This window comes from Diadema setosum, chromosome 22 (assembly GCF_964275005.1).
Source record: "Diadema setosum chromosome 22, eeDiaSeto1, whole genome shotgun sequence".
NCBI classification, from domain to species: Eukaryota; Metazoa; Echinodermata; class Echinoidea; order Diadematoida; family Diadematidae; genus Diadema; species Diadema setosum.
The window spans coordinates 23,380,012-23,452,100 of record NC_092706.1 but is presented as its reverse complement, the minus strand read 5'-3'; the positions used below and the strand labels follow the sequence as shown (position 1 = coordinate 23,452,100).

The following is a 72,089-nucleotide window of genomic DNA, read 5'->3' as shown; positions in this document are numbered from 1 at the left end:
ACCTAATCCACCAAGTGGAAATGGTCCAGAGAAGAGCTGCGCGATTCAGTTTAAATCGCTACCATAACACCTCGAGTGTCACCAAAATGCTACAAGAACTTAATTGGACCACTCTGGAACAGCGCAGGGAAAATGACAGGCTAATTATGATGTACAAAATACACAATAATCTCACTCCTCTTTCAGCACAGGACTATATTATCAAACAGGCTACTCAGTTAACGAGAGCCTCGCAACCACACTCCTATCAGGTACCATATTCGAGAACTGAATCGCATCGCCATTCGTTCTTCCCAAGAACTGTCAGGAACTGGAATTCCCTGTCGTCAGAAATTGTTTCAGCGCCATCTGTGGGATCATTTCGAAACCGTCTAATGGTTGATCACAGTGGCTAGTTGTTGTTTTTTTCGTCAACTTTTCTATGTGCTTGTAAATATCTGTAAATAAATTGTATTATAATGTAAATAGCACCAGTCTGCAAGAATCTTCAGTCTATTGAAGGAGGCAGACTTAATCAGAAGAAGAAGAAGAAGAAGAACTGCTAGCTCATCGAACATTAACAAAAGATGTTGTCATTTTTACAACCATGTCTAACAATGCGGCAAATAAAGCAACAGGCACGAATGCGTGGACTCAAATTTGATAGTGACTCTTTGCTTGCAACTTTGTCAAATAATTCCTATAAATACGCTTTTTACTGTTTCAAAAATCAATAAAGGCCTACTTTATAAATTTCTTAGCAACAGTTACTACTACTACCTACTACACTCGTTGTTGTAAGATGTGTCTAAACATTAATGTACGTGTATAGGATATACATGCCAGTCACTGACACGTCTCATATCATACATGCCTTGTCAATGTTAAGTCTGTTCGCTCAGTGATGAACCAGATCTAATCACCAATTGATGAATATTTGTGATGTTTTGACATCCACAGGATTCTTCGGTCCTGTTATTGGCGCTGTCGGAGCACTCCTCCTCCTCATCCTGTTTGGGTCAATTGCTTACAAGAGGTATCTCCAACTCCTCCACTTCCTTGTACGAAGTCATCATTGCTAAATCGTCCAAACAACAGACGTCTGTTGCTAAACTGTATGTTCACTTTTAAAGATGGTGAACCCTCTGCCCTGTCGACTTGTTGTCGAAATAGTACATAGTCTATGGGGATTCCACAAGCGGACTACGAATTTCTATTTCTGCTTTTGTTTTTGTTTTGTTTTTTATTTTATTTTTGGAGCTCGTGATTTCAGTATTTCAGTATTTTCAAACTCAGCATTGATATTTACGTCGAACTAACAATATCAATGTGAAGGGAGAACATTATTATATTTAGCAATGAAAATGTTACAAATAGGAGAGACTTAGGATAGCTTTGCGTGTATGCCAGTACACGGAATATTGTCCACATGCGATTATAACTTTTTCACTGTTCTTTAAGAGGAAAGAAAGAAACTTTAAAATCTCAATAACTTTATTATTTTCCTCCCAATTTCATTGAGCTATCACTGTTGTGTTTGAAGAAGAAAAAATAATCATGATAAGCACACAAAAACGAGCACAGGTTGACGATGTTGGTTCCCGGTTACAAGTTCGTGCATTATAGGGGACATTGAAAGATGCCTCAGACAAAACAAATGTTCTCATCACTCAATGTACAAATTTTATTTGTAAACAGAAAAATAAGGACAAAATATGACAGACAACCAAGCCAAGGAATGAACACGCTCGAGTTAACTACTGCGGAAGCGGGAGAATCCGGCCTGTCCCCAGAATATGCGGATATTGGTTTAGCGACACCAAACATTTACACTCCAGAGCAAGTATCGAGTAGGCCTAGTCCTGGTTGTGAAGGGGCGGTCGGCACATCGGAAGATGCACAAAACGATACGACATACCAATACGATTACGTGGACGCGCGGATCCCCGATGACGCGTGCGCGTCGACTACGCGAAGTCAGCACGTTGGTGAGCAGCAGACGGCGCAAGCGAACGCCAGCGATGACGAATGCAACTTGGTCGACAATGTCTTATACGTGCCATGTTGAGTTACATTAAATGGGTTTAATAGTCAAATACCGGTTAGTGATTGGCTAAACACAGTCACGAGATGGAGGCACATTATGGTTATGGGCAGAATATATTTGTAATGTTGTCCCATGGGAAAACATTTTCACGTAACAAATGACAAACGATACCAAACGATTGAACGATAATATTTTTCACGCAATCGATGAATTTACCTATTCCATATAATGTGAAAAGCAGATGACCGATTATTGTAATGCGTACGAAAATGTGATAATTTGACTAACCCATGATATAATATAACAGATGATGACTTTTGTTGTCGGGAAAATGTACCAAACGTTCCACCCGAATGGTTTGAAATGCTATTTCGGGAGGCTATAAGTCCCTCGACTGTGTCTCGGGACTTATAATCTCCCTCAATAGCATTTCAAACCCTTCGGGTGAAACATTCGGTATATTCACTCCCCCGCCAGTTATCTATATAATGTTGTCTTGTGTACATTATGTCTTTGTACACCACTTTCTAAAGCACAGCAGTGAAATTGAGAAAGAGAAGAGAGAGAGATATGAAAATTGAACATAGAGTGATGCAATTTAATGTAGACAGGCGCAGCGCCAATAAACCGCACATAATAATATAAATGAGAATGTATGCTAAACTACTGTTGGCGCGCAAGATGGCAAAATAGAGTGGGAAAAAAATAACACTTATACATTTTACCATCACTGCTATATCAGACTCGATAACATTTTAAGTTTTGTGTGTATGTGAGTATGTGGGTGCATGTGTATGCGTGTGTGTGTGTGTGCGTGTGTTATTTCTACCCGTGTGATAGGTGAACAGTGATGAATTTCTGTGGTTTAATCTAATTATGAGTTTTTATTTTACTGCAGGTTTTCAGAAATGCTGTATTCTCAAGGGAGCGTGTTTTTTTTTGTTGTTGTAAGGAAGCAGATATTGATTAATTTGATCAAATTGATCAAGATAGTTTTTTTTTGGTAATATTTATGCAGAGTTTCATACACTTATGTATAGAGTTTGTACATATCGTATGCTCTGCAAAAAAAAAAAAAGATTAAAAAAGGTGATTCAGCAGCACAAGTGTTTGTGTAATGAGGCAGATATGGATTAACTTGATTAAGTTCACCAAGATAAATTTGTCTGAGATTCACAATTCTATTTCAATTTTGCATACATGGTATGATTTGCAAAAAAACAAAAACAAAAAACAACCACCAAAACAAACATATTGTACTGTTTTTGTTTTTTAGTGTGACTTAATAGCAGCACAAGAGAGAAGAATACAGCTGCTTATTTTTGTTCATATCAATTTCATTGTGAACATGAGCCTGATTTGGAATGAAATTCAAATAAAGAATATCATAAAACAAAAAGAAGTGATTACTTACACCCATCTAAAGAACAAGAAAATGTTGTATTTTGGTTTACTCATGGAATTTTTTCATTTCCCCTGTAGCATTTGCATGTAGTTTTTATGATCCTTTAAATGGAATGATGAATTGTGATGTAATTCAGTTTTCGGGGGCCTAAGTCCTACAAGCTATGCTTTGATTTAGGCTCCCCGACCTTGGTTCTTATCACTACTACGTATTTATTGTCCACTATGTTTCATTTAGATGATAAGTTTGATTTTTTTTTGTTCGTCAAAAAAACAAAAAGAAAATGTTGATTGTATAATAATAATTTCCTTGTAACTCAGTTATATTTGTTTATCTTTTTTTTTTTTTGGAAAACGCAAAGTGGAAATGAATTCAAATAAATCAAACCGAATCAATGAAGTGATTCTAATGCTTACCTAAACGGTATGCCTGCGACAGAATATTACTTCAAGCGTTAAAAGTGGATGCACCAATGCAAATGGCTTAATTTGTATGTTTCTTTGATTTATCAAACAAACATCGCAATGTGGTTGTATATTTGTTTCCGGAAATAAGGAAAATGATTGATAAGATGTATATATAGATTTAAAATAATAAAGCGATAACACGCTAACAAATATAGAGGTAGTGTGTAATACTGTGTGGCTGGATTAAGCTTTGCTTCGCATAACAAAGAGGTGCAGTCTAACATAACTAATTAGATTTTACAGACTGGCTATCTAATTATATTTTACAGACTGGAAGAATGACATCTATATCATGTGATAAACTAGATCTGAATAAATGCAAAAAAGGTCAAATTTGACTTCCTCGTCTACTGATTGCAGTCTTGTTAGCCGACACCCCCCCTCCCCCTCTCCCCCTACCCCCCCCCCCACCCCCCCCCCCCCCGTCTCTCTTTCTCTTATCCAGGCTTATTTTTTCACATCTCCAACACCGAACGTATGTATGCATGTGTATGTATAATATGTGTTTATGTATCTATCTATGCCTATAGCTACTTGCCCATGTAGTATCTATTAATCAGTCTTTTTCCCTTCTTGGAGTTTATGAAACCCTTTATTTTGCTTCCAGCAAGACTTCCTTTTTTTGTCCATTTTCCTCTCCCAAGAATAGTTATTGGTCTTAGGAATTTATGAGTTTGACATTGGCTACTTTCTCCAGCTATTGGTCCGTCCGCCCCCCCCCCCCCCGCACTCTTCCTCAAAGGCCCAATCTAAATTAGGGGAATGACGTGTTTTGCCCCCTGATCCCTAAACATAAATGACCCTCTGGGCTGGAAGGTCGTTTTTCCTGCCTCTTATTTTAATTTTGTTTAGGAGAGTGGGTCAGACTGGAATTCCAAAGACAAATTCAGGGACAACGACACAGAACAATGATGACGATAGCGTTGGACGTCATAAGGGCACTAGCATTCATTTGGTTTATTATTTTGTTATCCAAGAAACAATAAAGTCTTGACCAGTGGTTACACAGAAGAAGGAGATAAAGAAACAAAAAGAAAGTGGGCGAGTTAATCAGAAATTGAGATGAATCATAGAAAATGGAGTTTCATACAAACAAAAGGGAGAAGCTAATTAAACATCTGACCAATAGGAAATTAATTCTAGTGAACACCACACCCCAGAGTATAAGATTTAGCCAATGAAATACTTATAGGGAAAGGGTACCAATAGTAAATATGGTATAAAAGACCATGTTTGAGGACAGTTACAAGATAGAGAGATAGAAGAGCTACGTGATTAGAGAGACCGAAGATAGAGAAGGGGCAAGAATAGTTGGAAACCACAGAGATAGCGTCAGGAGATCCCCTCCCTTGTACAGCATGCTCCCCTCCATATTAATCAATTAAACTCTATTAATGCTGTGAATGTGACGAGAATCTTGGTTGGACTGTCCAAGAGTTAATTAGTTAAACGACAAGTCGAGAAACTGTACATCACGACAAGACAGAACTTTGGTTTATACCAATCAGAGGTGTAACAAACTCCAAATAGTCAACTGGTGTCATCGGATATGTCGAAGCGCCCTGTCTGAATGAGACAAAGTGGACAGTGATGGTGATGACGTATCTAATGAGGCAGTGAAAGCAGATCGGTCAACAGACGCCTCAGCCCCTTGAACGGGCTCAACATGCGGGCGAGAACCTCATTCCGCGACCATGCCGATGTCGAGATGAGTGGCCACACCCATCAACATCATTTTCTCCTACTAACCAAATCCCTCCCCTTCCCAAAGCGTAAGATGGAAGTAATGGTCTCCAGAGTTGTAGAAGAATTAAGTGATGAGTGATGTGTTCCATTGTGTAGTAAGAAAAGAAATTTGTTTGTGATTAATTCTCTGTTTCAGACCTACGGGAAGGCAGGTCGTTGAATAAATATGCTGTTAGCAGTATTAGTGTTCTAATCCACGTAAATTTTACCACTCTCCCGCATTTTGCATTTGCTGTTGTGGAACAATAGTTTTGAAAGTTTGGAAATTTGATGATGATTGGTGTCTATGTGTTTACCTAACCCCCGATAAGATAAGATAACAGACCAGACCAACATTTATCCGCCTCTGTACAACATTGGTCGCCCTTGAGACGATTTGGGCTTTGGGGTATATATATATATATATATATATATATATATACTACTCAAAAAAAGTTAAGGACCACTTTTTAAAACGTACATAAAGATTTTATACAAGGTGTTTTATTTCTGGAAATACCTCAGTACAACTGTCCTAAATGTCCTTAATGTAATCAATTTCACGCATGGGTGGTTTCAGTTGTTGCACAATGTCTCTCGCATCACTGCACATCCTGAAAAGTGGGCCCCGAGGGGTATCAGCTACCGACATGAAGTGGTAAAAACGAATGTCTGAGTGTCTTTCAGGCAGTTCAGTAACGAGTGTGACCACCTCCTGCAGCAATAACGGCTTCACAGCGCTGTCTCATGGAGCTGATGAGGCGATTGATGTCTCTGACGTCCAGTGCATCCCATGCAGCCTCCAGAGCCACACCCAGCTGCTGCAGTCCAAGTGGATGGGCTTCGAGCTGCTCGAGACTCCTCCCCATCATGTCCCAGACGTGCTCTATCGGGTTTAAGTCCGGGGACCTCGCTGGCCACTCCATACGCTCAATCCCCTGGCCCTCAAGGAACTCGGTCACCACCCTAGCTCGGTGGGCACGGGCATTGTCATCCATGAAAATGATGTTTTGTCCCACATTTTCTGCAAATGGCACCACTATAGGTTCAAGGACCTCATCCCTGTACCTCACTCCTGTCATTGCTCCCCCTGGGACCACGTAGAGACGAGTACGGTTGGCGTAGGTGATGCCTCCCCACACCATGACGCTGCCTCCCCCATAACGGTCATGTTCTGCAATACAGGGGTCTGCAAATCTCTCTCCTGGTCGCCTCCAGACTCTCGAACGTCCATCATTGTGGTCAAGGGAAAATCTGCTCTCATCTGTGAACAGAACTCTACGCCATTGCTGTCTGGTCCATCTGACATGCTCCCGGGCCCAGTTGAGACGAATTCTTCTGTGAGCAGGGGTGAGTGGGACACACTGAGCTGGCCGTCTGGCATGCATATTGGCTCTGTGAAGTCGGTTACGGATTGTTTGAGTGGAAACAATCACTCCAGTTGCTGCAGCGAAGTCATTGTTGAGGCGGCGTGCACTGTGAAAGCGGTTGCGGAGGCTGAGATTCGTCAAGTAGCGATCATCTCTAGGGGTTGTCGAAACTGGTCGGCCACTGCGGGGTCTCTCGGAGTATAGCCCTGTGTCTTTGATTTACTCTGCTAATGACACTGTGTGACACGCCCATCATTCTGGCTACTCTTCGCTGACTGAGGCCAGCTTCCAGCATCCCTAGGGCTCTGGCTACATCTGTTTCACTTAGGTGGTGTCTTGGCATTGCTGTTGTAGGCAAGTTGTTGATTGTACAGACTAAAGACAGAAAATGCTTTGGAAGACACTTGTCTTATGGCCCACTGCAATGATGCCAGAGACATCATGAAAGAACTGCATGTGTGAAATTGATGTCATTGTGTTTGATGGCATTCTGGACAGCTGTATCTTGGCATTGCTATTGTCAGCAAGTTGTTGATTGTAGAGACTAAAGACAGAAAATGCTTTGGAAGCCACTTTTGTACGGGCACATTGCAATGATGCAAGAGACATGAAAGAACTGCATGTGTGAAATTGATTTCATTGTGTTTGATGGCATCCTGGACAGCTGTATCTTGGCATTGCTGTTGTCAGCAATTTGTTGATTGTAGAGACTAAAGACAGAAAATGCATTTGAATCCACATTTGTACCACTTCACAATGGGCCCACTTTTCAGGATATGCAATAATGCGAGAGACATCATGCAACAACTGAAACCACCCATGTGTGAAATTGTTACAGGGTGTTTGAGGAGATTCAAGACAGCCATATTCGGGTATTTCTAGAAATACAACACCCGGTTTGAAAATTGTATACACACATTAAAAAGTGGTCCTTAACTTTTTTTGAGTAGTGTATATATAATTATATATATTATATGACCTATATAGATACCAATGTGTGATTGGTCAAAATGCTGTCACGTGACCATGTTCACAAGGATGAGAAGCGTTATATTTCATAACATGACGTAAATTACGTACAATCATGGAATATAACAGCGACTACGTTAAACAAATGGCGTTATATCTGGAGGGGTGACGTAATCAAAAATCAATTGTTATGATGCGCGCAACATACACAGAGACGCTTTGCACACACACACACATACTTACGAATGTAATCGTGACCGGTCGACCGACCACACGCACCATACCACTTACGTTTACAGAATGCGCTAGCGGTAGAGCATCACACTGACACACGCTAGTACACTGCAAGCGCGAATTACGAAATTGCAACTGATTTGTTTTCGTCAAACTGGCATGGCAGCTTTGATGAGCAGCTGCCCTTCGCTTGTGAGAGAGAAAGAATTGTTGTCGTGATAGCTATAGAGCCTCCTACTCCAATCAATGTTAGACAGTCGTGACAGGAAAGCCAAAGGATTTCCCATTACATTACCAGAGCCTGAACTGAGTAAGTTTTTATGCTACTTGTACTAGCGCAGGACCTGGACCAGGGCCAGGTCCGTAGTCTAAACAGCTCTTGTACCAGTGACCGCAGGCAGAAGAGATTAGGTCCTACATTATCAGAAAGTTCACATTCTCATACATCACCACAAACAGATGTTATGTCAACAAGCTTGCTTTACCCAGACCAAAAGCGGCATTTGGTCTAGTCTTCTACAATTTTTACATCTCTCATTACAAAATCTGGCTCTACCGCTACGAAACTAGGCCCTACGTACGATTGATTAACGACTGTTCTAGAAATTACTTAGTATGTGATAAACAGGCAACGGTCGTACCCCACGGAAGAACGAATTCCCGGTAGGCCTACGTGAAAGCCATCGGAGTTAGATCTAACGTTACGTATCAAAAGGTTACTTGTGGCTCGATTGAATACCACTGGCACTAGCGCACTGTTGTCATGCGGTACTCGCGTTCATGAATATGACTGCGAAAAGGAGTAGTGTTTCTAGACCTAGTCGTTTTGCTTTAGGGCCTATACAGCAGTTTATTTCTTGTACTGTAGGTCATATAATATAACAGATATTGACTTTTTCCTTCGGTAGGAATATAACATTTAATTTCCCTTGGGAAGTTATATTTTTGTCTCGGAATACTATATTTTTCCTCAGCGCTACGCGCTTCGGAAAAATATAATAATCCTCGACAAAAATATAACTTCCCGCGAGGATCTCAAATGTTATATTCCACCTCTGGTAAGTCAATATCTGTATAATACACACACACACACACACACACACACACACACACACATATATATATATATATATATATATATATGAAGAGTTTGTTTGCAAAAACCGATAAGTCCATATTTGTCAAATGGAGATATTTGCGATTAAAGGTCAAGAAAAATAAAGAGAATAATTAGAAAATTTTTGCTTCTTTTGACCATAACTTAAAAAATATACCATTATATGTAGTGACCAATATATCATTTAAAAGGCATTATTTCGAACTTTATGACAGAGATCGCACTTCAAAATCTTAAAAAATGGACTTATCGGTTTTTGCAAAAAAACCCTTCATATATATATATATATATATATATACATATTAATATATACTTGGATAGATATGATGATATAAACAGTGATAGATAAATGACAAGTGATAGTCTGAATGTGAGACAGAAAGAGCAAGAAGGAGATGGTTCGGCTAGCGGACAAAAACTGGAAAGACAGAATGTCTTTCTCCGGCCAACAGAGAAAGAGACATAACACAAAACATATTCTAAACAACGAGTAGATAGAAAGATTGTTGGAAAGGTTATAATAAACAGATGGATATGGATAGATAGCTGAGTGAAAAAAGTAAAAGTGGAAGAGAGATATGGGAACGAGAGGTGGGGTGGGAGACTTTGAAGGTTAGAGAGCAAGTAAATTTATTTTGGGTATTTGATATTATCAATCATCGTCATTTCATAAGGGTATGAATGAATTGCAAGATGGACAGATGGAAGTTCAAACGCCAGATTAACTCACGGATGGATAAAATGAAATATGGCTACATATCATTATTAAGAAGTAGTTAGGTACAATGTATACCTAGGTAGGTAAATATTGCCGTCACAGGGTGACGTGGAAAACAACTGTAATGCTTCTGTTTTCTTTAACTTTCTACCCTATTCTATTCTTTTCTTTATCATATGTGCTACATGTAGTAGCCCTCTGGACTACACACACACACACACACACAGGCATATATTATATATATATATATATATATATATATATATATATATATATATACAGGGCGTATCAAATAAAACGTTACACTTTTGAACAAATTGTCTAAATTACATTTCAAAATATTTGGAAGATTTTTTTCATATTTATGGATGCCCAATAGTCTCATCTATTAAGTGCAATCAACTAAACAATTTTTGTTCACGCTTGGCTGAACACTGACGCTCTTTGTCCAGAGTGTGAAAAATGACTTGCGCCAAATTGAAAGAAGATGGAAAATTCAGCCAGCAGTCCAAATAAGTGTTCTCATTCAAAAAAAAAATTGCTCTTTTGCTCACAGTTTTGATTATGTTATGATAGTTTAGGAATTTTCTGACGATTTTTTTGTAACGTTTTAAATGATACCATTGTGTTACGTAAGGTTGATTAACAACTTTAAGATCTTTTAAGCACAGGTATCACAAATCATGCACAGACATATCGAACCCACATGCCAGTTACTCAGTCAAGAAAAGTACAAAATTAATGCATCCTCAGATCATTCAATCAATACAATCAATCCAATAAATCAATCAATCAAACAATCAATCAATCAATCAATTAATCAATCATTCATTCATTCAATTAATCAATCAATCAATAAATCAAGCAAGCAAGCAAGCAATCAATCATTCATTGAATCAATCAATTAATGTGTCCGTATTGTGAAAACTGTGCTTTAAAGATCTTGAAGTAATTACAAACTCTAATTCTCACCAATTAATTTAGAAATGAAATCATTAGAATTACGATAAAGCTGACAAAAAAATCTCAGACTATCATAACATAATCAAAGCTTTAAGCAAGAGAGCAATTTGTTTGAATGGGAGCACTTATTTGGACTGCTGGCTGAATTTTCCATCTTCTTTCAATTTGGCGCAAGTCATTTTTCACACTCTGGACAAAGAGCGTCAGTGTTCAGCCAAGCGTGAACAAAAATTTGTTTTGTTGATTGCACTTGACAGATGAGACTATTGGGCATCAATAAATATGAAAAGATCTTCCAAATATTTTGAAATGTAATTTAGACAATTTTTTTCAAAAGTGTAACGTGTTTTTTGATACGCCCTGTATATATGTATTTGTGTATATATATATATATATATATATATATATGTATATGTGACCCGCTACAACAAAATGGTCCTAAAGTCGCGCACGGTCGAAGCCGTGAAAATCGAGTTTGAAGTTAGAGCATCAAAATTGGCTAAAACTTACGATTTTCTGAATTTGATATATTATTAGAGTCTGACATGTCTTCTATCATCTGTCGAAATTTTGAAGCAAAATGATGAAAGGAAAGACCAAAAAATAGCGTTTTTCTGGGCCATGTTTTTTTGGCGTTTCAACGAAGCAGAAACTGGTTCGAACAATTGGATTGAGCGCCACACATAGGCTCCGCCCCTAACAACGACCAGAGTGATCTCATTGGTCAGTTTGCTGCTTGCCGCTAACCAAAGCGTGAAGTTCGCACACTGCCCAGTCGACTGGTGTGTGCGGGCGGGTTGCGCTATGCCTAGCCGCTTCTCCTGACATCCTGGTCACTGATTGGTCGGTGAGGAGACCACCGACGCTGTGTTTGAATGAGCATTTCGGGGGTTGCTAGGGCTTAACTTCTATTGTCCGGAGGTGAATACTGACTTGCGTGTCTCTTGATTGTGATTGCGTCGCAAGGAGAACTTTTAGGGCGCTTTTCTCGAAACAGTGATTTCCCAGAGGTCTAGACATGCTCTCTTTTAGACATCGATATCTCCGCAGCCGATTATTTTATAAGACGTGTTATATATCAATTTAAAGCAGAAAAATTAGGGAATTGTGTCATGCAATTTTCAAATAATCGACCTCGCCCGACTTTAGGACCATTTTGTTGTAGCGGGTCACATATATATATGTATGTATGTATATACATCCATCCATTTAAGCTTTGCATGGCATTCTCATACACCTTATGACTGCAGGACTATATGCTTTCTAGGTCGTGTTAAGAATAAATGAATGATTTTGTTATCTGAATATACTCCACCGTCGTGTGTTCAAGCAGGTCCACGTTCGCCGGAATGTGAAAAAGAAACAACCACTTTCTCTGTGTGGATGTGCGTGTTTGTATGCGTGCACGTTTGCGTTTAAGTGTTGATTATCTGATCTTAGATTTAATCAATCTTTTTGTGTGCAGAAAGATTAAGGTAGATGCATCTTGTTCTCATTTAAGATTTATTCTTAAATTGTTACACTACACATTACACTACACACTACACAGTGATGGAAAATATGTTTAAAAAGTAGAAATGTCGCTTTGGCGACTTGTATGTCTCCGCCGTAATTCATGATTCCCCTAATAGGTCATCAAACATTTTGACAATGTGTGATAAAAGTATCGCATAACTGGCAAAATATAAAAATTGCATTTTTGTCACAAATGTGTTGAATTTACACTGTCATTGAACTAGGTTTAAATGGCGAATGGGAGAGGATGTATTTGGGGATTTGAGGACTTTTACTTGACTTTGACCCTTTTATATGTTTATGCATTGAGTAATTTTCAGGGTATGCAGAAAAAGTGTTATTTCTGCACTGAATAATTGTAAATTGTTAGCATTTTAACCTGGCCTTTGACACTTGGACCCATGGCCCTAAAAATTCCTAAGAGAAGTACTGTCAGGGAGAACATGCATGAGTTCCAAGATATTTTGAGCCACTTCCGCGATATGGAGGAAAAATGAAATTCAGCAATTTCACTTGATCTTTGACCATTTGACCTTAGACCTTTTTTTTTTTAATAAGCAAAATTACTTCCCAGAGAATCTCTGTTGGGTAATACACCTAGTCTAAAAAATCCTGCAGGCATTTCATAAATATAAGGGAAGAGTGAAATGGAAGAGATGACCTTAACCTGTTACCCCTGACTTTTGATCCATGACTCCCAAATTCCCTAGATAATCACTGCAAGTCAGTACATGCATATGTACTTATGTTCCATGAAATGAAGATACCTTGAACTATTTCCTATATAGATATGGGGAAAAGTGAAATTTTAACATTTTCACCTGACCTTTGTCCTTTGCCGTTTGATCTCATGACCCGAAACTCTCACTAGAGAATCTTTACTAGTATTGGATAGTGCATGTATACACCAAGTTTCAGGAAAAAAAAACACCCTTCAGGCACTGCTTAGATGGGGAAAATAGTGACATTTTGAGTATTTGACCGTTGACCAAGTTTCATCACGATACCTCAAAAGGTTTTATTAGTTACAGTGTTCACAAATTTGATTAAAGAGGGACGGAAGGACGGACAACCCGATAACATAATGCCTCCGGCACCACTTCGTGGTGGAGGCATAAAAACAAGTTTAATACATATTAAGACATCAAGAGTTTGTTCACAAAAACCGATAAGTCCATTTTTGAAGATTTTTAAGTACGGTTACTGTCATAAAGTAAAAAAATAATACCTTTTAAATGACATATTGGTCACTACATATAAAGGTACATTTTTGAAGTTATGGCCAAAAGAAGCAAAAATTTTCTTATTATTCTCTTTATTTTTCTTGACTTTTCATCGCAAATATCTCCATTTGGCAAATATGGACTTATCGGTTTTTGCAAACAAACTCTTCACACCAACACACACGACTTGTATTAATTTCAATACGCATGACACGAAGCTTAGATTTCCTTTTCTATCATTCAAAAGAGTTTTAATGTGGTTTCACGATGTAAGACACACCATCCAAATTTTTAATCAGTCTAAACTATACAGCAAAGCATTTGTTTGATGCTGTTAGTATGATGTTTGTGTTTTGAATAGACTTAAAAACACAAAAAATAAATGTAAATACAGTCAGTATCATTAGCAGTCAACAATGGTTTGTATAATGCACTTCTAGTACTACGCCTACGCCACACGTGAGAGTGACATAATGTACACAGATTTGTACAGCGTAGTTACACATTGGTATTGGAAAAAAAAAAGTTATGAAGGCGGATTCGACCTTACACATTGTGCAACTACACTAACACTGATCTCTTTATAGCAATATCATTTCATTATGAGCGTAACTGTAGTGCACGTTTTTATTCTAGATAATAATTGTTCTTAACAACTATTACACATTCGATGAATGTTGAAGTGATAATTTTGCAAAGCAACTACATTATGTCACTATTAGGTCGACTTACAAACTGTATTGATCAAAGAAATGGAATACAAAAAAAGAAGAGAAGAGACTACCGGTAACTTGAGACGGAAAAAAAAAAGATGAAAGAAAGGGAGAGATGTGACACAATCGACAGCTATACATATTTGCAATTATTGAAGAACATTAATGTGAACATGACATCAGAAATCAAAAACTAAAATAGCATATCGCAATATTGTATAATACACAATCAGCCTTTAAATTGCGCAAAGTTTCACCATACTTTTAATTGTACATGAACGGAAGTTTAAAGGTAAATGAAGAAGTACGTGACAGAAAAAAAAAAACACAGAGGATAGAGAAGTCATACAGGTTTTGAAAGGGCATCATAAAGAAGGAAAGAGTGTCAGAAAATAGGGATTGAACAAGATATCGCTCATGCCATGAAATGTTTGTTTGTTTGTTCGTTTGTTTGTTTGTTCATTTCCATCTGAGAAGATGGCTGGATATCCCATATTCAGAATATCCTTGCAAAGCTTGCCCATTTTGTTTTCTTTTTCAACAAAACTGTAAACAATCATGAACACTGAATGAAGATTGGAATACAAAATGTTTGTGTGATTGTATAATAGGCCTAAAGGTAATAGATTTAAAGACTATGTCAATTGGACCTAATTAACTTTGCAGCAAGCAAAGCAATTGCATGTGTGATTTTTACCTGGGAAAACAACAAAAACAAATTTAAGCAACTATTGCTGCTCTTGACTGCTATAGAAAGTTGCGTCATATCCCCTATACCTCTGTCCTTTTGCCCAGTATTTTGCGTTGGTTACACTCCCTATAATGTGGTGTGTTAAATCTAGGGTTGTAATTACATTAAGCATTACGATGTATTACATTTGATAGGGTTGATATGAATTACATTTAGGATTGTTATTACATTTAGCTTTAAAATGTATTACATTTAGGGTCGTTATTACATAATTAGGGTTGAAATGTATTACATTTAGGGTCGTTATTACATTTAGGGTTAAGGTGTATTACAGTTAGGGTCGATATTACATTTAGTGTTAAGATGTATTACATTTAGCGTCGGTATTACATTTAGGGCTAAAAAGTATTACATTTAGGGTCGATATTACATTTAGGGTTGACATGTATTACATTTAGGGTTCTTATTACATTTAGGGTTGTCTCCGGTTATTGCATTTAGGGTTAAAATGTATTACATTAAAGGTTGACTCGATTATTACATTTAGCGTTAAAATGTATTACATTTAGGGTTGTTATTACATTTAGGGTTAAGGTGTATTACATTTAGGGTAGATATTACATTTAGCGTTGATATTACATTTAGGGGTGATACACTGTGCTCTTTGCGATGAATGAATGAAGCGGGATTTTTTACGTGCATGAGTTGTGACGCTCTCACACACGGGACCTCCATTTTATGTCCTATCCGAGGGACAGAGTGTTTTGCCTCGTGCTAGAGGGAACGGTATGATTACACACAACATTGCTCAGTCCAGACTCGGGTTCGATCCCGGCTCCTTAGGATCGTGAGACAGACGCGCTACCGACTGAGCCAACTATCCGCCGTCATATTGGTATCTGCTTGCCGCATTTATAGCAACTATCTGCTTTAAATATTATGATAGTGTGCATTATCTGTCGTTATACGTGATAAACGTTCTTCTTTATTTTCATTCTAGATTCAGCATGTACCTAATAATGATACCGGAACATTGAATATGACACAATTCATTCATTCATTCATTTATTTTTTCCATCTCTAACAGAACTTGTAAATACATTTTTTTTTTTTTGGGGGGGGGGCACATAAAACATAAGTACATAATGTGTCAACAATTACAAAATATGAAGTATGATATTTAAGGAAAAACAAATGATAGGGTGAAAAAAAAACACGAAACATTTTGAAGTTTAGAAAATGCAGGAGATGGGGAGGAATGCTGAAGAAGCAATGCTTGTAGGGTGCATTCCCCCCAACATAGTAAAACAAAATATACATAAGATATCATTGATATTTTACTTTTGTACACGAAATTCAATTTACAAAAATGAATTACACAAATTACGTATAAAAACCTAACTAGCCCTAGACAGACACCCAGACAAATCCAAACACTACGTCGCTGTCATGCAGAATATAGAACGGGGAAAAAAAGATAGAGAGATGAAGAAAAAGAAAAAGAAAAAAAGATATAATATGGTTGGAAAATAGAAGAAAGAACTATGTCGATTGAGAAGACAAGAAGTGAAGAGTGAACGGAACCGCTAAGGCATACGCAAAGTATGAAGGGAAAATTGAGAGTGAATATTCCAGTAATTCTGAAATCATTAAAAATTCAACAAAATTTGACCTTTTTAATTAAAATGTGAAATATATATATATTTAATGATGACGTTCAAATGAATTTTTATAAGTATCTAAAAAAAGATTCTTTAACTTAACTTTAAAACAATTCAAACTTGGGGCCGTTTTTAAATTATCACTAAGGCTATTCCAAAATTTTGGTCCAACAAAAGTAAATGTGGATTGAGTGAATATAGTTCTGGTTAAAGGTAAATGAAATTCATTAGAATGACGAGTCGGATATCTATGTATATGATACATTCACACATGTGTTGGAATGAGATGTAGTCGTCTATCACTCAAGAGGAAACTTACATGAAATCGTCCCTTTATAAATTGTTGCTTTCCCTGTCAAAGATCACGCACTTCTATTCAATTTGCAAGTAAATCTCATCAAACAGTCAAATCATTGAATTAGTGAGAAAAAAAAAACAATAATAAAAATGAAGAAATCCTTCATGCGATTTAAAGGCATTATTTTTACCATTTGCAGATGAAACAAAAACCCAGCATTAGTGCTTCAAAATAGTTCTAAAATGTGAATTATTGAAATAAACAACCAATGTAAAAATTTCAATTATTATCATTATCGATGTAAAGTGTTGTTAGATATACAAAATGTGAGCAATAGTTACAATAAAATTGTTTGTAGACTAAACCGTCTACAGTTATGGTTTAGTGACAAAAATAGTAATATCTCCTTATATTTTAGACTTTTGTGAAATGTTTATATGATAGGATGTTTTGTGATACAACTAGCATCAAATATGATAATTCAAACATTTCTTAAATTACTGCTCCCAATGGTAAACAATGCCATTTAAGTATCCCAGACTTAAAATGATCCATTTGCAATAATGCAGTTGATGCAAAAAAACACGGTTGGGTTCCAAAGAATTAAAACGAAAGAATATTCAGATTTTCTTAGAATGCATTAATTGTGGAAGAAAACCCTCCAAAATTAAATTTGTTGAATTGTTTAATTTTGTGGAAGAAATCTTGTAGATATGTTTCAGTTAAGGACACTTTTGGAAACTGATTGTCGATGGTTTCTTTTATCTTTATTTAACCTTTTTTTTTTTGGCCTTCGAGGACCAGAAGTAGATCAAAAACAATAACGAAATCAAGAGTACGTAATTAAATCTCTTTAGGATTTGAATTGATTTGACTTGATTTGACTTGATCGAATTCTTCTATGAGATCATGACTTCAATTTTCTTCAAAGCTTTCAGTTATTAGAAATACTCTCGTACATCGATGGATTCGGATGATCTTGAGAGATGTGAAACCCTTTCCTTCGAAAAATCTCATTTTCATACAATGGGATTTGGTTGGAAGGCAAGCAGCCCTTAGCAGGATATTGATCTTCAGTAAATTCACCAGCATTTGCTTGGAGCATAGGGTAACCATCCTCATCCATCTTGAGTTTTTTTTTTTTTTTGTTGTTGCCTTAATTAGTTTGTTGATACAGGATATAGCGGAGCATGTCCATCCATGACTCAAGGATTGCGTCTTCCGATCGTACGTCTATTCGCTAACTCGTTGACATAATGCGGTTCTTGGGAGAATTGGTCGGAAGATACGGGAATCTCTTCGTAAATTCGTGACAGAACGTTTCTGGATCCTGTAGTGTCATCTGCAGGTACTGGAATCAAGTGGCCGTCTTCATCGGTCGTACTCTTTCCATCTCTGTCGATATTTGTCGACTGAGCAGATGTGACGTGCTCTCCGTTTTTCTTCTTCACGGTACCTGAAATGTCCATGGTTACCGCTTTCCTGGCATTAATAACGTCTTCACATCTTTGCCTATCGATGTCACGGAGAGGCAGTGAGCTGGTGTCTGTCGAACTTCTCATTTTTGTTCCAGGAGTGTGATTCTGCAGAGAGGAATAACAGTGTTCAAAGAACTTGAATCATTGTTATGATTCCTAACAAAAACACATGACTATATTCGTGTGCAACCACAAGTAAAAAAAAAAAAAAAAAGAGCTTTCCATAGGCGTTGTTTTATATCTTAATGACAATAACAACAAAAATTAATTTTAAGAAAATTCGTCGCACATTTGTCAACAATCGAACGCACTATGTGCCGACTATTTGCAAGAGGGAATGGTTGTTTGACTGACGCTCGAGAATGATGACAGTGTGACTGAAGATATCAATCTATAACAGCTAGAGTTAGCGGGGTAATCCCACAAGACCAACACCCACGAGTCATACAGCCCACGAGTTCGATATTGAAAAGAGGTCCATGGGTCATACAGCTCACGAGTCATACAGCCCATGAGTTCGACACTAGGCAAATAAAGCCCATGAGTTCGACACTAGGTAAAAACAGCGAGTTCAACAGATATAACACGGGACTTAATGTGTCGATCTCGTGGGACTTGTTAGCTTAGTGTCGAACTCATGGGCTGTACTATGACTCGTGAGCTGTATAACTCATGGGCTGTATGACTCGTGAGCTCTATGACTCGTGGGCTGTATGACTCGTGGGTGTCGGTCTCCTGACGTGCACACGAGTTAGTTGGAGTTAGTGAAGAAACTTCTTACCTTAGTAGAAGTGCAGCAACATTCATTCCTACACTTTCGAAAAATATAGATCAGGAGGGTTGCGATAAGTAATCCGATAATTGTCGAACATGTTATAACCACAGTTCGAATCCATCCGCCCCGTCCTGCAACATGATGATGAGAAATTGAATATCGTAAGCACTCCAATCAAGTAAGTAACACAAAACTATCATAAAGACATTGTTTAACACAAAAAGCAAAGTAACACATAAGTGAACAGTATAAAAAGTCAGGTTTTTCTCATCGGATAACGATAAACGAATATGTTGATACACCATTCAAATAATTTCGCAACAAGAACAAACTTCATTCACTTAATTAATTTCTCATTGTCAGCAACATTGACATCTGGTGAAATAAACATTTTATACCTAATAGCTTCAACTGATAAAGAAACCCAAAAGCTAAACATAAATTTTCATTCAAAACCCGCAACTTAGAACAGACATCTATACAGTATTTACGGCTGTGGAACAAATACCGTATCAGTTGTTTTCTTTTCATGATAGGCGTCAGTGACTAGGGCTTCAGTTTGTGCATTTTGTCGAACTTGTGAGCAAGAATGATTTAAATGAGTAAAGTTCATCTTTTGGTTATAAACGAGACAGTCATTGATTTACTCTTGACTGCTTGGCAAGAAGGAGTCGATGCGTTCCAAACTAGTTGGCGCGTCGATCGGCCATAGTCAGATGACCTCACACATTGCAACGTTGCACTACCATTGAGGATGTAACCTTCATCACACTCTAAGCTGACCGTAGATCCAAGCCGTGTGGTGATTAAATTCCATTTTCCATGAGATATGTTACCAGGGTGATCACAGTTTGACTCGTTAGCTGGAAAGAAGAGTTAAAAAACAGACAAAAATGATTTTAATCCACCAAAAACTGCTGTGTTATGAATTTTACGTGTACAATCACTTGGATTTTTGTAATTGAAAAATAAAAATGAATAAAATAATACCGATCAATGATGTTTATATGAATAGTGACTTATAGATGTTGACTTTGTTTTGGCAAAACGCGATTCTCAATTCATTCTTAATTGATTGTCGACAACATTATAACATGCACATTACTACATGACAAATTGTCTCTTCCCCCTTTTTTTCCAGTACAATATCAGAACATGGCTTTGCAAAATCTGCATCCAGTCGATATACATATTCATTTGTATGTATATATATATATATATATATATATATATATATATATTATATATACATGAAGAGTTTGTTCGCAAAAACCGATAAGTCCATATCTGCCAAATGGAGATACTTGCGATTAAAGGTCAAGAAAAATAAAGAGAATAACAAGAAAACGTTTGCTTCTTTTGACCGTAACTTCAAAAATGTACCTTTATATGTAGTGACCAATATATCATTCAAAAGGTATTATTTAGTACTTTATGCACTCCAATCAAGTAAGTAACATAAAACTATTATAAAGACATTGTTTAACACAAAAAGCAAAGTAACACATAAGTGAACAGTATAAAAAGTCAGGTTTTTCTCATCGGATAACGATAAACGAATACGTTGATACACCATTCAAATAATTTCGCAACAAGAACAAACTTTATTCACTTAATTAATTTCTCATTGTCAGCAACAGTGACATCTGGTGAAATAAACATTTTATACCTAATAGCTTCAACTGATAAAGAAACCCAAAAGCTAAACATAAAGTTTCATTCAAAACCCGCAACTTAGAACAGACATCTATACAGTATTTACGGCTGTGGAACAAATACCGTATCAGTTGTTTTCTTTTCATGATAGGCGTCAGTGACTAGGGCTTCAGTTTGTGCATTTTGTCGAACTTGTGAGCAAGAATGATTTAAATGAGTAAAGTTCATCTTTTGGTTATAAACGAGACAGTCATTGATTTACTCTTGACTGCTTGGCAAGAAGGAGTCGATGCGTTCCAAACTAGTTGGCGCGTCGATCGGCCATAGTCAGATGACCTCACACATTGCAACGTTGCACTACCATTGAGGATGTAACCTTCATCACACTCTAAGCTGACCGTAGATCCAAGCCGTGTGGTGATTAAATTCCATTTTCCATGAGATATGTTACCAGGGTGATCACAGTTTGACTCGTTAGCTGGAAAGAAGAGTTAAAAAACAGACAAAAATGATTTTAATCCACCAAAAACTGCTGTGTTATGAATTTTACGTGTACAATCACTTGGATTTTTGTAATTGAAAAATAAAAATGAATAAAATAATACCGATCAATGATGTTTATATGAATAGTGACTTATAGATGTTGACTTTGTTTTGGCAAAACGCGATTCTCAATTCATTCTTAATTGATTGTCGACAACATTATAACATGCACATTACTACATGACAAATTGTCTCTTCCCCCTTTTTTTCCAGTACAATATCAGAACATGGCTTTGCAAAATCTGCATCCAGTCGATATACATATTCATTTGTATGTATATATATATATATATATATATATATATATATATATATATATATATATTATATATACATGAAGAGTTTGTTCGCAAAAACCGATAAGTCCATATCTGCCAAATGGAGATACTTGCGATTAAAGGTCAAGAAAAATAAAGAGAATAACAAGAAAACGTTTGCTTCTTTTGACCGTAACTTCAAAAATGTACCTTTATATGTAGTGACCAATATATCATTCAAAAGGTATTATTTAGTACTTTATGCACTCCAATCAAGTAAGTAACATAAAACTATTATAAAGACATTGTTTAACACAAAAAGCAAAGTAACACATAAGTGAACAGTATAAAAAGTCAGGTTTTTCTCATCGGATAACGATAAACGAATACGTTGATACACCATTCAAATAATTTCGCAACAAGAACAAACTTTATTCACTTAATTAATTTCTCATTGTCAGCAACAGTGACATCTGGTGAAATAAACATTTTATATCTAATAGCTTCAACTGATAAAGAAACCCAAAAGCTAAACATAAATTTTCATTCAAAACCCGCAACTTAGAACAGACATCTATACAGTATTTACGGCTGTGGAACAAATACCGTATCAGTTGTTTTCTTTTCATGATAGGCGTCAGTGACTAGGGCTTCAGTTTGTGCATTTTGTCGAACTTGTGAGCAAGAATGATTTAGATGAGTAAAGTTCATCTTTTGGTTATAAACGAGACAGTCATTGATTTACTCTTGACTGCTTGGCAAGAAGGAGTCGATGCGTTCCAAACTAGTTGGCGCGTCGATCGGCCATAGTCAGATGACCTCACACATTGCAACGTTGCACTACCATTGAGGATGTAACCTTCATCACACTCTAAGCTGACCGTAGATCCAAGCCGTGTGGTGATTAAATTCCATTTTCCATGAGATATGTTACCAGGGTGATCACAGTTTGACTCGTTAGCTGGAAAGAAGAGTTAAAAAACAGACAAAAATGATTTTAATCCACCAAAACCTGCTGTGTTATGAATTTTACGTGTACAATCACTTGGATTTTTGTAATTGAAAAATAAAAATGAATAAAATAATACCGATCAATGATGTTCATATGAATAGTGACTTATAGATGTTGACTTTGTTTTGGCAAAACGCGATTCTCAATTCATTCTTAATTGATTGTCGACAACATTATAACATGCACATTACTACATGACAAATTGTCTCTTCCCCCTTTTTTTCCAGTACAATATCAGAACATGGCTTTGCACAATCTGCATCCAGTCGATATACATATTCATTTGTATATATATATATATATATATATATATATATGAAGAGTTTGTTCGCAAAAACCGATAAGTCCATATCTGCCAAATGGAAATACTTGCGATTAAAGGTCAAGAAAAATAAAGAGAATAACAAGAAAACGTTTGCTTCTTTTGACCGTAACTTCAAAAATGTACCTTTATATGTAGTGACCAATATATCATTCAAAAGGTATTATTTAGTACTTTATGCACTCCAATCAAGTAAGTAACATAAAACTATCATAAAGACATTGTTTAACACAAAAAGCAAAGTAACACATAAGTGAACAGTATAAAAAGTCAGGTTTTTCTCATCGGATAACGATAAACGAATACGTTGATACACCATTCAAATAATTTCGCAACAAGAACAAACTTCATTCACTTAATTAATTTCTCATTGTCAGCAACAGTGACATCTGGTGAAATAAACATTTTATACCTAATAGCTTCAACTGATAAAGAAACCCAAAAGCTAAACATAAATTTTCATTCAAAACCCGCAACTTAGAACAGACATCTATACAGTATTTACGGCTGTGGAACAAATACCGTATCAGTTGTTTTCTTTTCATGATAGGCGTCAGTGACTAGGGCTTCAGTTTGTGCATTTTGTCGAACTTGTGAGCAAGAATGATTTAGATGAGTAAAGTTCATCTTTTGGTTATAAACGAGACAGTCATTGATTTACTCTTGACTGCTTGGCAAGAAGGAGTCGATGCGTTCCAAACTAGTTGGCGCGTCGATCGGCCATAGTCAGATGACCTCACACATTGCAACGTTGCACTACCATTGAGGATGTAACCTTCATCACACTCTAAGCTGACCGTAGATCCAAGCCGTGTGGTGATTAAATTCCATTTTCCATGAGATATGTTACCAGGGTGATCACAGTTTGACTCGTTAGCTGGAAAGAAGAGTTAAAAAACAGACAAAAATGATTTTAATCCACCAAAAACTGCTGTGTTATGAATTTTACGTGTACAATCACTTGGATTTTTGTAATTGAAAAATAAAAATGAATAAAATAATACCGATCAATGATGTTTATATGAATAGTGACTTATAGATGTTGACTTTGTTTTAGCAAAACGCGATTCTCAATTCATTCTTAATTGATTGTCGACAACATTATAACATGCACATTACTACATGACAAATTGTCTCTTCCCCCTTTTTTTCCAGTACAATATCAGAACATGGCTTTGCAAAATCTGCATCCAGTCGATATACATATTCATTTGTATATATATATATATATATATATATATATATATATATATATATATTATATATACATGAAGAGTTTGTTCGCAAAAACCGATAAGTCCATATCTGCCAAATGGAGATACTTGCGATTAAAGGTCAAGAAAAATAAAGAGAATAACAAGAAAACGTTTGCTTCTTTTGACCGTAACTTCAAAAATGTACCTTTATATGTAGTGACCAATATATCATTCAAAAGGTATTATTTAGTACTTTATGACAGATACCGTACTTCAAAATCTTCAAAAATGGACTTTTTGCGAACAAACTCTCTCTCTCTCTATATATATATAAGTATATATATGTATGTATATATATATATATAATACATGTTTATTTGTATCTTTGAAAGAGAGACTTCGAAGGATACTATGGATTTGTCCTCGTCGCGCTGCCGCCGCCGCGTGTTCGTCGCAGATTCTGCTGTGAGCGCTCTACTGGCTGCAGTTCTTCTTGGATCATCCTTATACACTGTATTTGACTTGTAGGTGGTGCATGGTAAAACGAGGCAGTCTGTCGATTTTTGGTAGTAGCACATATTTTATTATGTTTTTAGTACAGAAAAGTCCCCCCCCCCCCCCCTCGGTCGCTTCGCTCCCTCGCCGAGGATAATGCCAGGCTGACACTTGCACGACTTTTGGCTACGATTTTGTCGTGGCAAGTCGTGCCATTTTAGGGCACGAGCTGGGAGGCTCCCGCACTGTTCACGACTAGTTCACGCATAGTTCACGACGAGTTCACGACGAGTTCACGAATAGTTCACGAATGCGTGCCTATCAGTGTCCACATTGACACGAACTGGCACGACGAGTTCACACATAGTTTGCGCATAGTTTGCGCATAGTTTACGCACTTAATGCATTGGCACGATGAGTTTGCGCAATTCGGACGGTGTCGTGCCGACTTGGGCACGCCATATAAAAAGGGGGCCTCCCCAACCCCTGATCATTTTTGGATTGGCTGTGGAAGAGACAACATGCTGAATACTTTTACATATTTGTTGTTTTCTGTTTTCATGTTAAGAAATTATCTTATTTCAAAACACTTGTTTTTCTTTTTAACCTTAAAACAAAGTAAAAGAGAAACGAAAACTGGTCAGTACATGTATCTAATATAATTAGAAAAGTTAATCGAGCAACAGCATGTATCAGGAGGATAAAGTCTTTTCTAACAGAAACAATTCTGGCACAGCTGTATTACTCATTTATCCTACCTCACATAGATTATTGCTCGGTGGTTTGGGGGAAGTGTAACAAAACAGACCTTGTCAAATTGCAACGAACCCAGAACAGATATGCAAGACTGGTTCTAAATGCGGACTACTCAACTACTAAAGAAACTCTTTTGAATAGACTCAGGTGGCAAAGTGTCGACAGTAGAATCAACTATCAGTATTGTATTTCTATTTTCAAGATACTTAATGACTTAGCACCGTATTACCTGAATGATCTTGCCACAAAACGTCCTATATATTATGTCACCCGTCATTCTACTCTAAATCCACTGTTCATTCCAAAGCCCAACACCGTATTTAAAAAGCGATCCTTTTCTTTCATAGCACCCAGTATTTATAACAAACTCCCAACCCACATTCGAACGGCAACAACGCTCATCTCTTTTAAGACCCAAATACAATCAATCAACTTGTAAGTGCAGATTTGACGCAAATTCTGGTTTATTCATTCTTACAGTTTTGCGCACTGACTGTAGCCACAACTGTTATGTGGCAGGTTGGTTACCCTGTCTTGTTACATAGCATATTGTTCTGTTATGAGCTTAGTTTAATGGTTTCTGTTTCGTTCGTTTGTTTGTTTGTTTGTTTTCCTGTTTAGTTGTTATTGTGTTTTGACTTGGTATATTTTGGTTTTGATGTAATTACTTTTTTTTACACTTATGGAAATATGTTTCGACGTGTAATTGTTATATTTATGTTAACAGGGCTCTTTTTAAAAGCAGGCCTCTTGGCTCTGAAAAGAAAGAAAAAACGAAACGAAAAAGAAACGAAAAATTTAATGACAACGAAAAAAACAACAACAAAACTCTCCTCCCTCACTCCCCCACCCCCAAAAAATAAGCAAACAAAAAGGAAACAAAAAACCGAAAAAGAAACGAAAAAAGAAAAAGAAACGAAAAAGGAACGAAAAAAAAAGAAGCTAAGAAAGAAAGAAGAAGAAGAAACGAACAAAGACACGAAAAAAGAAAAGAAAAACAATAAAAAAGGAGAAATGAAAACGAATAATATAAGAAAAGAAATCCCCTCCCAGACTCACCCCCCCCCCCCAAAAAAAAAGAAAAATGAAACGAAGAAATGGAAGTAAACGAAAAGAGCAACGAAAAGAAAGAGAAACGGAAAAGAAACGCAAGGAACGAAGGATTTCGTTTTGTTGTGTTTTTTTTTTTTGGGGGGGGGGGGTGGTGAACTGCTCGTGAACTCGTCATGAACTGCTTGTGCCATGTGCAAGCTGTTCGTGAAGTGCGTAAACTAGTCGTGAACCGCTCGTGCCATCGTGACAGTGTCAGTGGGAAGGCACGGCTACGCTGCGACGCACACCAATTCGTGAACATGTCGTGAACTACTCGTGAACTCGACGTGAGCTGTTCGTGAACTATTCGTGGCAGTTCGTGACAGTCGTGGCATTGCGCGCACTGCCACGCACTTGCACGCATCCTCCCGTATCGTCCCGACGAGTTCACGACGAGTTCACGAACAATTTGCGCAAAGTTCTCGACCCGGTCGCGAAATTTTGTCGTGACCAAAATTTCGAACATTCAAAATTCTAGTCCCGAGGTGGCACGCAGTCACGGCGGGTTTACGCACACTTCACGCCAGTTTACGACTAGTGTGCGCACCGGCACGACTCGAGTCGTGCCAATGCGTGCCACAGAATCGTGCAAGTGTCAGCCTAGCTTAACACAACGTCACATGAATGTGTCCCATCGAGATTTTGCCTCCCTCCCCCCCCCCAAAAAAAAAAGAAGTGTTCCGGCGGTCTTGGGGCGTGGGTGGGGAAGCAGCCTCCCCCCTCCCCCAATTATTTGAACAAAAAGAGAAGACAAAAATAGAGCATGCAAGTATGCTTAAAATCGCAAGCTGGCATCCCTAAAAATAAAATGAAAAATCTCCCTACTGTGGGAGGGGGGGGGGGTACCCCCTACTCCCATACCCTCCCCCTCTTCCCCCCCCCCCCCCCCCTCGCTCGCTCCGCTCTCTCGGGCTCTGGCTTTCATACAACCATTATACTGTAACTCTCATCAAAAATGTGAAATCTTTCCAATAATATCAGTGATTATAAGTTGTTATTGTAAAAATGGACAACGGAAAATACACGTGTGTAATGATGTACTCGACACAGCAAGCTCTTTCATGTTCTGAATAGTGTGATGCACATGCACCCGAGCACTCAAAACTTACAAAAAGACATTCGTTTGCACTGTTCCTCGTAATCAATGCAGCAGTCTTTTGAACGTTCTGAGTATGTTGCACATGTATCCGAGCAGTCACAAGTTGAATTCCCTGTACATCGACCGTAGCAGTTATTGTCTTCATCTGCGTTTGACGAGAAAACAAAAACATATTTTAAGATTATTCTTAATGGTGATGTTGTAATATCTCTTTACATGAGACGGTTACTTAAAAATTTTGACAGATCAAGGACAAACAACAATCAGTCAATGGTAAAGTTTTTCACTGTAAGTCTCTCATCAGCGTATGAAACGGTTTATGAAATGGTGGTCTCCAGTAAATTCATTCCGTTTGCCCTATTGCAGCGTAACTGATTTAGACTGCATGAAGAATTGATTCACGTTATGACTGCATGCTGCATCGGACTTCTAGTGCGATAGCTTGCGATGCAGCATATAAAAAAAAACACAAATGTAATTCTTAACGGTATTTACATAGAGAAGAAGTGGAAGTGGGTAAAGATGTCAGAGGCAAAAAAACAAACAAACAAACAAACAGATGTAAAAATATCAGCTGTAAAATGTATAGTAGTTCAATATTCAAGCATTGGATACCAGTCATACAATTTATGTTCTGACACATTGTTACCTTTTACACTTAATCCATATTGTAAATTTTCCCTCTGGCACGTCTGAGATCTTATTTTGTTGCTTGTTTTGTTTTTCCTATGCTTTTCTTTTCGAAGGAGCAGAAGTTGCACGGAATTTTTTGCAGTTTTCCTTCCGGTATTTTTTTTTTTATTATTATTACTTTTTGATGTTCAGACCTGTAACATTGCTAAACCCTCTCCCCTCCTTCGCAGACAAGCAAAACTGATAGACTTACTTTCACAAATAACGCCAGCAAGTAGGCTACAGTTTGAGGTAACGGTCACGTCGATGCTAAAGTTGCAGTTGGATAGTAGAGTCACACCTTCAAGAGAATTTAGATGACTCAAACATAGGACAAACTTTGGATCACAGCTTACATTAAGACACACACACAAACCACTTATATATGAATGCATCGTATATATGTATACTGTATTATACTGTATATAATATATGATATACTGTTTACAGTGTTCGTATGCATATTCCAAACTTCAAATGACCCCTTATTCCAAGCATGTCAAGGATCTCACTGTTTCTTAAAACATGAATGGGAAGGAAGATATGCATTATACACAATACATATACCTATAGGCGCCTACTAGACACTATAATAAAGTTCATATGTATGTAGGGATCTTTGACCTACGAGAGCAAGATATTTCATGCACTGTATCCCACGGTGCACGTTTACGTGTGTTTCGATTCCACACATGCGCAGACCTATACGATGTATGTAAAATCACATCAACATAATACTCTTTAAGCCAGTGTACAGGTATATGTATTATATACATATATGCACCAACAAAACACATGTCATGCACCGACAAAACGTCCTTGGAGCAACACCGAATGACTACAGCTGTTCACGCCATGTTTTTAACCAACTCCAGCTGTAGTGTCCCGGATGGACCTCTTTATTCTCCCCCCCCCCCCTGGTTTCTCGCTGCTGTTCTCCATCACACCTCCCCCCAACAAGAGGAAAGTTATGAATGTAACTTTTCAACTATAAACACCTTCGTTGTAAGGCTTACTTCACTGTTTTTGCGTACTATTCAGCTTACACGATTACAAACTCAAATAGTTTTGTGTTGTTTTCTTAAAACGTCACCTGGCATACTACACTTATAATTACTGATTTTCAGCCTTATCAGAATCAGTTAACTCCGGCATCAATCGTCCACTTTTAGAACAATATATGAAAATTTGACAAGCCCCCTACAAAACATGTAAATACAATATCAATATATCTACAGTAATACACATGTGAAACTATTTTCAACGGATGCACATACGTGTGCACATAATCCGGAACGATTACACCAGATGTAATCAATCATTTCTCCAGTAGTATCAATATTTTGAATGAGACTATGCTTTCTGGTAGTCTCGACTGTAATACTATATCCTCACATACTCGACCAATAAACTTACATAACTTCAAACATGTATAATATGTATATTTTTGTTTACACACACACTTCACCTTTAAATGTGGAAACCAAACACACTTTCTTCCTGAAATCGTTCTGACTGTTGCAAAGATATGTCTGTTTCTCCAACACAAATTTTCACTGGAGTTTCACTGAATGAGGTGACAGCAAAGTTTAACAAGTTGATTGTTGGTTGTCTTTATAGACCTACAAATGCTGATAGTTTGTATATGGATATTTTGATACATTAGAAAGGATCATGACGGAAGAAAAAAAACTTATAATTCTAGGGGATATGAATTATGATCATAAAAGAAATGATGTAATTAGTGATACCAGTAATCCAATTAATGATATTGAGAATTTATTTATGATGACTCATGTTGTGAGTGAACCAACTAGGGTTGCTGAAACCAGTTGTAAATGCCTAGACCACATATCACATATTGATGATTCTATCTGATGATGACATCTAATGATTTTTGTGGAGTGGCAAAGATCTCCTTAAGTGATCATTATTTGATTTATACATGTGTGGTATTTTATAAGAAAGAGCATGGACATAATTTGATACATTTTCGTGATTATAGTAACTTCGAATTTACTCATTTCATTGATGATTTAGAAAAGTGTAATATATTTCATCTTGAAAATGATATGGACGATACCATGGAAATGAAATGGAACAGATGGAAAACTGCATTCCTGGACATATGTGATAAGCATGCTCCGATTAAACAATGTAGATTGAAACGTAGACATAATCCATGGATGACACCAGACATTATCAAGTTGATTTATAGAAAAGATTTTTTGAAAAAAAAGTCTGTTTCTGTCAAATCTCCAGAAGTTTTGTCAGAGTATCGGCAAGTTAGAAATAAGTTATCTGAAGAAATTACATTGAGCAAGAAATTGTATTTTGATAATGTCACTCGAAAGTATTGTAAAAATAGTAAAGTATTATGGAAGGAATTGAATAGAATTCGATGTGATGATAAGCATTATGTGTATTATACCACTCCTGGTGAACTTGATGGTGATAAATCAAACAGGTTATTTGTTAATGTTGGTGAAACAATATCCAGATCTTTTCAAGACGATGTTTTTAAATGGTATCACCCGCAGTGCATTCATTCTTTTAAGATCGATAGTATCGACTCAAATAGGATCTTTACATTACTATCGAATCTACCAACAGATAGTAGGATGGATGTGTTATAAATGGATGCAAAGCTTTTGCAGATTGCTGCACCACTGATTTAAACGACTCTTTGCAGTTTGTTTAATGAAAGCCTAACAACTGGTTAAGTACCTGTAGATTGGAAGAAAGCAAGAACTACACCTGTTTACAAAGGCAAGGGTTCAAAAAATGACCCTACCAACTATCGGCCAATCTCTGTAGTTTGCCATATATCTAAACTCTTGGAGAAAGAGGTTCATAAGCAGTTTTTGGAATATCTCCAGAGTAACGACTTAATCAATGTTGATCAATTTGCTTTTCTTCCCGAACATTCATCCCACACTTGTTTGCCTCGTGTTGTGGATGACTGGTACGAAGCGTTTAACAACAATGAATGTGTAGTAGCCTGTTTTCTTGATATATCTTAATGTTTCGATAGTATTGATGTGAATATTTTGCTGACCAAGCTTAAATGTTACGGAGGTCAAGAATATGAGTATAAATGGTTTTCCAGTTATTTACATGATCGAAGTCAAGCTGTCCGAGCACATGGATCTTTATCAAAGTTCCGTGATATTAGAGTGGGTGTGCCCCAGGGTAGTATACCAGGACCCATTCTATTTTTGTTATTCATGAATGATATAACTCAGTGTCTTAGATTTTCACAATGTAATATATATGCGGATGATGTGGTTATTTATACCACTAGTAGGCATGTTGATGAAGCATCCTCACGTCTGCAGTCAGATCTGAATGATTTATATCTTTGGTATACTAGGAATAAGTTGAAGATTAATGTTGATGCAAAAGCAATGGTTCTGAGTACTTCCAAAAAATATGATCTGAATATTTCTATTAATGCTGAACTTATAGAGCAAATTCACAGTATTAGATATTTAGGTATCGAAATTGATGATAAGTTATCATGGAATAACCATGTACGACAGTTAACGAAGCAGCTAGGTTGTAAAATTTATTTACTACAGAAAATACATAAGTTTGTCAATCAAAATGTGTTGAATTTTCTGTATCTTCAGCTAATACAACCTTGCTTAGATTATGCTTCTTCTGTTTGGGGCCATTGTACTTCTAAATCATTGGATAATTTGTCACGTCTGCAAAAGAGAGCAGCAAGAGTGGTAAAAAGCAATTAAGATTATGAATAGTCATGGTGCTGATCTTATCAAAGAACTTAAATGGCAATCATTTGAGAATCGGCGAGATTATTTTTTGGCAACATTAATGTACAAATGTGTATATGGTTAGCTCCCTCTCGTATGGTTAATGAAATAGAAATGGTCTGTGACAGGCATTCTCATAACACTCGTTCAGCCGACTCACTCAATGTGGTCATTCCAAAACCAAATCTTGCATGTTTCAAGAAGTGTTTTCGTTTCTCAGGAGCACAAGTATGGAATTCACTGCCAGACATTTTACAAAATGCACGGACTGTTCAGCATTTTAAGCGTGTATATAAGCAGTTATATTTTCTGTAATGTGTACTTGTTGTTGTAACCATCTCAGCTGCAGATAATCTTTCCTGTTACTTTTAATCTAGTATTGAAAATTGTTGATTTTTTTTTGTGGCTTTATTGTAACCTCTTTCTGCAAGAGACTGCGAGAGAATATTATCATGTTTCTTATGCTCCTGACTTTCATGATTATTCTTTGGTGTGTGTGTGTGTGTGTGTGAGTGTATGAGTGTGTGTGTGTGTATGCGTGTGTGTGCGTGTGTGTGTATGTGTGTGTGTGTGAGTGTGTGTGTGTGCGCCTGGATATGTGTGCTCATGACTGTGTGTGCTGAATTGCGTATCACTCCCTTTGATAAGAGTGACATGTATGCCGGCATTTATGCCAATATATTTTCTGGTGCTAGGTTCAGACGTTTTCTTTGTCTATCTCTGCAGTCTTCTTGCCAAAGGATTTGCAAAAATAAATTTGAAAATATGAATTTTATGTTGTTGATAATTAACTATTTATCTGATTTGATATTTCTATTACTGCAGCTGATTTTGATTTTTATACTGATGACAATTCATTGTAATGATTGCATTTTTGTTTGTATTTTTATGTTTTATCTCAGGACCTTGATGAAAAACAGCTCATGCTGATCAAGCAATCCTGAATAAATATATTTCTATAAATAAAAATAAATAAATAAATAAACATTATTGGCAATGAGGTTTTCGAAAAATGCAGAAGAGTATGAATTGATCCGACTTAATTCTGTAGGGGAGCGTCAAAACAAATCAAAGAGTTCATCATCATCATCATCAAGGGAGTCAAATGCTGCGTTGGGTCGATTAGCCATAACGCAGAACGTAAAATATAATTATGAAGGCATGGCAACTGCTGAGGTTGAAAAAGAATGAAATATTTGGACATAAATGTAGCACAAACAATTCCGGCGAGTATAGCGAGTAGCCAAAGACTAATAAACATAGAATTCAGACGACATAGACAAGGAACATAATACAACACAAGTAGAAAGCGTACACACAAAATAGCAAGGTCTGCAAACGGAATTCAGCAGAATCAGTACCGGGCGGGCATATCAGTCAGACCGCAGCACGTATGCTAATGAGCCGATCCGGCAAGATTTATTCAGCACTCTCGTTGACGATCTTTGCGTTCGAAAGGTGTCTCGTCGTGCCAGATTTTGCGAGAGTTTGACAGGGCTATGGTTTTCACAGTGTAGCGACTTGTACATACATTCATCATGGCTACAAGTCACGGTAAATTGTTCTGCAGACTCTGATCTTTATTTTGATGCTAAATTTGCGTATAACATCGGATCTTATCATGACGATATAATCAGTTGAATTTGCGTAAATTATACCTGCTTTTCACGGAAGATTTTGTCGTCTAAAGTTCGTTTCTGGTTCCTGACCGGATTAAGAAACTGTTGTTTCTGATTTTGGCTTTTTCGTAGAGAGGAAACTTAGATACTCATCATATATTGGAATCAAGGAGATGCAAGCATGATCTATACTAGTTTTTCTGTTTTGAAGTGTCTGTAAAATTCACTCCTAAGCCGGAAGTATGCTCCACACAAAGAGTACAGTGGCGCGAAAGAGCTCTCTCATTGGACAGTGCTTGCATTCAGCACTTGAACTTGGCTTGAACTACACGCGTGCCAAGAAACCGCAAGTGGCATCAAACCGTTATGTAGCAGCGTAATGACGTAATGCAAGCGCTGAATGCAAGCGCTGTCCAATGAGAGAGCTTACTCTTGAGATTGCACGGTTTCAAGCTGATCAGCACTGACATCGATGTATATTTTACTGGTTCCTGACCGGTTTAAGCAACAACTTGTCAAGATGTTTACATGTATAGAAAGATTAAGAGATAGACTACCAAATAATGCATTTTCATTGAGATGCAAAGTGAATTCGGTATTCTTTTGACGTCTTGTTTGTTTGTTTGCTTTTATTTCTCCATTCAATCAGATGCAATTTGAATGCAAACTTCAAAAAGTACAAAGACAAAGAATAACAAGTGCAGTGAAATAAATAGATAACAGTACATAAATAGATACACATAGGTGATTGCATTGAGCAATGTATATACACAGAAACATAAAATAAGATATACAGTATTTTTCAGTAAACAACAGAGATCATTGAGTGCAGGAGACCACCATCATAAGCGATTAAGCTTGAAATGGATGGAGGCCTCATAAAATGACTATCCAACGACATAACTCTCTTGGAGGAAGGTGATCAGGTGAGTGCAGTGCAGTTGCAGGTGAGAGTGCAAGATGCGGTTGAAGGAAGAAAATAGAGATTGACAATAAGTTGACAATCTATACTATAAATATTTGTTAGCTCAATTGGTTTGGAGAATATAATTGTATCAAATATCGTTTTAGTGAAGCTTTCAAAGAATAAATACTTGAACAAGACTTTATATTATCCGAGAGATTATTCCAAATGTCCGGACCCGAATGTCTTGTAGATTTATGTGTCACTAATAATTTGGGATTCAAAAGGTGGAAATTTCTACATATACGAGTAGGGTACGAATGGACAGAAGTATTGAACCTTAACATGTTATCAAACGATGATGGAAGTTGATCATGTATATATTTAAACATAATTACTGCTACTTGAATAATATTCAAATCAAAAACCTTCAATGTTTTAAGCTCATGAAATAAAGAATCAGTATGAGCCAGAAAATACGTATAACTTTCTTTTGTAATTTGAATATAGAATTTATTTTGGTAGAGCCGCAAGTACCCCATACAACATTGCAATAACTTATATATGGGAGAATTAAGGAATTATATAATAGAAATAAAGTTGCACGAGGAAGAAAGAACTTCAGCTTGCAAATTATCCCTATATTTCTAGAAATACACGTTGTAACATAATGTAAATGCTCATTCCAAGTCAAACTTTCACCTATATATACTCCTGAAAATTTTTAATTCGTTTTCTTTTCTAATGGGATATCATCAATGTTAATATGTATCAACGTATCTTCATTATGAGAATGAAGTTTGAAATGAATAAAGTGAGTCTTTTTTATATTCAAAGAAAGTTTATTAGACTTAAACCAATTTGATACTTTACTAATTTCAATATTTAAAGTATCATTTACAATCTTAAGATCTTTGTGAGAATAAAATATATTCGTATCATCAGCAAAGAGAACAAAAGAGAGAAGAGAGGATGTATTCATGATATCATTAACATAAAGAAGGAATAATAGTGGGCCCAGAATTGAGCCTTGAGGAACACCACATTTAAATAAAAGGGGGTCAGATTAACAACCGTTAAAAGTAACATATTGTCTTCTACCATAAAAGTGTTTGTCCTCGAATACCATAATGACTAAGTTTGGTGAGTAAAATAGAATGATCAAGAGTATCGAATGCCTTACTCAAATCACAAAATATACCTGCAACATGTTCTTTGTTTGCAAAAGCACTCGTAATCTTGTCATAAATTTGTATTAGTGCTAAATCAGTTGAATAATTTCTTTCTGAAACCATATTGATTGGGAATAAGTAAATCATATTTATTAATAAATTTAAGAAGTCTATTATAAACATTTTTATTTCTAAAATTTTGGATATACTAGGCAATAAAGAAATAGGACGATAATTGCTAATTTCATGAGGATCATCTTATTTATGAACAGGATTAACTTTCGCTATTTTCAGCAGATCAGGGAAAATACCTTGTGATAAAGAAAGATTAAATACATGACTTAACGGTTCTGCGAGTGGATAAACTATTTCTTTCAATAACATCATACTTATTTTATCAAAACCACAAGATTTAGAGCTATTTAAAGATTTAGTGATACTAATGATTTCACTGGGACTTGTTGGATTAGAATAAATAGACTCTTGATTTTGGTCAAAAAGATAATCTGTAAAATGAGCAAAAGTATTGCTAATTTTAGTAGCAAGTTCCGGACCGATGTTAACGAAATGAATTAGCATTCATATTGGGATCATTTATTTTAATGCCGTTTAATGTGATATCATCCGTTGGCGGAGAATCAGGCTTTTTACCTAGGACCTCTTTAATGATTTTCCATGTTGCATTAATATTCGAAGAAACCTTTTTCATTCTATCAGAAAAATATAATCTGCGGGATAAACGAATCAATTTTGTCAATTTATTTCGATAAACTTTATACATATTCAAATCAAATTCAGTTGGGTTACGAATATGTAACTTATACAAAAAATTACGAGTGTTTATAGATTTCAAAATACCTTTTGTAATCCAAGGATTTCTTGGTTTACTTCGGTTACTTTTTATTCTACATAAAGGAATATTATTTTCATAATAATACAATAATTCATCATTAAAACATTTATATGCCAAATTAACATTGTTATTACTATAAATATCTGTCCATTCCTCGTCTTGAACGTGTACTGCACGAATTACTTTTTTCATCACTTTTTAAGCTCAAATTACGCTATGATACTTTTCATTTACAATAATTTGAGTAACATGTGACGATATTTCCTTAAATTTGCTACCAAATTTGTGAATATAAGGCGTATTTTTGTTGCCGAAAGCCAAAGGACAAAATCCCCTTCCGCAGCTCATTACGTATGCAAGCCTAGAGCGGGCTTGCATATACGAGTTGAATAAATACGAGCGAATTATCGGGTGCTGCGGTCTGACTGATATACCAAGCAGAAAAAGAAGAAGTAGAAGCTCCCTACGTTTTGTCTGGGCAGAAAGTGTGTGAGGAATTATAGGATAATCAAGAATGATGGAAGTGAACGATGAAAATAAAGCAACGCTCAAAAGGAGCATGAACTTAAAGAGAATGCAGACACCAGTCGAGCAGCAATCAGTGGAAAGCGAAAGATTCGTCATAGATTAAGCTATTACGGTATGGATGAAATATACATTGTTACATGATATCAAATCTTACAAAGGAACATAAAATTGTATAAACAGGGTGGTCCAGAAAAAACAGAACACCTATGATCTTTGAATTCAGCAATTTGTTGCAAATATGTCATTATTTTTCATACTATTGGTAAGGCCATTCTTTTTCGACTAGAATAAACGCTAACTTCTTTAATTTTGGTTAATGCATTCTGATTTTACGACCATTTTTATCAAGTTTTGCAATTTTCAAAAATGTGATCGTTTTGCTCTCTCAGAGATACCGAAATCAGCGAGAATTCGGCTTGCCATAGACCCAGTAGCGTCCACAATGTGGAGAATGTCGGGCACATGGTGTGATTGGAAAGAAACAACTTCAAGATACAACTAATTCAAGCACAAATCAGACTTTTCCTGCTATCTTCACAAGTTCATCGAAGTTTTCTGACACTGTAAATTCAGGATCATGACAGGAATAATGACTGCCTTTCCACTTAGCACTGAAATCAGCCTTGAAAGCTTTTGCATGTATTCAAACATAAGCTCTTCTACAATCTCATATAATCATATCTCTCTCTACAAGGTCAAATCAAGCCAGGAAATATACAGAGTGCTCCTGAAAGAAAGGAACACCTAAGATCTTTAATTTCAGCAATATTCATACTGTTGCAAATATGTCATTATTTTGCATGCTATTGGAAAGGGCATTCTTTTTCCAATAGAATAACGCCAAATTCTTTAATTTTGGTTAATGCGTTATAATTTTAGGACCATTTTTGTCAACCCTTCCAATTTTCAAAATGTGATCTAGATACCGAGAGAATATTGCTGTGTCGGTTTATGAACGAATGAACGGATATCTCACCGGGTTTGAAGCTAGTTCGCGACTGCAGATTTTGCTAGTTGCAGAGATGTCTTCGCTAGCCTAAGACTCTCAGACGTCTATTGTGAAATTACTCTGTCTCCGAGCAGGAGCAGGAAATTTAAGACACGATTTAACAAATGCGGTTGCACCGATTTTGAAAATTCTTAATCTGGGCTGTCTGACCTGTATAATTATGTTCAGATAAATGAAAAAAAAAACTCAAAGAAAAGCAAGGATAATGAAGATAATAAAGTACTTTAATCATAAACCGACACGGCAATATTCTCAAGTCACGCTGTATTTATCAATGTATACTTAATCAAGTACGGGCTTCATTCCTAAACCCTCATGAATAATAAACCTCGCTATTTCCAGCTTAATTCAGCATCTCAATGAGCCCAAAAGGTCATCTTATTGACAATGATAACGGACAATGACAATCACACCGTCCACCTCACATTCCAGACATTGTGAACGCTACTGGTTCTACGACAAGCCGAATTCTCGCTGGTTTCGGTTTCACTGCGAGTGTGAAAAGATCACATTTTGAAAATTGCAAGGGTTGATAAAAATGGTCCTAAAATCATACAGCATAAATCAAAATTAAAGAACTTGTTGTCATTTTATTGGGAAAATGGACTTACCAATAGTACGCAAAATAATGACATATTTGCACCAATATTGCTGGAATTAGAGAGCAAAGGTGTTCCGTTCTTTGTGGGCGACCCTGTATAACGGGGTTGCTTCCATAATTACACAGCTTCTTTAGCTAGCAAAGCGTTAGAAAGCTTGCTGGAAGCTTTGCGCCTTACCTCGACATGAGACGCCAGCATCCTCTTGATGTCTACAGTTGTGTTTCAAGAATCCATTGTGTGGGCAATCTAGCAGTCTCTCTTCACTTCCCTGGCACTGCACATTGTCAAGGAGTATTCGACCTTCACCTGGACCGAAGCCAGGCCAACGAATGGCCCGTTCTGCAGCTGGATAGCCCAGCATCCTACAAACCACCTCGGCGTCATTGCTGTCCCACTCGTCATCACAGATTGTTCCCCAGGCACCGTCGTAATAAACCTCCACCCGGCCCTCTCTGTTATTGGAACCACCGACAAGCCGAAGCTGGAATGGGGCCCTCGACGGACTAGGTGACGGTGATGCTGTGGAGATGATAGTTCAATAATACTCATCTAATCACGTCTTGGATACGCATTCTTTGAGTCAAGGAAAGAAACAGCTTCAAGATACAGTAAATTCAAGCACAGATAATCCTTTTCCTGCAATCTTCCCAAGTTCATGAACAGTCAGATGAAAGTTTTCTGACACTATCAATTCACTTGACATGCTTGAAAGCTTTTGCATGTATTCAAACATGAGCTCTTCTACAATCTTACAAAATGATGTCTCTCACTCTACAGGGTCAAATCAAGCCAGGAAATATACAGGGTGGCCCAGAAAGAACGGAACACCTGAGATCTTTAATTTCAGCAATATTCATATTGTTGCAAATATGTCATTATTTTGCATACTGTTGGAAAGAGCATTCTTTTTCCAATAGAATAACAGCAACTTCTTTAATTTTGGTTAATGCGTCATGACTTCAGGACCATTTTATCAACCCTTGCAATTTTCAAAATGTGATCTATACGAAGAGAATATTGCTGTGTCGGTTTATGAACGAATTAACGGGTATCTCACCGGGTTTGAAGCTAGTTCGCGACTGCAGATTTTGCTAGTTGCTCCTAAGACTCTGAGACGTCTATTGTAAAATTACTCTGTCTCCGAGCAGTCGCAGGAAATTTCAAAGACACGATTTAACTATGTGGCTGACCGATTTTGAAAATTCTTAATCTGAGCTGTCTGACCTGTATAATTATGTTCAGATGAATGAAAAAAAAGAAAGAAAAGCAAGTATAATGAAGATCATAGATTAATTTAATCATAAACCGACACAGCAATATTCTCAGTTCCCACTGTATTTATCAATGTATACTTAATTAAGTACGGGCTTCATTCCTAAACCCTCATGAACTCGCATCACTGATAATCATGCCTCTGAATAAACCTCGCTATTTCCAGCTCAGTTCAGCATCTCAATAAGCCCAAAATGTCATCTTATTGAAAATGATAACGGACAATGACAATCACACCGTCCACCCCACATTCCAGACATTGTGAACGCTACTGGTTCTACGACAAGCCGAATTCTCGCTGGTTTCGGTTTCACTGCGAGTGTGAAAAGATCACATTTTGAAAATTGCAAGGGTTGATAAAAATGGTCCTAAAATCATACAGCATAAATCAAAATTAAAGAACTTGTTGTCATACTCTTGGGAAAAATGGACTTGCCAATAGTATGCAAAATAATAACATATTTGCAATAATAATAATAATAATAACAGTAATAATAATAATAATAAGGTCTTATTTACCCAGGGTAGCCTCTTCAGTGTTACCACTGCTCTACCAGAGGGCCCTGCTATTATTATTACCCTAGCGTTGCCAGGTAACCATTTATACACCTGGGTCGAGAGGGACACAGTGGGTTAAATCATCTTGTCCAAGGACGTAAGCACTGGGCGGGATTCGAACTTGGGTCCTCCGATCGGGAGTCGGGAGTCTTATCCACTATGCCACAGCGCCCCCACAATATTGCTGGAATTAAAGAGCAAAGGTGTTCCGTTCTTTGTGGGCGACCCTGTATAACGGGGTTGCTTCCCTAATTACACAAGATTCTTTAGCTAGCAAAGCGTTAGAAAGCTTGCTGGAAGCTTTGCGCCTTACCTCGACATGAGACACCAGCATCCTCTTGATGTCTACAGTTGTGTTTCAAGAATCCATTGTGTGGGCAATCTAGCAGTCTCTCTTCACTTCCCTGGCACTGCACATTGTCAAGGAGTATTCGACCTTCACCTGGACCGAAGCCAGGCCAACGAATGGCCCGTTCTGCAGCTGGATAGCCCAGCATCCTACAAACCACCTCGGCGTCATTGCTGTCCCACTCGTCATCACAGATTGTTCCCCAGGCACCGTCGTAATAAACCTCCACCCGGCCCTCTCTGTTATTGGAACCACCGACAAGCCGAAGCTGGAATGGGGCCCTCGACGGACTCGGTGACGGTGATGCTGTGGAGATGATAGCTCAATAATACTCATCTAATCACGTCTTGGATACGCATTCTTTGAGTCAAGGAAAGAAACAGCTTCAAGATACAGCAAATTCAAGCACAGATAATCCTTTTCCTGCAATCTTCCCAAGTTCATGAAAGTTTTCTGACACTATCAATTCACTTGACATGCTTGAAAGCTTTTGCATGTATTCAAACATGAGCTCTTCTACAATCTTACAAAATGATGTCTCTCACTTTACAGGGTCAAATCAAGCCAGGAAATATACAGGGTGGCCCAGGACGAACGGAACACCCGAGATCTTTAATTTCAGCAATATCCATATTGTTGCAAATATGTCATTATTTTGCATACTGTTGGAAAGGGCATTCTTTTTCCAATAGAATAACACCAACTTCTTCAGTTTTGGTTAATGCGTCATGACTTCAGGACCATTTTATCAACTCTTGCAATTTTCAAAATGTGAACTACATACCGAGAGAATATTGCTGTGTCGGTTTATGAACGAATTAACGGGTATCTCACCGGGTTTGAAGCTAGTTCGCGACTGCAGATTTTGCTAGTTGCAGAGATGTCTTCGCTAACCTAAGACTCTGAGACGTCTATTGTAAAATTACTCTGTCTCCGAGCAGGAGCAGGAAATTTAAAGACACGATTTAACAATGTGGCTGACCGATTTTGAAAATTCTTAATCTGAGCTGTCTGACCTGTATAATTATGTTCAGATGAATGAAAAAAAAAAAGAAAGAAAAGCAAGCATAATGAAGATCATAGATTAATTTAATCATAAACCGACACAGCAAAATTCTCAGTTCCCACTGTATTTATCAATGTATACTTAATTAAGTACGGGCTTCATACCTAAACCCTCATGAACTCGCATCACTGGTAATCATGCTTCTGAATAAACCTCGCTATTTCCAGCTTAATTCAGTATCCTAATGAGCCCAAAAGGTCATCTTATTGACAATGATAACGGACAATGACAATCACACCGTCCACCCCACATTCCAGATATTGTGAACGCTACTGGTTCTACGACAAGCCGAATTCTCGCTGGTTTCGGTTTCACTGAGAGTGCGAAAAATCACATTTTGAAAATTGCAAGGGTTGATAAAAATGGTCCTAAAATCATACAGCATAAATCAAAATTGAAGAACGTGTTGTCATTCTATTGACAAAAATGGACGTACCAATAGTATGTAAAATAATAACATATTTGCAACAATATTGCTGGAATTAAAGAGCAAATGTGTTCCGTTCTTTCTGGGCGACCCTGTATAACGGGGTTGCTTCCCTAATTACACAGCTTCTTTAGCTAGCAAAGCGTTAGAAAGCTTGCTGGAAGCTTTGCGCCTTACCTCGACATGAGACGCCAGCATCCTCTTGATGTCTACAGTTGTGTTTCAAGAATCCATTGTGTGGGCAATCTAGCAGTCTCTCTTCACTTCCCTGGCACTGCACATTGTCAAGGAGTATTCGACCTTCACCTGGACCGAAGCCAGGCCAACGAATGGCCCGTTCTGCAGCTGGATAGCCCAGCATCCTACAAACCACCTCGGCGTCATTGCTGTCCCACTCGTCATCACAGATTGTTCCCCAGGCACCGTCGTAATAAACCTCCACCCGGCCCTCTCTGTTATTGGAACCACCGACAAGCCGAAGCTGGAATGGGGCGCTCGACGGACTAGGTGACGGTAATGCTGGGGAGATGATAGCCCAATAATACTCATCTAATCACGTCTTGGATACGCATTCTTTGAGCCAAGGAAAGAAACAGCTTCAAAATAGAGCAAATTCATGCACAGATCAGACTTTTCCTGCAATCTTCACAAGTTCATCAAAGTATTCTAACACTGTCAATTCACTTGACAAGCTTGAAAGCTTGCATGTATTGAAACATGAGATCTTCCACAATCTACAGGGTCAAATCAAGCCAGGAAATATACAGGGTGACCCAGAAAAAAAAACACGGAACACCTAAGATCTTTAATTTCAGCAATATTCATATTGTTGCAAATATGTCATTATTTTGCATGTTATTGGAAAGGGTATTCTTTTTCCAACAGAATAACACCAACTTCTTTAATTTTGGATAATGCGTTATGATTTCAGGACCGTTTTTATCAACCCTTGCAATTTTCAAAATGTGATCTAGATACCGAGAGATTGCGTCTGCTGTGTCGGTTTATGAACGAATTAACGGGCATCTCACCGGGTTTGAAGCTAGTTCGCGACTGCAGATTTTGCTAGTTGCAGAGATGTCTTCGCTAGCCTACGACTCTGAGATGTCTATTGTGAAATTACTGTGTCTCCGGGCAGTTGCAGGAAATTTGAAGTACAATGAACGAGGAAAAATAGCTCGATATTGATAAATAAGGTGAATCGTACAGTTATGGAAAGCTTAGGTCTCTAGGAGTAATGATAATTAAGTTTCAGAAGGTGAAAACGTCTCTAGAAAGATGGATAGATGATGTTTTGAAACCCTATTCTGATCACAAGAACCCAATCTGACGGCGAAATTTCGGGGGCCGAAATTATGACGTCACACTGCAAAAAGTCCGGTGTTAAATAGTGAACACCGAGCTGGTGTTAAATTTTCGGTGCTCATTTATGGTGTTAAATTAACACCTCCGGGTGTCACTTCCAAATTTTAAACTGTTTTTTGAAGAGTTTCTTAGTAACTGCACTTCTTGTTGATTTTTTAATTTAAACAAGACGATCAAGAAGTTTACATTAAAATACTAGATTTTTGAAAAAAATGTGAAAATAAATTTACACCACAGTAACACCAGTTGGTGCGGTCTCTTATTGAAGCTGGACGGGTGTTAAACCATTGATATTAACACCAACAAATATCAAATCAATACCATGTGGTGTCATTTTTGAATTAACACCAGTACAGTGTCAAAGTAACACCAGGTACAGTGTCAAATTAACACCACGAAGTGCCAGGTGAACACTTTTCAACACCATCACAGTGCATTTTTAACACCTGTGGGTGTGGTCCTTTATTGAAGTTTGATCGGTGTTAGATTTAACACCCGTGGTGTTAAATCTAACACCGATGTTTTTACAGTGCACGCAAGGAACGAACAAGCCCTGCATGCGCTGATGCGCTGTTGCTACCCCCAGGGTAACTACCCCCCCCCCCCCGATAACTACCACCCGGATTATCATAACCCCTGGATAACTACCCCCGCGACTGTCCCCGGATAACTACCCACCCCAGTGCCGTATCAATGACCAATCAGAGGCTTCAAAACTCATGAGCCGAAAAGCGAGTCGGCCAGACTCTCTGTACATACGGCACTGCTCCCCGCCCCCCACCCAGACAACCCCCCGCCCATAACTACTCTCGGATAACTACCCACTGGACAGCTACCCTCCCTGGGGTCCATTTCATGAGAGACTTTCTCTCTCCTAAGTCACATCAGGGGGGCATTTCATGAAGGAACTTGTCGGATAAGATATCAGACAAGTCCATTATATCCGACAAGTTTTGAGAAATTCTTTCGTCTGATTGGCTGATTTCTCTGAACTTGTCGGATATACTTGACTTGTCAGATATTTTATCCGAAAAGTTCCTTCATGAAATGCCCCCCTGGAGAGACTTCGTGAAATGTTTTTTACTTCTCCGTGAAAGTCTCTCTCTGAGGTCGTGTGGCCGGGCAAAATTGCGTGGATCGAACTACTCTCTCACTTTTTTGAGCAATTAACCCCAAATTTGGCATGTATGACCGATATCAAAGGAAGATGTGCAAGACACATTTTTCGTTAGTATTGCATAATGCGTGGCCATGGCAACGGCAAATCATTAACAAATGTTATAAAATGCCGTGCCGTGGAACTACTCCCTCGGTTTTATAGAAATTCAGTTAAAATTTGGGATATACAATCAATGTAATGTGTAGTTGTGCAGGACGAATTTTTTGTGTGTGAATAAATCTGTTGCCATTGGAACAGCAGTTTTTTGTATCAATCATACAACAACAAAAAAAAAAAAATGTGGATTTACCGACCTACCTGAGTTTTTGATTATTTGACTTGAATTTTGGCACATGTGACCTTTACAGCATGTCTATGTGTAGAACACATCTTCTATTGATGTTTAACAATGCGTTGCCATGGTAACAACCCCCTAAAAGAATACAGAAATATTGTGGATTCAGCTAACTCCTGCAGTCTTTGAGCATGGCTTCAAATTTGGCACATGAGACCGCTATGCAACTATGTGCAAACGTAAACTTTCGTCATTGTTGAACGATGCGTTGCCATGGAAACAGCATATTCTGAATGAAAATCACGCAAAAATACTTTGGATTCAGTTATCTCCCTCAGTCTTAAGCATTAAGCTTGAAATTTGACACATAGATGTTACCGCTATAGTACGTAAATGCGCAAACTTAATCTTTCGTCATTGTTACACAGTGCGTTGCCATGGCAACAACATTTTTTTCACTTAAAAGCATACAAAAGTATTGTGGACTCAGCTTAATTACTCCCTCAGTCTTTTAGCATTTAGCTTGAATTTTGGCACATATGACCACTATGGCACATAAATGTGCAGACTTAATCAGAGTTAAACAATACGTTACCATGGTAATAGCATATTTTTAATGAAAAACCATACAAAAATACTGTGGATTCAGTTATCTCCCTCAGTCTTTAAGCATTTAGCTTGAAACTTGCCACTTATGACCGCTGAGGTATGTAGATGTGCAAACTTATTCTTTCGTCATTGTTGAACAAGTAGTTACCAAAGTAACAACATATTTTGAAGAAAACGCACACAAAATTACTGTGGATTTAGCTAACTCCCTGAGTTTTTAAGCATTTGGCTTGAAATCTGGCACATGTGACCGCCATATTACATTCATGAGCAAATTTATTCTTCTGTCATTGTTAAACATGTTGCCATGGCATATTTCTAGTGAAATCGTACAAAAATAAAATGGATTCAGTTAACTCCCTCGGTCTTTCAGCATTTGACTTTGGCATATGTGACCGATACATTATGAAGATGTTCAAAATTTATCTTTCGTCATTGTTGAAAATGTGTTACCATGGTAACAGTACATGTATATTCTGAATGAAAATCATACAAAAATTTCAGTTCAACTAACTCAGTTTTTGAGCATTTGCCTTCAAATTTGGCACATGTGACCACTATATTACCTAGATGTGCAAAATTTATCTTTCGTCACTCTTGACAATGTGTTGACATGGTAACAGCATATTTTGAACGAAAATCTAATGTAGGTAGGTATAGGTAGGTAGGTATTTTCGTTAAAACATATAAAAATTACAGTTTAAAACGGCTGGATTGCCCATATTCTGCGTTGCCGCCATAGCACCACTGGACTTCCATGGGGTCCAGTTACATAATTAAACAAGCATTTACAATATGCAAGAAAACATACAGACGATACATAAAGATGAATTGAAAAAGGAACGCAAAAAAAACAAAAACAAAAACAAACCTACAGGGATTAAGGTCACAACAAACATACCTGACAGCACTTTATCAAACATTACATAGCGGAACAGAATAAAAACAAACCCGGCTATCCAGTCACTAATAACAATACATTGCAACTGGAATTTATGAATTTGTACATAGTCTTAGAAAAGCATTTAAATTCATAGCTGTTCGAGCAGCTGACGGTAGATTATTATACATAAATGTCATCAGGTGTTTGTTTCTACCTTCCACCAAAGTGTCCCATTGCAGAGTATTGTGAATCTCTAGCTTAGAAACAAGGGATAGTGTGAATTCAGCTAACTCCCTCAGCTTTTGAGCATTTCACTTCCAGTTCAAGTTCGAATTTTATTCGTTTTTCCACAATAAAGCAATATAACATAAATCTCACTTTCTTGAGTGACAGAAACAATGCATGTAAATTCGTACAAAGAAAACAACAATAATAGGAAAAACTAACAGTTTCAATACATTGCAATTGTTGCAGAGGTAACGAAAATGAAAGAATTGTCAATATGCACTGTGTGAAAAAAAACGGAGGGACCCACTAAAAAGACAATGCTTGTAGAGTGTGGGCCCCTCTTGTATTAAAAACTCGATGCAAAATTTAACTGAATATAGCAACAAAGCAGCACGAAAAGTTTGGCATAAAAAGTTTAGCAGCCCACTAAGAGACAGACGGACAAACAGTTACATACAAAACAATAACAAACAAAATAATGAGCATGAGACAAGACTGGGACAGCAACAAGACTACTTATAGGAAAGAAAACTGACATGACGACACGACAGGAAACAAGACTATAGCGCGACGAAGAGGTAACAAAATAGACAGGAATATGCAACAGAGACAACGATCCTCGGAGGTTTGAGGAAGAAAGAGAAGAAGAAGAAAAGAAGAATATACAACAAACCCTTCAACTGCGAGGTATAAGTTAAAGAAGATCATATCATAATCAAAGCTTAGGCAAAAGTAACTATAATAAAAAGAACGGCAATAAAGTTTTTGCGGACGGGCAACAAAATAAGCCTATGAACTAATCTGATTCAGGGGGTCGTCATTATAGGATTGCAAAAGAAAAAAACTTCAATCTCCTTTTAAAGGAGTATATAGAAGGAGCAGATTTTATATCGTGGTTCAGGGAATTCCAATAATTAGGTCCAGTGTAAATAAGTGTATTCTTTGCTAGAATCGTTCGAAGAAGTGGTAAATGAAACTCGTTAGAGCGTCGGGTGGGGTAATTATGGAATGATTGATTTTTTTTGGAACATAGAACCAAAGATAGGTGGCAGTAAACTGTTATCATACATATACATAAATTGGCCTAAGTTGTATAAAAATAATTCGTTGATTTTTAGTAGCTTATTACAGTTAAACAATATATTTGTATGTGAACGAGTGAGAGAGTTGGAAATGATACGGAGGGCTTTCTTTTGCAGTAATAACACTCTATTCAGCAGCGTCTGATGTGTATTGCCCCAAGCTAAAATTCCATAATGAAGGTAAGGGAGTATCAAAGAGGAGTATAACACAAGTAATGTCTCTTCAGGAATATAAAATTTTGGTCTGTTCATAACACCTATATTACGAGAAATGATTTTGCAAATATGATCAATATGTATTTTCCAAGAAAGTTTATTATCTACAGAAATACCAAGAAATTTGAAATATGACACACTTTCTAAATTACAATCATCCAGAACTATTTCTGAATTCAAAGAATCAACAGTATTGCTGAAAAGAATATATTTTGTTTTTTGAACATTCAATGACAACTTATCAGCTCTGACCCAGTTGGTCACTTTTTTCAATTCTGTATTAACTTGTTGAACAAGAACATCGATATCGTTATGGGCAAGAAAAACACTGGTGTCATCAGCATAGTGTATAAAGGAAAGTACCTCTGAAACAGAGGAAAAATCATTAATATATATTATGAATAGCAGCGGCCCTAAAAGACTTCCCTGTGGAACACAACACTTTACATCTCTTATGACTGAATCAAACAAACTGTTTTCTGTCAGCTAAATTATTATTTTATTATTTTATTTGGCAGAAAACATGCAATACATAATCAATTACAAAACTCTAAACAATCAATCAATACAATAACACAAAAATTCACAAACACTGAATGCACCTGACAGGGCTGCCAGGCATTGGGCAACTTAACTAAAAAACTGTAGTCCGCGGACCACCCTAACCTATATCCCTTCCAGACGCATTCAACGTTACAGATTTATATGCCACTGATTATCATAATAAAACATTCATAACTGTACTTTTTAAAATTTCTTGCATGAAAATACAAACTATGTAAAAATCATTATATATTCTACAATATCAAGTCACAATTTACAAACTCATAATCACAGTGACATAGTTACAAAACAGATCCCTTTACTCTCCAAACCCTCCCCTCAGACACTCCCAAAATGAAGAATCCTATCACCCCCCCCCCCCCCCCCTTCGTACAACCATTAACACAAAACAAAACAAAAAAGACATTCTGCAAACATTAATGACAATTCGAAGCGGGTGGTAACCAGGCCAACAAAACTGTACAAGGAAGCCAGTGGCGTACCACAATCCCTAGCCAATCCCAATTTCTGAATTAAACCCATTTTCCCCACAAAACCCTCAGAAAACCAATAAAAAGTAGTCAATATACATATACAGAACATAATATAAACATACATTTCTAATTATCATTATTATCAAACTGCTGAATTAAGAAAATGACAAGAAACAAAAAAATGCAGCTGTTTCAGAAAAAAAAAAGAGTTTAAACTATGACAAACAGGTAAAAATCATTAAAAAATTGCACAGATACTAAACAGAAAACAGCCTTCTGGGCTGGAAAAAAATTGCCATTTCTCAGACAGAAATTAAAAGGGACGGTTGGAAAAAAAACGAGAAAAAAAAACCACAAATTGACTATCCACCCCCCCCCCCCAAAAAAAAAAGTATTAATACTTTTGTTGAAAGCAATGTTACAAAAAAAAACCCAAAAAACTCATAACTGACAAATCTTAAACATAAATACAATCCTGTATTATCTAATCTTTTGCAGATTAATACCATGAGGTATGCATACTTATGTACACATATTCATTCACTCATAAATACATTATTTCAACATCATTTAAATACCTCAACTTAAAAGAAAAATAATGTCCACAATACTGGATATAAAAAACATACACAGAAATACAATTCAGCACTTTCCTTCAATCTTCGACCTTATAACCTTTGGCCTTTTTGGCAAAATTGGGTTATACATGCATACAAAAAATTAAAAAAAAAATCATCCTGCAGGCAGTGCACAAATATGAGGGAACAGCAAACCTTTGAAGTGTTGCCCCCGACCCTTGACCCCGACCCCCGACCCCATGAACCAAAAATTCCCAAGATAATCACCGCCAGTCAGCACTCATATGACCTTGAACCATTTCTAAGATATGGAGAAAAAAACAAAATTTCAACATTTCCACTTGATCCCCCAACCCCCGCCCCTTGACCCCACGACCCCATACCTTCACCAGAGAATCCCGATTGGGTAATGTGCACTACGTTGAAAAAAATATATATCTTCAGGCATTGCACAAATATGGAAAAAATAATAAATTTTCAAACATTTGACCTTGAGCATGTGCACCAAAAGTTGATAGGCAACACTTCACCCCCTAATGCACATACATAAGTTCCATAAAATACCTCAAGATGTTTTTTTTTTTTAGTTACGCCGTCTACAAAATTCATTACGGACGGACGGACGGACAGACAACCCGAAAACACAAAGCCTCCGGCACCACTTCGTGGCGAAGGCATAAAAACCGATAAAATACACAATAAATATCGCTATAAAACTACATATATACTCCACATGAAATCAGTGACAGACCAAATCCGACACTTAGGTGCCTCGGCAAGGTGGGGATTTAAGTGACTGCACAATGTTGAAAGAGACACAGCATATTAAGGACTAAGTTTCTGAGGTCAGAAGGTAGAGTATCCCACAGATTGGGGAACTCGTGTATTGCACAGAAATACAGACTATCTTTACACGTGGACAAAAATACATCGTTATTATACATATGCATAAATACATTTACCGGTAAATGAGATCCATACACAAAAAACACAAACAAACAAACAAACAAACAAAAAACCGGTACAAATACACATAAATGTCGCTATGAAACTACATGTACTCTACATGAAATCAGTGACATACCAAATCCGACACTTAAGGTGCCTCGGCAAGATGGGAATTTAAGTGAGTGCATCATGTTGAAAGAGACACAGTAAGGACTGAGTTTCTGAGGTCACAAGGTAGAGTATCCCACAGCCTGGGGAACTCGTGTATTGCACAGAAATGCAAACCATCTTTACGTGCAAGGAGATGCCTGAACCTCAGGTCATCCAAATGCCGTGGGTTCACCACCACAAGGGAGTTCACAACAGGACATTGAATATGTTTGAACCATGGGCGTAAATCCCGGGGGGGGGGGAATGGGGGGATATATCCCCCCCCCCCTGAAATGGAGGAGGGGGGATGGCCTGTACAATCATCAACCCTGAATTTTGAGGGGAAAAAATGGAGGAAGCAGAAATGTGATTGTATCAATTTTGGCATATTGCATGACGTTTGTACGCCGGCCTTCAGACAGGTAACAGAGCTGAACAGTATTCTATCTTGTAGGAAAATTTATAATTTTCTCAAGCACTCGCTCGCTTCGCTCGCTCGCGAAGAAAGTAACATCGATATACACTGTAAGGTATGGCTCAGGCGTTGACAACGTCAAATAGTATAGGTCTACATGTAAACATGCTATGACGCGAGTAACTGGGGACCATCTGCAAAATATGTACGAAAACAAACAAACAATAACAACAACTTTATCGCCACAATTGAATCCCCTCCATTTCCTGAATCATTCCTGAGAAACGACAGTGACTGATGACTCAGTCAGGATACATCTATGGGCATACCAAGGGAAGATCAGGGACGTCGAATCTATGGGGGGCAAAGGGGCATTTGCCCCGCCCCAAAGGAAGTGTTTAGACAGACAAATCATTTATCCCCCAAGCAATTCCCGAGATGAGGACAAATCTCGAACTTTCTAAATGGAAAATTGTCCAAATATCGCCAGAACTATGCACCAGATTGTTGTATTGCAATCATGAACATGCAAAAGGTCCGCTATACAGGATAAGGGATAAACTTTGTACACTTTTGACATAGACGTATATTCCCTAATTTATCAAAGAGTGTGCAGCAGATCTTTCACTTAACTAAAGCAACCTAATATGTATAGAGGCGTCGATGGGGGGGGGATGGTTCTCAAATAAAAGTGGGACAAACAAAAGCGAAAGATATAGCTACAAACGGCAGTTTTTGGAGTGTAAAATGTTAAAATTTTAAAGCTCGCTCGCTCGCATTTAACCGCTATGCCATTCTCCTGATGTTGCTGCCAGTGATTGACAGCAGGTGCACCCGGTGCGCCCCCTTAATTTCCAAAGCGAAAATATAGCTACAAACGACAGTTTTTAGGACTGGAAAATGTCAAAATTTTCAAGCTCACTCGCTTCGCTCGCTAGCATTTAATCAGTATGCCATTCTCCTGATGTTGCTGCCAGTAATTGCCGGCAGTTGCGCCCGGTGTGCCCCCTTAATTTCCAAAGCGAAAAAATACAGCCACAAACGGCAGTCTTTGGACTGTAAAATGTCAAAATTTTCAAGCTCGCTCGCTCCGCTCGCTCGCATTTAACCGCTATGCCATTCTCCTGATGTTGCTGCCAGTAATTGCCGGCAGTTGCACTCGGTGTGCCCCCTAAATTTCCAAAGCGAAAAAGTACAGCTACAAACGGCAGTTTTTAGACTGTAAAATGTCAAAATTATCAAGCTCGCTCGCTCCGCTCGCTCGCATTTAATCGCTATGCCATTCTCCTGATGTTGCTGCCAGTGATTGTGAGCAGGTGCGCCCCCCTTAATTTCCAAAGCGAAAAATATAGCTACAAACGGCAGTTTGGGGACTGTAAAATGTCAAATTTTTGAAGCTCGCTCGCTTCGCTCGCTCGCATTTAATTATTATTCCATTCTCCTGATGTTGCTGCCAGTAATTGCCAGCAGTTTTTGCCCGGTGCGCCCCCTGAATTTCCAAAGCGAAAAATATAGCTACAAACGGCAGTTTTGGGACTGTCAAATGTCAAAATTTTGAAGCTCGCTCGCTCGCATTTAATCATTATGCCATTCTCCTGATGTTGCTGCCAGTAATTGCCAGCAGTTTTTGCCCGGTGCGCCCCCTTAATTTCCAAAGCGAAAAAATACAGCCACAAACGACAGTTTTCGGGACTGGAAAATGTCAAAATTTTCAAGCTCATTCGCTTCGCTCGATCGCATTTAATCATTATGCCATTCTCCTGATGTTGCTGCCAGTAATTGCCAGCAGTTTTCGCCCGATGCGCCCCCCCCCCCTTAATTTCCAAAGCGAAAAAATACTAGTACAGCCACAAAGGACATGTGGGACTGTAAAATATCAAAATTTTCAAGATCACTCGCTTCGCTCGCTCTCATTTAATCGTTATGCCATTCTGATGTTGCTGCCCGATTGCCGGCAGTTGTGCCCGGTGTGCCCCCATAATTTCCAAAGCGAAAAAATACAGCCACAAACGGCAGTCTTTGGACGGTAAAATGTCAAAATTTTCAAGCTCGCTCGCCCCGCTCGCTCGCATTTAACTGCTATGCCATTCTCCAGATGTTGCTGCCAATAATTGCCAGCAGTTGCGCCTGATGCGGCCCCCCTTAATTTCCAAAGCGAATTAAAGTATAGCTACAAACGGCAGTTTTTAGACTATAAAATGTTAAAATTTTCATGCTCGCTCGCTCCGCTCGCTCGCATTTAATCGCTATGCCATTCTCCTGATGTTGCTGCCAGTGATTGACAGCAGTTGCGCCTGGTGTGCCCCCCTTCATTTCCAAAGCGAAGAATATAGCTACAAACGGCAGTTTTTGGACTGAAATGGGTCAAAATTTTCAACGCAAAGAGATTTCACCGTAGGAGGGGGAAATCCCCCTACCATACCCTCCCCCCTCGCTTGATTCGTTCCCTCACATAACCGCTCCTCCTAAGATCAAATCCTGTCTACGCCGATGATAGGCCCCATTATTTAGTAGGCCTTCACAGTGATGTCGCACAGCAAGAGCTGAAATACCACGATTTTGTCATTCAATAATATATTGTGAATATTTCATTTTCTTATTGTTTTTTTAAAGAAAAGAAAACAAAATTTTCACAAGTGAGCACCAGATCGCTGAATTTCAGGTCTGAAAATGCAAAATCTTCCTCGTGTGGGAGAGGGATACCCCCCCCCCCCCCATACACACCCTTCCCCCGTTCGGTCGTTCCGCTCCCTCTCACAGATATTTCCACAAAAAAAAAAAAAAAAAAATGTTTTCATACTTTTAAGGTCTGATTTTCCGCCGAAAGTCGTCTGACAAGCAAAAAAAAAAAAAAAGCAACAAGAACAAAAAGTCTTTATGTTGTTGCTGCCACTTTTCTCCCACTTAATATTTCATGCAAAAGAGTGGGGCATCCGATCCCTGTAAAGTGTGTGTGTGGGGGGGGGGAGAGGGGGGCACAAAGCTTCTTACCCCCCCCCCCCCCAAAAAAAAAAAAAAAAAAAAGGCTGCGCCGGTCCGGTTATGGGCTTGTAATCGTGGTGATGGTGACCATCCCCCCCCCCACTCCTCAGTATGGATTTACGCCGTTGGTTTGAACAGACACTTAGTAATAAAAACCAGGGTAAAGTAAGTCCTTCTAGACTTGAGAGATTTCCAGTTCAGCCTTTGAAGGCGTTGCTCGTATGGCATTTGACCTCGCCTTTTCTTCAAGGCAAGACGCGTTGCTCTACACTGTATCGACTCAAGTCTGTTGATAGAGCCCACTTTGTGCGGTGTCCAAACAGGAAGGCCATATTCAAGGACTGGGAGGACTAAACTCTTATACAAGGTGAACACAGCCACTGATGAAAGACCTGAGGCTAGGCTGGTTATCAAACCAAGTAAACGATTCGCTCTAGAGATCACGTACCCAACATGGTTATCCCAGGACATACGATTGTTCATGATGACACCCAAATACGTAATTTCGGATACCTCCTCCAACTGCGTATCATTGAGGTAGTACTGTGCATGGCCCGGATGTCTTTTCCAGGATATTCTCATGACTTTAGTTTTGGAGGTATTCAGACTCATTTTGTTTCTGTCACACCAACCTGCAAGAGCATTGACATCATCTTGGAGAGCCTGTTGATCTGTGAGGGCATAGATTGGTCGAGAAATAACAGTGTCATCTGCAAATAGCGCACATCTCGACGCAACAGCCTCGGGTAGGTCATTGATGAATAAGTTAAACAGGCAAGGTCCCAGGACACTCCCCTGCGGTAAACCTGAGGTAGGCGTCGACCACTCTGAGTAATGTCCTTTATATCGGGCACGTTGTAATCTGCCGGACAGAAATGAACGGATCCAGAACCAAATATCACCTGAGATGTTATACAGCGATAGCTTCTGCAGGAGGACATCTTGAGGCATGCAATCAAACGCCTTCGCGAAATCGAAAAATATCGCGTCGATGGAAGGAGGTCTCCGCTTGTCAAGATCCTGGAGCCAGGAGTGGGTCAGAGTCATCAGCTGGGTAACACATGACTTTTGATGAACGAAACCATGTTGGAATGGAGTAAGGAGACAATGTGATTCCATGTGGTCAGAGATTGCATTTGAAATCAAAGACTCCACCAGCTTGACGACAATAGAAGTTAACGCGACAGGGCGATAATTTGAAACAACTGACCTATCACCAGCTTTGAACACTGGGACAATGTTTGCCGATTTCCATCCTTCTGGTACAGATTGTTGACAAAGAGACATACTGAACAGACGTTGCAGGACCGGAGATATCACACCCACTGATTTTTTGAGAAGGGTAGGAGTGATTAAATCGGGGCCAGGGCTTTTCCTATCCTGCAATTGCATGATGCCCCTGTAAACTTCCTGAGATGAAATTGAAATGGAGCAAAGTTGAGGTAGTGGATGATTACATGCACTCGTACCTTCTGGCAACACACATGGAGGAGGGTAGATTGACTCAAAAAATGCTCCAAAGCTGTTAGCTATGTCACTAGGCTTATTGATGACTTCCCCATCTACAAGTAGAATTGGAGGAGATGCACTTTTCTTCCTAGATCTGACGTATGCGAAGAAACGCTTCCTGTTGTCTGGAAGGGCAAAGAGAGTATTGACATACATTCAGTAGCTCGCGTTGATGGCATTCTTTGTTTCATTGCGGACAACCATGAACTTTTCCCAATCTCGTGGATCATTTGAAGACTTTGCACGCTTGAATAAATTGTGCTTTTTTGTGATCAGCTTCTTTATTTCCTTTGTTATCCAGGGTTTGGACTTTGAGTTACTAAGTTTACGGGGAATCGCATCACGTGATGCAGCATGAAAAACGTCAAGGAAGCCTTCCCAACTGGCATTGATGTCACTGGCATCAAAAAAGAGATGCCAGGGGGCTAGCTCAAGGAGCCGGTTGAAGTGGTCAAAGTCAGCTGCCTTATACAAGAGAAATTCCCGCAGGTTATTCTTGCATGTGTAAGGTTTCAGGGATCTCAGTTCGAAGACAACAGCAAAGTGGTCACTACACACAGGATTTGGCTCAGTAGAAACAGACGCCAGTAAATCTGGACGAATCTGAGTAGAGATGGTCAATAATTGAGCCTCTTGTAATGTAGTTGACGGCCGTGTGAACGAAGACACTAGTTGCGATAAATCCACCGCTTCCAGCATAGATAGCAATCTGGTAGCATCAGCATTACAGTCGGCGACATCAATGTTGAAGTCCCCTGTGAGTAAGATTCCCCTGTAGCTCGACGATACAGACTGAATCTGGTCAATGCTGTCCTGAAGGCGGTCCCAGAAATCCGCAAGATTGTTTGGAGGCCGATATAGGGTCGCAACAATCCATTTGGAGCCATTGATACATATCTCAGCTGCAACATTTTCCAACTCGGGGTGCTGCAGATTGGGTAACTGTCGAGGGCACAAGGATGACCTGAGGCACAGGAGCACACCACCACCATTTCTCATACGCTGACCATTGCCAGGTTGCTCACGATCTCGTCGGAAAATAACATAATCATTCGGTATGGAAAGTTCAGAGCTCTCACACGTGGAGTCAAGCCATGTTTCAGTAATGCTGATGATATCTGGCTGTTTACAATCAATGTATGCCACTAGATCAGCAAATTTTCGTCGGATGCTGCGAGCATTGAACGATACTCCAGATATACACTTGTTTGTGTTCATTAGAAACGAGCTTTGTGAATCAGCTCCTAGGAGTAAGCAGAACCAGATGGCACACAACTGATGAAAAAAATTCATTCTTGACTTTGGTCCAAATCTTCTGATACTTCACTTTTACACTGATTCAGTGTTTCAATGTTACATGCTGAATACAGTGAGTAAATAATCACAGAATAGTCAGCCTACAGTCATCAGCCATATTGTTGCAAAAGTACTTACAAGAAAATGTTAGAGTGGGGCTGGAGAAAACTGTGAGGCACAAACAATGAAGATGTTCTTTAGCAATCATCTGTCTGAATCAAGCAGAAATCAAAGCCATCCTGTGTCAATCCATGGCACATTTGATTCTCCAATTATCAAAATCAAAGACATTTCACTTAGTACAAGCGTGTAGGTCCAACTGAGTTGCATAAAAGAAGAATTTTAGAAGCAAAACAATCTGTCCACTGGGAGAAAATAGATTGGTAGTCACTAGCTGCACAGCGCCCTCTTAACTTTGAACCACTCCAAGGCCTTCCCACGTATTCCATAGTGCGATAACTTGTGGAGTACAAAGTTGTGATTAATTGTATCGAAGGCCTTGGAGAAGTCCAAGAATATACTAATTTAATGAGAATGATTGTCAGTTGCATTAATGACTTTATCAATAAAATGAAGAACTGCATGTATGGTACTATGTTTTTCTCGGAAACCAAACTGGGAATTTGTGAATATTTTGTGCACATTTAAAAATTTGGTAATTCTGGTGTATATTATGTTTTTCTAAAACTTTCGATAATGAAGATAATAAAGAGATTGGACGATAATTGCTGACATCCAGATTATTACCTTTTTTAAATATTGGAATTACTTTAGCCAATTTCAGTTTATCAGGAAACATACCATTAGAAATTGACATATTAAAAATGTGAGCCAAGGGATTTACAACTGATGATAATATAACACCCTTAAGGATACAATTATCTATATCATCATAACCGGAGCTACGTTTGTTTTTTAAAGAGGATACAATATCGATAATCTCATATATATTTGTTGGAGTTAAAAAAATAGAGTTGGGGTTACATTGGCCTAAGAATTCAGTAAAATTCTGTTCATTAGCCGGAATACCATGAGCAAGCGTTTCACCTATTTTTGAAAAATAAGAATTAAAAACATTTGCAATATCAACAGGGTCATCAATTATTTCATCATCCCACTTTATTTCATCTATTTCTACTTTTTTGTTCGGAATATTCATTGCCTGCTTTAAAACTTTCCAGGTATTTTTAATATCAAACTTAAATTTCGACAACTGCTGAGAATAATACATTTTCTTTTCAAAAGTAAAATCCTAGTTAATGTGTTTTTATATAATGTATATCTGTTCTTTGATCGTTCAGTTTTATCCATTTAATATTTATAATACAATCGATTTTTTTTCTATAAATTGAACGAAGAATTGATTTTGAAATCCATGGTAACCTAGGCGTCTTTTTGTAATCCATTTTACTTTTTTGCTTTGGAATAATATCATCCAAAAGAAAATTAAATATTTCCATAAAATTATCAAAAGACAGATTAACATCATCACTTTCATAAACTCGTGACCAATCAGCATTATCAAGAGCGGCATCAAAACCGGCTAACTTGAGACTCTACGTTTGCATAAAGGAGCCGAAGGTTTAGCATCATTAGCCAAAGTTTTCAAAGTAAAATGAGTCATGATTGGGAAATGGTCGGTCACATCTGGGAGAATTATCAAAGAATCGGGAAGAGGTAAGATATTGCAAAACAGATTGTCAATTAGAGTAGCAGAGTGATCCGTGACGCGAGTCGGTTTAGTAATGAGTGGCAGAAAGGATGAAGACAAAAGTGTCTCAAGAAACTCGCTTGAGATATAATCATTTCCAGATTTCAGCAAAGTAATATTATAATCACCAAGTAGAAAGCAATCCTTATTTCGAAAAACTGGGTTTTTTACCAGGTCTGAAAGATAAGTCACAAAATCTAAAGTATTCGAATTAGGAGGTCTGTACATTATACCCAATAACACATTCCTACATCCGGGGATAGAAATTTCTACAAAAAGAGATTCAACAGTGTTATCCATTTTACAAATTTCGTTGTGAACAATATATTTGTAAATACTTGATACGTAAAATGCAACACCGCCTCCACTTCTGTCCGATCTATTACTGACATACATATTGTATACGTCAATTGCAAAGGAATCTTCAGTAGTGGAAGTCAACCAGGTTTCGCGAAGTCCAATGATAGAGAGTGATTGGCTAGCATCGGATTCTAATACAAATTTTAACTCATCAAAATGTTTATTCAGACTTCTTATGTTAAAATGCAACAGAGAAAACGTGTCTTTAGAGAAATTAAAGCTTATATCTTTGAATTGATTGACTGTTATGTAATTACATAATGTGTTCAGATTTAAATCATTACTAAGACCATAAGGCAGTTCATTTACTGCTGAATTAAGATTATTGGCAACGAAGTTGTCATAAGGAGTTGCTTGTGTAACTGGTGCCTCATCAACTGAGTCAGATTCGGATGTTGTGAGCCTATACAATTAAAAAAAAAAATCGTCCTTTGGCACGGAATGAAAGGGTGCATTCGAGAGATCAGCCATAACGAAAGATGAAATTGTCTGAAATATGAACCTGCATTAGCAGTAGCGCTGTAATGAAGGAATGCCAAGTTATCATGCAATGGGAGAATAGCCAGCACACGGAATGTGACAAGGCGCGGGAAATAGTCGATGCACATAGCAGTGTGCATGGGTTGCGTAAAGACCTGAATTAATAGAGGATCGTTGCGAAGGAAGGGAACTGGGAGTAAAAGAATGCAGAATGAATTGGGCTAGAAGGGTCAATAACGATGAGAGAGAAGAACAAGGAACACACACAACAGGTGAACGAAGATACAACGAGTGTCTCGGTGGGCTTCCGAACTAAAATAAAAAGACATGCATACACAAGATGATCGGCGGAGAGTATAGACAAAAGAAGAAGGAATGCACATGATCTTACCAGCAGAGAGCATTGCCCTACCGCTGCAATAATACAAAAAATCCGCCTTACTGAGCAGAAAGTACATATACGCTATAACAGAAGGCATCGGTGCACATCTTCCTGTCAGCCACCACCATACACCGTTTAGAATTTGGCAGACAGGAAAAAAAAAGTAAAAGAAGAATCCAAATCAAAAGAAAATGCAAAGGGAATTTGAATTATCTAAATTTCAGTAAATAACAGATTATGAAGGAATATACTTATCAAAGGCAAATACATGAGTAATGCCAATATTATGATCTCGGATTGTTTGAATCGGCTAAGTAAGTGTTATGTGAATATCGATACTTTTTTTGTTGGATTAACAAAGTGATAAGATAAAATGCAGTGCAAAGAAGGACAAGGAAGGACAGTGCCCTTTACAAATGAAGACAACATAGTTAACTGCGGGAAACTTGAGTAAACCACAACTCATGCCTGTTCCAGACCTCGCACGTGCGGTGCTACAGCGCCACGCCGCGGGCTCTATATCCGGATATAATTTAAAAAGTTTTACATTTGTTGTTGAAAGGGTGAACATTGTGTTGTACTTTAAAGTAGAATATCAGATAAGATGGCCAGAACCTTTGCATGGTTAATCATGAGACAACTTGGTTGTAAAGGACAAGTATAAATACAAATATTTCAAATAAACGATTGCTCATTATCATAAATGTAGCCTGCTTGAAATCAATTTAACAGTCAAATATATGGGGTATGAAATAACAAAATTAACGATTGAGGTTCAGAGCGCCCTGAGTAAACACGATAAGTTTCACAATGGCTGAAATCTGTCATGAGTCTGGTAAAGTCGGAAATGTTTGTACATATAGTAAAGTACCAGCCTCACTAAACTGTAGTAGAGCGACTCCCCCCCCCCCCCGAAAAAAAATATATATAAGTATATAAGTTTATATTGTAAATGAGTGGAAAGACTGAAAAATATACAAACCGAACCTTTACCGACTATTTATATAGCTTACAACACAAATACCTTTCCAGCATTCATACACAGTTGGAAGTCAGGAGTACGCACACGAAGATCCGCCAAGTACAGAATGTGATGGTATGTGGAAAGTCACAAGCTATAGCAGACTCTAACGGGCGTGAAATCACATATTTAGCATTCGTTGCGATGCCATGCATAACATGTATATCTAAGGTACGGAGAGATAACCGCCCCACCTTGGCAAAAGGAAGCAAGTGACATACCATCCGAATTTGAGTTATTGATGTTTTCATAATTCATATAATGAGTTCTTCTTCCAGGCCAGATTCCGTGCAGAAACACTCATCTTACTGAGGGATATGTTAGATAAGACATCATGATAGTCCATTGACATCCGTGTAAATAATAGACACATTTAGCTCTTTTACGAGAAATGTCACTTTTGTCACTCGCTTCCCCTTGCCAAAGCAGGGCAGATAACATCTTAATACAGAAAACTTGCATATTTTTTCAATTGCGGACGAAAGATGCCATAAATGCTGGAATAAACTATTCAGTGAAATAAATCAACAGAAATGTCACTAAATTCTTTGATGAATTTCACACAATTTATGGCACAAGTGAGGCTACCGCCTAATTTAAAGCTCTATGTTTCCTACGAACAAAATTATGTTTGACAATGGTAGAATGGTTAAATCAATGGAATAATAAAACATCAATATGTTTCGGTTACTGGTGTAAGAATACGAAGCTTACTCTACGAGAAAATAAGAAGAGCCAAACATGATGGATGAAAAAAAAAAACAAGAAAAAAAATGATTTGTATCACATGACATAATAATTGCAGATTTTATCTCATTGGGGTATTGAGTGTCACGTAAAAGAAGTGACTCGAGTAAAGCATAATGCCTATAATATACGCAAGTAAGAGTCAGTAATCCTATGTGGGGTAACCGTGTAATGATTAAACTACAGTGAGCGTCAAAACAAAAATGGTGGTAAGAGAATACTGTGAATCATGAACAGACTACAAAAATACAAGGCAGGTCTAACTGAAGGAAAATTCATTTACATAACTTTACATGATAAATACATTCCGAACATTCGTTTCCCATCGGAAGTCCGGTACACGTAACCAGGGTCTGCCTTAAAAAAAATAAAAAAAAAAAAAAAAACCACGATGGTCTATTGTAGGTTGAATGCTACAGCAAACTCTAATGAGTATCAAAACCACGTTTGATGTATGAGGACGGTAAGTAGAAAACACACACTCACACAAGAGAAAGGATGGAAAAAAAAGATATGCACTGTAACTTCAGGCAAAGTCAGCTATATGACTGGGAATAAAGATCTTGAGAGAGAAAGTCTTACTCTGGGTAATGCTATCTACATAACTTTGCATAACAAATACATTCCGAACATTCGTTCGTTACCAGATGTCCGCGGTACGTATCCAGGATCTGCCTAGAAAAGAACGCGATAGTCTGGAGGGTCGCAAGATACAGCAGACTCTAACATCGAAATCAGTATGTGTGAGTACATTAAGTTGAAAATTTTGAAAGTTGAGGAAACTAGATATATCGCTACGGCTACTGATATGCCTCCGCCTTAAAATGCATGGTTCTCCTAATAGGTCTATAGTACAATGTCTTGACTATGTGTGATGACAGTTTCACACAACTGGCAAAATATTAAAATGACAGGTTTGACACAAATGTGCTGAATGCTCACTTTCCTAGAACTAGGTTCAATTGGATGAATGATTAAAATGTCAGAGTACAGGTATTTGGGGAACTGATGATTTTTACTTGACTTTTGACCCTTTTATAAGTTTATGCATTGAGTAATTTTCAAGGTATTGAGAAAAAGTATAATTTCAGTATCAAATGGGAAAATAGCATTATCTAAACCTGGCCTTTGACCTTTGACCTCACAGTTCCAAAGAGAATCACTGTTAAGTTGAACATGCATAAATATGTAAGTTTCATGATGATACCTTGACTTATTTTCGAGATATGGAGGAAAAAGTGCAATTTAGCACTTTCACTTGACCTTTTACCTTTTGACCTTTGACCTTTTGGCAAGAAACTTCCCCAAAAATATATATTGGGTAATACATGCCATACATCAAGTTTTAGAAAAAAAAAACCTTCAGGCATATTGCATTTTAAGGCAAGTAGTGATATTTTGAGGAGTTGACCTTGACCTTTGACCCCCCTGACCTTTGACCCATTACCCCCAACTTCCCTAGATAATCACTGCCCATCGGTACAAGCATATATACTAAGTTCCATGAAGATACCTTGAACCATTTGCGAGATGTGGAGAAAAACATGAAATTTCAATTTTTTTTTCACAAAATAACCTGTGACCTTTGACCTTTGACCCTGTGACCCTAAAATCCACACAAAGTATTATCCCCCAAGGATATACCCTCATACCAAGCTTGATGTAAAACCACCACACGGTTCTTGAGATATCGACAAAAACAAAACGAGACGGACGGACGTACGGACGGACGGACGGACGGACGGACGACCCGAAAACATAATGCCTCCGGCCACTTCGTTGCGGAGGCATAAAAAAATAATATGCACTATTATTTCAAGCAAAATCAGCCGTATGATTGGGGGTAAAGGTATTGAAGGAGAGAGAAGAAAAAAAAGTCCGGAAAAAGTGGTCATATCAAGCATGCGTCAAGATATGCTGAATAGATCCAATGTGAAAATTATACTATTAAATAATAGACAAATTCTACATACTACTCTTAGTTGAGCCGCATAATTATCTGTGTCACTCGTTATTATGTTATTATATAAATCAGCTATATCTACAAAAATTCAGCAAACAAAGTTGCGGTAGATACGAGACTTCATTGCTTATTATCAGGGGAATGAAACAAGGACATAAAAAAAAAAGCGGAAACAGAGATCCTTCATCAATATTCCATGCGAAATATTTTAGTTTATGTATAATTTTTTTTTAATCATTCGGATGTTATGTAACCGGCTGGTTCAGCTTAGTGATAAAAGGGAAAAATATTTTCGTTCTTTAGGTCTCAATGCATAACACATAAGTTTTGATACAAACAAATAAACAAAAAGACAAAAAGTAATATCTTGATACACAAAAAAAAAACTTTTTGCGCACTGCGCTCGTGACATGAATACTATAATTTTGCAGTTTTATGAAATATATTTAAGAAAATAACGTTCAATTCTATAAAGAAATCCACACAATTTATGGTTATGCTGATTTTAAGCATAAATGTACCAGTGTAAATTGTACCAATGTCAATAATGGCATATTAATATTACGCTCTTAAAAATTTTTGAACCATTCCTCTGCGTGATAATGTACAGAAAGCATTTTCATTTCTTTCCATTCAGACACGTTGAATTACTGGAAAGGGAACCAACTTACAGAATTAATGGGTAAAGAGGAGATATCAGAGCAAAAATGAGTGAAATAAGGGCATAAGAACAATCTTACACGAGAATCGTGATCTGGCGTTCTGGTCAGTCAGTGTAGAGATTCCATTTCGACGAGCCTTTTTCTTTCCACTGCAGGATTACTCTGGCACCTTGGACGGTGATTTTGGTTGAAAGACCCCTGTCCTTTCGCATTTTGTACGCGACACTCGAGAGGGTTCCTGGTCTGGCCTTGAGGGTGGGCGGCAGATCGGTTCGCACCGAGATTCGCGGACGCGGTTGAGTTGGAGCACCGTCAGTGATACCGCGCTGTGGTTGTCGCTGTTGGTTCTCGTAGGCACCTAGTACAAGGTCGCGTTCACACATGTAGCAAAATCTCGCGATAATAGGCGCAGGACCTTCGACGGTAGCGTTGCGCCTCGGCAGGCGGTGCGCGTTGGCGATGACAATGCCGTCGGCTACGCGTTTCTCTATTCCAAGATTGATGAAGGTAGACCTAAGAGTGGAGTAGATATCCTCACCTTGCTGTGATTCGACTCTATAGAACAGGAGATTGGATTTCCGGTTGTGGATTTCCAGAAGAATCAGCTTCTCCTCTATCTTTTCAATTTTCTCGCCGAGCATTGCTTTCATTTTGGGTAGCTCCTCCGTTTCCATTTCGGTTATTTTGGCAGAGTTAAACTTGACACTTGACTCCAGCTCATCAAATTTCTTGTTCATGGCATTGACGTCATCAGAAAGTTGGTCTAGTTTTCCACAAAATCTCGCGGAAAACTGCGTGAGATTGCGTTGCAAGTCTTCCAGGGTTAACGGGACAGTTTCCACAACCGCCGTCTGGCCTGGGGAAGCTTCCCCTGCTGCTGCACTAGCAGGATCGCGGCCCGGCTGCTTACTTGCAGATGGGCGTGGCACCGTTGTTCTGGTTGACATGGGCATAATTGCGCTTCATTAGTAGAAACAGAATTTGATGAAGAAATTGGAGTGAGACCAGTAGTCCAGGTTCGTACCAGTAACTTGAATGTGGTAAACGAGGTTGGTGCAAAATAAGCGAAGAAAACGAAGAAAACTAAAGAGTAAATGTGCTGTCTCCAGACGGTGTAAGGCGGTGGCTGGGGAATGAAAGTTATGCGTCTGCTCTCACTGACGGTCGCATGTCTAACCTTGTCTAAACCTTGTCTAAACTTGAGATATGGCACATGTGACTCTCAGTGAGCAAAATAAACGTTTATTCAATGTTGAACAATACATTGCCATGGTAACCATTTTTTTCAATAAAAGGTTTTAAAAGTAATTTCTTGTTGAGGTAACTCCCTCAGTGTTAAGTAGGGATATTAATCACATTGAGTGATAGTTCTAGTTTTGTATAGGTTTGTAATGCCATATCAAAAAATAAGGCTCAGGTAAGTTTTAAGGCACCTTCTCCTGCACTGTCATCATTCACTCTTTTTGCGTTTAGTTTATTACCGTTATAAAACTTAAGACGATAAACATAGGGAAAATGAGAGTTGATTTCACTGAAATTCATATTCACGTATCATATTGAGAGAGGGGCCCTCGATAAGCCATAATTTCTGATTTGATCTAGGTGCCGTTTTATGAAAGTTGTCAGCCCTGACAAGCTGTCAGTCCCAGACATTACCGACTTTACCCGCCAACAACAGTGAAGGAACCCAAGAGCATACGCAGACTCGGTCTCCACAGAAGGAGGTTCCAATGAATATATATATGTATATATATATATATATATATATATATATATTCATTTTTCCACCTATCATACTATTTGAAGAGTTTGTTTGCAAAAGCCGATAAGTCCATTTTTGAAGATTTTGAGTTACGGTCTCTGTCATAAAGTGCAAAATAATACCTTTTAAATGATAAATTGGTCACTACATATAACGGTGTATTTTTGAAGTTATGGCCAAAAGAAGCACAAATTTTCTTATTATTCTCTTTATTTTTCTTGACCTTTAATCGCAACTATCTCCATTTGGCAAATATGGACTTATCGGTTTTTACGAACAAACTCTTCATTTATTCTATTTAAACAGAGTTGCCTCATTATTACATCTGTAATAAACATATTAAACCTTACAGAGTGATTTGAAGAGGGGTCGAAATTTGGAATGATATATCAGGTATCATTCACCATTTCACCCCAATAAAACTATGAAAGAAGCTTTAAGAGAAAATAAAAACGTATCGGAAATATTATATTTTTAAAATATAGTTTGGAAACAAAATGATAAAGGAAAGGAATAAAATACCCGCAGGAGAGAGAAGAAATAAATCTTACGCATTTCTAATTTAGTGCAATATGCCCGTTTTGCAGAACTGGAAAATATCTTGTTTCATTCTTCGTAAAAAATGTAATTCATGGTTATTTTAAAGGGACTGTATAGTACTGGTTGAGGTGGGGATTCATGTTTTGAACAATCCTAAGTGAGATAATGAGAAACCTCTTATAGAATATAAAAGAGCATGTAATTTCAAGAAGGATTCAACGTTTATTTGATAAAAATTGGTTTTCAAATGGCTGAGATCTCCCTAAAAGTGAAGGCGACAGGCCACACCTTTTATTAGGATCTCTTTGTTTCACCTTGTTTATGGATATCCCAGCCATTCCAAAACCGATTTTCATCAAATGAACTTTTGATACCCCTCAGAATTGCATGCTCTTTGACATCTCATAGAGTGGTTTCTGAATATCTTGCAAAATCTTGAATGCAAAATCCTCACCTCGACCAGAACTGTACACACCCTTTAATATCCAGACTGCATTCAGTCCCAGGAAGACGATGCGTCGAATGCTTACTCCTGAAGAAGAAGATGACATGGTAACATGGCTGCGAGAGCATACTTTTCTGTATGACAAGTCATCAGCTCAGAATGCAGCTCCACAACCACAAGAAGGAGCCTCGATGATTACCAATCTTCCCTCACATCCATTCCCCTCACATCCGTTCCCAGGAAACAGAAGATGGGGTCATCCTTCAGTAGCTGCTCCGAGCTCAACAGGGCAGCAGTTGAGGCAGCAGCAACCAGGGCAGCAGCAACAGCAGTTGAGGCAGCAGCAACAACACCTTCAGAATTTTCAGCTAGCCACCAATATAGCTGCAGCGGCGCCACCAGCCCATCTCACTCCACAGATGTCATACTACTTCCATCCGCAGCTAACAAATGTGCAACCTATTCTCATGGAACAGCAAGGAAGCGGTTTACCTACAGGTCCCACAGTGACCTCTACATCTGTCATGCGCCGTGCCATGGACATTGCCTCATCTACACCAAACATTTCCCTCAGCCTGAGCCAAGAAACACTGGATGGAGACTTTGCAGATCTCCAACACCAGCCATGAGCTTGACTGATGTATAATCTGTCATGAACTGTCTACTGCCAAGAAACTGTGACAGGACCTTGAAGTAGTTGGTTGTACAAGAGCTAACTTTGTTTTGCATTACTTTATTTTTGTCTTGTTTATGTTTCATAATGTTTTGAGTTTTGAAAGTTTGTTTGTGTTTATTCTTTGCGTGTTAGGGAAAGGGGTTGTGAAACCAACCGTGAGACATTCCAGGGAAGTGAACTATATATAGTACGAACTATACTTTTTTTTTTTTTTTTTTTACTTTTCTGCAAACTTGTGTTATCATCAAAATTAAGTTTTGTATAAGTTTATGTTAATGTTAAAAATATTACTTTTAATGAAAAATGAGAACTAAAGAGAATCAGACCGCATGTTTTGTTGACTGAGAAAAGATCACCAACATAGCTGCTGCGGCGCTAGCAGCCCGTCTTACTCCTCAGATGTCATGCCAAGCCTTTTACAGCCACCCAATGTGCAATGGTTGGCCTTTTCTCTCACCCAGATTTCCTTTCGACGTTGCTGTCTACGCCTCTTCTTCAATCTGTGTTTCTCATCTTCAAGCTGAAGTGCAATTATTTTCTCCTGTAGCTCCAGCCACTTCTCCAGCAAGTTCAACTGTTCCAGCTCCATCTCGAAATCAAAATAATGACAGTTGACTAAAATACTGTCATTACAGTTGTCTCATATAACCAAACGAATAATACCCCGTTCCCACTGCCGATCAGATCAACTCGATCAAGCGAGATCAACCCCGATCACCTATTTTTGCCAGAGCAATCCCGACCAAATGCTCGATCGTCCTTCAACACGATCCCTTCCCGACCGCTATTCGACCTTTTACGATCCACATTCGACCATTCTCGACATCTCCAGAATCTCTCCTCGACAACCACACAGATCTCTACTCGAACATCCCGAATTACACACAATCAATATACTATCACTCCACGGTCAATACTCGATTTTTTACTAGACTTCTTAGACCAGCTCGACATGACACGATCTGTGTAAGATCTTGCATCGAACGGGTCGGCAGGTTCGTACAGTGATCGAGTGATAGAAGAATTGGTTACAGTTATGGTACGTTCCCACTGCCGATCAGATCAACTCGATCAATCCCGATCAAGCTTTTTTAGCCTGGTCGGGCTCGCTCGGCATTGGTATTCGGGGTCGATCTACCTTGATCGGCATCGCTCCTGCTTCCTTCACGATAATTTTGGACATGTCCAAAATATTCGAGTAGGAAGCCCGAACACCAACAGCTCGGGTAGTGATCGAGAAGAGATCGAGCTGATCGGGAATCGGTCGTGTAGAAATCTAGTGTGGTCGGGACGGATTTTTCCCCGAGCTCAGTTCCCGATCATCTCGAGTTATACTCGAATGCTACACGATTGATTTCAGATCATCTCGATCCAGGATTCAGCAGTTTCATGAATAACTCGACCGCTACACGACCGATATAGGACTGCTATCGATCGATACTCGACTAAACTCGATCATGCTTCGACCGGCACTCGATCAAATACCGAGCACTTTTTGACAGTGGTTGCAGCAGGTGCAGACGTACTTTCTTAGCACTCATTTATTGTTCAGGTATTAAGAAAAAATATATGCAGTCCTTGATCACGTTAAAAAGTTAAATGTCGTCAGTATCTTCAGCCACTCCTGGCCCACTAAAGAAAAGAAAAGGGCCACGAAGAGAGAAAAGACAGCAAACCCTAAACAGCAGACATGGCAGAATTAGACTCTCCAGACAAAAATGCCAGAAGAAAGAAAGGAAACACAACTGAAGCTGAGAAAAATTCGGTATTCTGGCAGTATGACTGTAACGCGAAAGGAAATTTTCTAGATTATTTTCTTTACTTATAAACTGAGAAATGTTTCTTGAATTCTTTTGCTAGCTTGTCTGTTTCAAAGTTGAAGTTGGTTACGTTAATATAAAATCTATTTCTTGCGCTGCCGTGTGAAAACAGTAGTTGTAACGTAGATTCAATGCTCAGTGATTTACTGTACTTTTATTGACGTAGATGTTACACTTTGGCTTCGCTTAATACGTTTTTTTTTTTTTTTATTGAGAGTTGTATGTACATTGCTTGAAGTCCATCTTGATATCGACTGGCTGGGATGATTTGACAATAAAAATAAACAACCAAGATTTTCATGATTTTTTTGCTAGTGTGAAATGTTATATCGTTTTATTTTCATAATAATGTACTCTGTTCCACGTATCAGCACACTTCATGAATTTTGAATTCAATGTATTTTCTTTTACACACTCTTGGGCCTATACTTTATCAATGAATAGATACATGAGGGAGAAAGATTTGCGGTGACACCATGTGTATGTAGCCCTTAACCGGATCGTTGTTTGGCAGAAGAGCCTATAAAGAGGAGAAATGAAGAGAGAAACGAAATATGGGGGTTGTGAGGAGGGCAAAAAGTGAAGAGTGGGGGACAGTAATGGGCTGGAAGTTGAAGTTGCACTAGTGGAGACGGTAGAGAAAGGAACACAGAGAGTGGCAAAGAAGAATAGTGTGAGAATCAAGTAAGATGTTCGGACATCGTTAGAAGGGGAAAGATGAAATAGAAGGGAAGAGGAAGAGGAAGGAGTTGAATGTTGGAGAATCGTGGAGATAGGGGAGAGCAGTGAAGATTCATGAAACCAAGAGACGAACGAAGTCGGCGAACAGTGTGGCTATGGAAAGCGGAATCAGTGGAGAAAGGACGAATAATCCTTCGAAGGAAGGGTAAGTAGAGGAGAGATGAGAATATGTCGAGAGAAAGGAGAGAGAGAGGGGGGGGGCAAAATTAAGAAATGAAGAAGAAATAACAAATTGAAATTCAAGACGTAAATTAGAGGGAGCTACTGTTGATCCTAGAAATAAATGTTGTGGAGGAGAAAAAAAAAACTCAACTCTTTTTGAGTGGCTCACAAACAGCAGTGATCAGCCTTTTTCATCGTTTTTTTTTTTCAGGAAAAATGACTATAGAATCGAAACGCATACACGAGAATTGATGATTGTTGTTTCAAAATAGGGAGTGTTCTTCTATCAACTATTGGTTTTCCCGGCCAATTTCGCACTTTTTCAGTCCAATTCCTAATTGCTGCCTTCAATTTAGCAAAATATGCCTTAGATGACATGTTCGGTATTTCAATTTTATGATCTCTTCATTCAAATTCATTTTGGAGAAGTCAAATTACCTTTAGCCTCATTCTAATTAACACTTTTTCAAATGAAATTCGTAAAGCAAGCACCATTTGGTTATACGTTCGTTCAGTTTAGAATGATATAGTCACGTGATCACGGACATGCTGGTCTCGTTATTCCAATTCATTTTTAGGCAATCAGTTTAACATCTCCTGCAGTCAATAGCACGAATGTTTATGGTTTGCTTCTTTCTTTATTTTCTTAACATAGTTATTGATTTCCATGCGTCATTACATTACGTATTTTCGTACTCATTTCAGAGATTTTGGCTTTTTTTTTTCTTTAATGTGCTTAGTGACTCTTCAAGTCCGAAGATAGTGCAACATGTGAATGGCCACAACTTATCTCGCCGTTGAGTGCTTTAGTCCGTGTGTCAGCCAGTTGTAGGAAGTCAAGGTTATGATCATCAAATATTCCTATAATTCTTTTTCTGTCCCCGGGTCTGTATCTAACTTGTACCGTCATGACTGTAAGAAGATGAATTTAAACTAGAGAATTGGTACATCAGTAGGCCTAAAATGTCATGTATGAAAGAAAAGGGGCGTTACAGAAGAGCAAACTCGAGTTATATGATATGGTCAAAAATACGATACTTTTACTGCTTAACAGTGCGTGGATGAAACAATAAGTCACATAGAAAAACGCGTTTAAATGTTATCACATTTTCAAAAAAGAAATAACATGACGTTAATGTCAATGAACATGTTAGGAATTTGAATGCCCATACGCGAAATTGAATGACCGAAATACCCCTTTCGCCAATGCTGGCGAATTTGAATGACTGAAGAGCGCGTGCCAATTTGAATGCCCGTTTTACGAATTCGAAAGGCACATGTG

The 72,089-nt window shown here is 38.1% G+C and overlaps 3 protein-coding genes and 1 long non-coding RNA gene across 4 annotated transcripts; all 4 read right to left on the bottom strand.

Moving 5' to 3' along the window:
• Nucleotides 1–18,300: 18,300 nt before the first annotated feature.
• On the bottom strand, nucleotides 18,301–24,836 carry LOC140245221 (P-selectin-like). Its single transcript, XM_072324808.1, has 6 exons — nucleotides 24,745–24,836; nucleotides 23,800–23,930; nucleotides 22,550–22,765; nucleotides 21,267–21,482; nucleotides 20,075–20,211; nucleotides 18,301–18,678 (listed from the first exon to the last, which is right to left on the bottom strand). The coding sequence occupies exons 1-6, from the start codon at nucleotides 24,834–24,836 to the stop codon at nucleotides 18,301–18,303; spliced, it is 1,170 nt and encodes a 389-aa protein (XP_072180909.1).
• Nucleotides 24,837–27,873: 3,037 nt separating this feature from the next.
• LOC140245084 (uncharacterized) lies at nucleotides 27,874–39,103 on the bottom strand. Its single transcript, XR_011902320.1, has 3 exons — nucleotides 39,089–39,103; nucleotides 28,663–28,749; nucleotides 27,874–27,921 (listed from the first exon to the last, which is right to left on the bottom strand). It is a non-coding gene; the product is annotated as an uncharacterized lncRNA (long non-coding RNA).
• Nucleotides 39,104–39,171: 68 nt separating this feature from the next.
• LOC140245219 (scavenger receptor cysteine-rich domain-containing protein DMBT1-like) lies at nucleotides 39,172–55,577 on the bottom strand. Its single transcript, XM_072324807.1, has 5 exons — nucleotides 55,163–55,577; nucleotides 42,754–43,102; nucleotides 41,055–41,380; nucleotides 39,218–39,430; nucleotides 39,172–39,185 (listed from the first exon to the last, which is right to left on the bottom strand). Exons 1-5 carry the CDS (start codon nucleotides 55,575–55,577, stop codon nucleotides 39,172–39,174), a joined length of 1,317 nt encoding a protein of 438 aa, XP_072180908.1.
• A 618-nt stretch (nucleotides 55,578–56,195) lies between these two features.
• Nucleotides 56,196–57,257, bottom strand: LOC140245218 (uncharacterized). The gene has a single exon (XM_072324806.1). The coding sequence runs from the start codon at nucleotides 57,255–57,257 to the stop codon at nucleotides 56,196–56,198; it is 1,062 nt and encodes a 353-aa protein (XP_072180907.1).
• Nucleotides 57,258–72,089: the final 14,832 nt, after the last annotated feature.

Coding starts and splice junctions, on each gene's coding strand:
- LOC140245219 (XM_072324807.1), bottom strand. CDS start 55,577: ATGACTCTGACCCACTCCTGGCTCCAGGATCTTGACAAGCGGAGACCT. Junction 43,103..55,162: donor TGATGTCAATGCTCTTGCAG/GTTGGTGTGACA, acceptor TCATCTCCCCAG/CATTACCGTCACCTAGTCCG. Junction 41,381..42,753: donor GTCTCATGTCGAGGTAAGGC/GCAAAGCTTCCA, acceptor ACCGTCACCGAG/TCCGTCGAGGGCCCCATTCC.
- LOC140245218 (XM_072324806.1), bottom strand. CDS start 57,257: ATGAACACAAACAAGTGTATATCTGGAGTATCGTTCAATGCTCGCAGC.
- LOC140245221 (XM_072324808.1), bottom strand. CDS start 24,836: ATGATCCAAGAAGAACTGCAGCCAGTAGAGCGCTCACAGCAGAATCTG. Junction 20,212..21,266: donor TTCTTGCCAAGCAGTCAAGA/GTAAATCAATGA, acceptor TCTTCTTTCCAG/CTAACGAGTCAAACTGTGAT. Junction 18,679..20,074: donor GTAGTGCAACGTTGCAATGT/GTGAGGTCATCT, acceptor TCCTCTCTGCAG/AATCACACTCCTGGAACAAA.